At 40.7% G+C, this 72,089-nt stretch overlaps 1 protein-coding gene and 1 long non-coding RNA gene across 3 annotated transcripts; one reads left to right on the top strand and one right to left on the bottom strand.

Moving 5' to 3' along the window:
- Nucleotides 1–20,298: 20,298 nt before the first annotated feature.
- LOC310690017 lies at nucleotides 20,299–32,401 on the bottom strand. 2 transcript variants are annotated; one of them, XR_014517789.1, is made up of 5 exons: nucleotides 32,272–32,378; nucleotides 31,470–31,527; nucleotides 30,301–30,433; nucleotides 24,000–28,493; nucleotides 20,299–22,306 (listed from the first exon to the last, which is right to left on the bottom strand). It is a non-coding gene; the product is annotated as an uncharacterized lncRNA (long non-coding RNA). The 2 variants fall into 2 exon arrangements; XR_014517788.1 differs by lacking the exon at nucleotides 31,470–31,527 and having other exon boundaries at nucleotides 32,272–32,401.
- A 1,096-nt stretch (nucleotides 32,402–33,497) lies between these two features.
- On the top strand, nucleotides 33,498–68,310 carry TOPAZ1 (testis and ovary specific TOPAZ 1; the record flags this gene model as incomplete). The annotated part of the gene is made up of 20 exons (XM_083467757.1): nucleotides 33,498–34,767; nucleotides 36,064–38,419; nucleotides 41,590–41,657; nucleotides 42,085–42,212; nucleotides 43,014–43,066; nucleotides 44,663–44,778; nucleotides 47,196–47,266; nucleotides 47,985–48,104; nucleotides 48,924–48,987; nucleotides 50,350–50,501; nucleotides 52,296–52,388; nucleotides 54,031–54,137; nucleotides 56,015–56,081; nucleotides 57,379–57,553; nucleotides 60,718–60,818; nucleotides 62,734–62,899; nucleotides 63,862–64,026; nucleotides 66,320–66,523; nucleotides 67,331–67,514; nucleotides 68,037–68,310. The coding sequence occupies 20 exons, from the start codon at nucleotides 33,498–33,500 to the stop codon at nucleotides 68,233–68,235; spliced, it is 5,859 nt and encodes a 1,952-aa protein (XP_083323883.1). The 3' UTR covers nucleotides 68,236–68,310.
- Nucleotides 68,311–72,089: the final 3,779 nt, after the last annotated feature.

Below are 72,089 nucleotides of genomic sequence, written 5' to 3'. Positions count from 1 at the left end.
ACTATCATCAAGAGCCAGAGTTGTCCTTTTTAATTTGTATAGACAATGACTGAAATCCCAGGAGGCTGCCTTATTCAGAGCACTGGTCGTGGAAATTGAACCCCGGGATTTTCTGCATGCTCTGTCACAGAGCTATAGCCGTTTCCCAATCCACTGAAGCCATTTGTTGGGGAAGAGAAAACTATGTACTCGGAGATTTTAAAGAAATCACCACCAATGCCGTTTACACGACTGAGGAGGCAAGCTGCTTTTCAGTTTGAAACGTGGCTTGCCTCTTCGGCAACAGGTGTGGCAATAGTGGGAACTTCAGGGAAGCCTGTACATATAGTGGTCCCTCACAGTGTTCCTGGACTTCATCCACCACTGGCAAAAACTGTGCATATTAAAGTGTTATATAGCTAGCTGTGGTTTGGTAGATAAAGAGTCTTGGGTTCAAAAATCAAAAAAGAAAAAAAATCAAAAAATTGATTTGAGAGTCTTGGGTTCAAATGTTAACTTAGCTATGGGTGGCCTTGCACAACTGGCTAACTCCCAAGCTATCTTGTAAGGTTTTTATGGGGATAAAATGGTAATAAACCCACATGCACTGCCCAGAATGTAAAATTGTGAAGTTGCCTTGGTGGGGAAATTACTGTCAGTTGTACTGTGAAAAACCCTGAAAACCATTTCTGCAATTAATGCCAACTCAGTTTCATTCCCGTAAAATTAAATTAGTATATTTTATCATGTGGGTGGTAAACTAGCAGAGTCGTTATTATTATTTATTTTTAAAATGGAGGAAATGTCATTATTTTTGCTTTTATGTACCCCAGCATATCTGCACTTACAGATGCTTATGAGTGAACAAGGAGAGAACTCAGCGCAGTCAATGGCAAAGCCCCCAAAATTGTTTTGTTGTTTGTGGCATCTAATATAATGTTTATTGTCCTTGGGTTGCACCGCTCACCACTAAGGGCAAACAAGATGGAAAATGAACCGTAACCCAAAGCTAGAGACAAGAAGATAAAACAACAGTTTATTGTTAATTACTCTGGAAACATAAAAACATGCTCCCTGCAAGCTTCAACTTCCAGATGCTCCATTGTAAGTGGACCCACACAACAAACCTCACATTTGCACACTTCGGTGGTTTGGATGTGATTTCTTTAAAATGACAACTGTGTTTCATCAAGAATCATCAACAACTTGATGGTCAAATTTGCAGTTTTGTTTTAAAATGAATTCCAAAGGAATTGCATTGGCAGTTCTTTCATTACCCAAAGAACACACCACTGATATAAACCAGCTTTATCCCTACATTTTGCACTTAACAACTGGACAGATGTGTGCATCACTCAGCCGGGGTTGGAATAGAATTCAGAGATAACCAGCTTCTTTTCATTTACCAACGGCCCTCATAGTTGAATATGTGAAAGGCCAAATCTCTCAGGCAAAACTGTTTTATTTTGTTTTGTTTCAAAGAGTGGCTGGGGCAGTCCAGCCAGATGGACAGGGTATTATTAGTCCTATTATTCTTATTATTAAAACGGACATACATTGTTTTGCTAGGCAAGATAACAATCTTAGTGTAGCTGCTAGGGTTGGGCAGTGGTGGACTTTGGGCTCTCAAATTTCAGCGGCACCCTGTGCAACTCTAAAATTAGACACCCCCAGCCTCTGGCGCTCTGTTTTACACCATTGTTTTGGCGCTCCCTGCACCACTGTGCTCAGTGCAACCACACCAGTTGCACCACCCTTAAACCACCTCTGGAGTGGCAAGTCAACTCAAAGCCAAAAGGAAGCATCAAAAACAGGTGTCTAACACAGATCATATTTCGTAAAATAATTGAGGGAAAATGGAGGGGCAGATCTGAAACATGGCTAAGAACCATGTTCCTCACAGGCTAAGAACCACCACTGCTTGTCACGAGGTCCACTAGAAATGGTGGGCCTGTTCTCTGTGGACACCCATGACTCACTAGCTAAAAATAGGATGACATGCAGGTGAGTGGGAGAGGAGTAGACTCTTGCAGCATTTCCCCTAAAACCCTGCTAAAGCAGCACACTGGAACGTCGTTCTTCTTTTGCATTCTGGCCACCTCTGCCAAACTTGGATTTTGCAACGTGGCAAATGTCCGGACTCTATGGAAGCTGACAGTGGTGTGCATCTTGGAACAAGCACTCGTAGTGAAATTGGCTCTTACCAGATCTTGTCATCTTGGTGGCAAATGTCAATATTTTAATGTAGTTCACTGAATCCCGTTTTTCTTCCACATAATTTGGGTTACCTTTGCTTGGAATTTGGGGCAGCAGTAAGGAAGCGCGTATCTGCACGTGCACCTGTATTATTGTGCAAATTACACACAGCTGTGATGCAGAATTATTGCTCTCTTCTTTTACAGCTTGCTGAGCAACACTGATTGTTATATGAGTCCCAGTGGTACTGATAACACTTGATTTTTTAAAATTTCCTTTTGTATGCCTTGAGGGAGCTGACCAGATTCCCATTGACTCCTGATTACGTATGATGTGTATTTATGCAGTGTGAATTGAGTTAATCAACGGCAAGATTTTATCAGTTGCATTTAATATTCACTAAACTTTCTCGGGGGACAAGGGTGGCGCTGTGGTCTAAACCACAGAGCCTAGGGCTTGCCGATCAGAAGGTCAGTGGTTCGAATCCCTGCGATGGGGTGAGCTCCCATTGTTCGGTCCCAGCTCCTGCCAACCTAGCAGTTCGAAAGCACGTCAAAGTGCAAGTAGATAAATAGGTACTGCTCTGGCAGGAAGGTAAACGGCGTTTCCGTGCGCTGCTCTGGTTCACCAGAAGCGGCTTAGTCATGCTGGCCACATGACCCGGAAGCTGTCTGCGGACAAACGCCGGCTCCCTCGGCCTATAGAGCGAGATGAGCGCGCAACCCCAGAGTCGTCCATGACTGGACCTAACGGTCAGGAGTACCTTTACCTTTACCTTACTTTCTCGGTGTGGTTTTAATGCACATTATGCTCTGTTTCTGGTCTAATATACATGCAAGCATTCTGCTGCATATCACTCAAAAGTTCCCTGGGTGTACTCCTCCTTCACTCCTGCTGCCACACCATAGACAAAACATGCCAGAATCAGGCTTGTTGTGTCATCTGAATTTGGACTCATGGTTTGTTTTGGGGAAGAAACCATGAGCCCAGGTTCAGACATAGGACTATCCAGACTCTAGCTTGTTTCATCCAGGGTGCAGCAGCAATTTGAGCTGAGAAGGAGTAGAGTGAGAACCTTTCAGTGGCACCAACACACTGTGCATTCACATTAAACCCTAGTTTGTTATTAAGTAGGTTTGATGGGACACACAGACTAGGCCATCATCTCTGGGTTCCTCCAGACAACCAGTTTATGATTGCACCGTGCTTAACACAGAGGTTAGGCTATGTCCATTGAGCATTCACTCAATTTGTTTGAGAGGAAGTTAGTTACACGACAATGAGCATTTATCTTGATTCGTTTGCAGGGTGTTTCTATGTCATCTTATTCCTCATTTGTTCATCTCATACTTTTCAGGGCATGTCCTTGCCACTTTCCTAATTGTGAAAGGTTGTTTGTTTGTTTTTAAGTAGATTTGTCGTGCTGGAGCAGTGTTTCCCTAACTTGGATCTACAGCTGTTTTTGGACTACAACTTCCACCATCCCTTGCTAGCAAGACCAGTGGTCAGGGATGATGAGAATTGTAGTCCAAAACCAGCTGGAGACCCAATTTGGGGAAACACTGTGCTAGAATGATAAAGTGCTTGGGTCCATTTCGATGGTGCAAACCAAAATTTCTACCCATGGAGCATGGGTAGGCAAACTAAGGCCTGGGGCCTGGATCCAGCCCAATCGCCTTCTCAATCCGGCCTGTGGATGGTCTGGGAATCAGCGTGTTTTTACATGAGTAGAATGTGTCCTTTTATTTAAAATGCATCTCTGGGTCATTTGTGGGGCATAGGAATTTGTTCTTTTTTTTTTCCTTTCAAAATATAGTCCAGCCCCCCCCCCCACAAACTCTGAGGGACAGTGGACCAGTTTGCTGACCCCTGGTCTGGAGGCACCCTTTGAAGTCCTTTTCTTCTCTGGTGCAAACATGTAAATTACACTGCAATACTGTCTATTCAGAAGTACTGTAAGTTTCATTTTGTTTTATGGGTCTCAGCTGCACCAGAAACAGTTTAGTCCTGCTGGCCCCATGACCCAGAAAGCTGTCTGTGGAGAAACACCCTGCACGCTCAGCCTGAAAAGCGAAATGAGGGCCACACCCCATAGTCACCTTTGAATGGACTTGGTCACCCAGGGGTCCTTTACCTTTTTTAACCTTAGTCCTACAATATAAGGGAGTATAGGATTGCAGCCATGGGTTCTCACAGGGGTCAGCCAGATGCTTCCAACAGTGGAGATAATATATAAGCAAGCTGATGTAGAACCAGAATTGTAGAGTTGGAAAGAACCCTGCGGAATATGCAGCTGCCCCATACAGAAATCGAACCTGCAATCTTGGCATCATCAGCACCATGCTCTAACCAACTGAGCTACCCAACTTTAAAAGTAGGGTGAATAATTTTATAAGACATTGCTTTATTGAATATTGTATTTCATAATTACAATGAAAAGGTTTTTGTTTTTTTGCACTCAAACTAGCTTACTTATATTTGTCAATTTCACAAAAAGCACTTAAAGCTTTATAGGAGAAGGGCAACACATTTGAAAGAAAAGCTTTTCTGCATGCTTTATTTCCCATCTCCAACCTGAAATGTAAAACTCATAGTTTTTGCTCGGAAGGTTGTGTGAACAGCACACTTTCTCTGATCTCAGCAGAAGCCCCATACAAAAGATGTACCTTTAAGGTGGTTATTTGTTCAAATGTCTATTGGTAAATCATCTTGGACTTGCTTTTCTCAGCTCTCAACACAGGCTTTGTTAATTGACCTCTTCATTTCATCATCGCCTTCAGCATACATCTTTTTCAGGAGATTCATCAACCCTTCACTTGGGTCTGAGGTGTCATAAGCAGCTGTCTCCTTCTCTTTTGTCTCTTTTTCAACTTGTGTTAGGCGCTCGCATTTTTTCTCTTCCTTTTTCCTACATAATATCAATATCATATCTTTTTTGATCTTCCATGAGCTGCTTTCCACACAGACGGGTTTCAGAAGATTGTTGAATGTCACAGTGTAGTTCTTGTTAATCAAATTATTCACCAATGAAAAGTTTTTAGGGGGGGGGAGAAACACTGCCTCCCAAAGGCAATTTTTCCTGGTTTCTTCTGCACATTTTCCCTCATTTTTTTGCCTGCAGATAGGTGGCTGTCATTGTTTCCTGTTTCCTGTACAGCCCAAGCATTAATCAGTCCATAAATAGTTTATGTACAGTGGTACCTCTGTTTAAGAACAGTCCAGTTTAAGAACGATTCGGTTTACAAACTCCACAAAACTGGAAATAGTGTCTTGGTTTGAGAACTTTACCTCAGTCTAAGAACGGAATCCAAATGGTGGAGGCCTCTTTAGGGAAAGCGTGCCTTGGTTTAAGAAAGGTTTTGGTTTAAGAACGGACTTCCGGAACGGATTAAGTTCATAAACCGAGGTACCACTGTACAGTGGTACCTCCGGTTAGGTACTTAATTCATTCCGGAGGTCCGTACTTAACCTGAAACTGTTCTTAACCTGAAGCACCACTTTAGCTAATGGGGCCTCCTGCTGCCACCGCGCCGCCGGAGCCCAATTTCTGTTCTTATCCTGAAGCAAAGTTCTTAACCTGAAGCACTATTTCTGGGTTAGCGGAGTCTGTAACCTGAAGCGTATGTAACCTGAAGTGTATGTAACCCGAGGTACCATGGTATAGGCAAAAAATAAAATAAATCCCTTCTCCCCCTTTCCCTTTACACAGACAGGAAGCAACTGACAACAGGCAGCAAGGAGACTTCTATAAGAGTGCAGAGATCAAACTTCATGAAATCTGCACAAAGACATTCCAAAGGTTTTGCCTCCCCTCCTAGTGATGCTGTAGAAAAAGCTAGATTTAAGGGTATTTATTTGCTCAAAGTGACCCATTTCTCTGCGCCACTGAGGGGACAGAAAGAGCCCTGGAACAGGCTTCTTAATGATATTCTAGAACAGTCTGTCATTTCAGCTTATGTGTCTGCGTGAACAGTCCGGCGACAGCACCTCCGTCGTCTGATTGTACGCAGACACAAGGAGGCTGTTGCACAGGGAACTGATTAATAGATGCAGAAAGATTCAGACCAGTGGTTTGTCCCTTGATTTAGTTAGTAATTTCTCTGAACAATGAACAGGCAGAAAGGCCATTAACTTCTTTTTTTTTTTAAGATACCAGCCAGACTCACTATTAGGGTTCTGTAAGTATTTTCTCCAACAAAGATGGCCCAAATCTAGTTGTCTTTAGCATATGCTTTGGAAACAATGGCATTAAAAAAAATAATCCATGCATTTTCCGAAGGGAACAAGTATTGCTGCTCAAAGGATGTTTCCTATGTTCATCCATGTGCAGATTGTGCAAAATAAATTGATAATGTTTTGTGTGGATGGCCATTTTAAAATTGTCTAGCCTTCCATTTAAGAATAATGGTGAAAATTCATGTTCTGAATATTTGCATTTTATAGCTTATGCAAGCATATAATGGTTTCGTACTGCTGGGTGATTGGCTAATATTCAGTTAAAAATCCATTTTCATAAAAATCCTAAGTGTATTATATGCTGAAGTAAGTTGAATATAGGCTTGATCAGTGCTTTTTTCTGGGGGGGACGCAGGGGTACGCATACCCCTAAACATTTTGTGAATCTTTGTACTTTTATCCATTTACTGTATTTATTTTTCTCAATTTGAACTATAAAATGGTGATTTTCTTGAATCAAAATGAAAGTACCCCTAAACATTTTTTTTAATAATAAAAAAGCACTGGGCTTGAGTAAAACAACAACTAAAAACTATACATTAACATTTTAAAGCTGTTTGAATACAGTATTACCATCCTCAATATAGTATACTTCACTTTCCCAAAGTAGCAATCATGATCAAAAGCAAACATAATTTGTGTTGAAGTATCTGATATGATGGAAATATCTGATTATAACTTTCTAATATATGAGCACTGTTGATTCAGTTGATTCAGGCTAATGTGTGTTCAGCTGATTGTGTGAAAGCCATGAATTGTTGCCTTTCATAGTACACGACCAGATGAGCTTTTCAGAAGATACTGCACAGCTCAGTACTGGAGTTACAGTAACATCTAAAAATCTAATGGAAACTCAGCGTTCCTAAGACAGCATGGAAGAAAGTCTAGAGAAAGCCCATTGTGAGAATCAGCCCTTTAGCACCAAACCTTAGCACCAAGCTTTTAAAATTCACTGCCAAAAAAATCCCAAAAAGAAACCCCCTTAGAAATTTTGGGATGAGGGGTTACTATACCAAACCAAATTCCAGTGTATTATGTTAGTAGTTAAGTGTCCCAAAGCAAAAGTCGCGTTAGAAGAAGGGAACTTAATTCCCTTCCCTGGATCAGCTTTTGCTTGTAAAAGTTTCCTCATTGGGGGGTGGGTTTAAAAAAAAAATGTGCCCCAAGTGTGCAGGGATCTATAGAAAAAAGCATTTTGGGTTTGCAGAAAGAAAATTATGTTTGGGCACTTACACCTGCTTCTTTGGATCACTTTTGTTAGAAAACCTTTGCCCCAACAAATTGCAAGAGGTAAATAGAAAAAGAAAAGAAAAAAACTGCCCTCCCAAATAAAATAATTTGGTTGGAATTTGGGGGGATGCTTGCTGCCCAATATGCTTTTGGTATACAGAAAGAAAACCTAAAAATAATAAGTGGCTGAAATTTGGGGAGGTTATTTGCTACCAAGCACATGATGATATCGAATAGACTTACAGTGCAGTCTTTTTCTGTGTGAATTCTGCAGTGAAAAGTGCACTCAAGAGTTGATTTGTGGGGGAGGGACTGCAGTTGCAATCCTGTGCTCAGGGAGTAAGCTGCGTTGAGCTCTATTGGACTTACTTCTGAGTAGACATTTATAGAGTTGCATTGTGAGAGTCTGATCTCTCTGTATTCTGATGTGTTAAAACAATTTTGAGTCTTCCTGCTGTTTAATTCACGGAGGAGGGGATCACTGAATTCATTTCAGCATTAAGCATTTATTGTAACTCTCTTGTGAATCGAACAGCACAGCGCCATTTCAAAAGAAGGATTGTATATTCATAGATATATGCATAGCCTGAAGCGGCTCATGAACAGTTGTACATCCTGTAATTCTTGAATACGATTGTCCAAGTATTCCCTTCATGTTTGTAAAATTGTTCAACTTTACCCTAATAATCGACATCTTGTCCACTTTCTCTACTGCCACCAAGTATCATAAGGAAAGAACATTAACAGAAAGCAAAACAAGCCACATTTTCTACAAGGTTCCCTTTTCTTCCTCTTAATTTTCAGGCATTTCCCCCACAAATGGCAAATTTTAAATATTTGTACAGCATAATAATCCTTGCACAAAACTGGGTTTGATTCCTTACAGATTTGAAAAGCAAATGTTTTATCTACAGCCTCTTCTATTCGTGGCTGTTTACAGTAATTCAGATTATTTGGTTTGAAACTTAGTAGCAGAAGGCAAATCAAGAACTTTCCAGCTCAAAACCCCATTGCATGTCATTTTGCAGAGTATATCAAGACAAAACCTTTAACCTTTCTGTGATCAGTTTATCTCTGTTGGCATACCTAGAAATAATCCCAACTTCCCATATGAGAACTAGAAGCTTAATTTTTTTTATTAAATGACAACTTCAGCAATGAATCAGCTGACACAATGGCATATTCCTGTTTTGTATCTCTAAAGTATAGATTGCCTACATGCATGTTTCATGTCCCGATCAGAGGTGATGATTATTCTCACTGCTTATATATTTCCCTCGATTCCCCTTTTCCTCTCTGAGGCTGCAGACGAATATAGCAAGCAATCGATCCAGAGATGTGTCTGCCTTTACGAGATTAATTACAAACACAGGGATGCTGTGTCTAGCCTACATATATGATTGATCTTGCAGGAGGAAATGCGGGAGGAAACTAATGCTTCATTTTATCCAGTAAGCAAAGTTCAAAGATGTTTACATTCTGCTAGGTAAGCACAGCTGTCTAAAGACGCAAAGACGAATGGACTGTTCTGTCAGCACAAATTCTCACCAAGGTAGCGTGGCAAACCCTCTCCGTGGACCTCTGCCCAGCCACAAGGCTATAGGGCGAGAACTGCTAATTTAGCAAATAGCTTAATTATTCCTCATTATAATTAGCAGAGAGTGCATGCAGAACCAATATGGCTGGCTGGCAGGCAAATGCAACGTATTTTTTGACGGCCATTTAGACGGCAAGGAGGAGGAGGACTTGACCTGACAGCTTGAGGCGGTTGTCACTTTGTGGAGCCTCTCTGTAAGTTTCCTTATATCACACTCCCTTGGCGCCCGAAGAACGGTGCATTGATCCGCTGTCTGAAACTAGCCGCCTGTGGCTGAGAAGCAGCAGACAAAGGCAGAACTCATTTTCTCCTTTTACACCAGGCAGTAATGCCAATGATTCAATTGGTTTATGGATGGGCTTGGTCAGTTCATGGCATTGCTCTTTCAGGTAGTGAAAGAGTGCCAGAGAAAATACCCCTTTTAACCTTTCTCCATCCCCTCTGGTATTTTATAGCACAGAAATGACAAGTGGGATCTGAAACTCTCGCAGAGTGTGCTTCCTTCTAAACAGAGCACTCATTTTCTAGCCAACTGTTCCCTTCCCATTTTGCTTTTCTTTTCCAGCTATCCCTCTCCATTCTGGGACTGCTGAACATGCTCAGTCCTGATTAGGCTATTTTGGGAGGAGTCTTCCCACCCCGGTTAGATTGGTTGCATTTCTGCAGCCCTTGGACTTACCACAAGCATTCTGGTATTTCCCTCTTGTTTCTCAGTGGCCCTGTTTGGGCCACAATCCTTGTGGGTAGTGGCACTAATCCCCCGTGTTTCCTCTTAGGAAAGAGAATACGGATATTTTGAATGATTTGTACCCTGGATAATAGCAACAACTGTTACTATTATTCCACTGTAAGTTGCTTTAGCAAGAATCTCTATATATTTTCAGTAATTCGTTGGAAAATCTTGACTCAGATGATAGAATGAAGGACACCCAGATTCCAACACACTTCAAGGAAGTTGTGTCTACCAATAGTCATTAGCCATTGTGGCTAAGAAGAGAAGATCTTAAGTTTAGAGGCTACCAGGGGTCAGCACACTTTTTCAGCCGGGGGCCGGTCCACTGTCCCTCAGACCATGTGGGGGGCTGGACTATATTTTGAAAAAAAGAATGAATGAATTCCTATGCCCCACAAATAACCCAGAGATGCATTTTAAATAAAAAGACACATTCTACTCATGTAAAAACACCAGGCAGGCCCCACAAATAACCCAGAGATGCATTTTAAATAAAAAGACACATTCTACTCATGTAAAAACACCAGGCAGGCCCCACAAATAACCCAGAGATGTATTTTAAATAAAAAGACACATTCTACTCATGTAAAAACACCAGGCAGGCCCCACAAATAACCCAGAGATGTATTTTAGATAAAAAGACACATTCTACTCATGTAAAAACATGCTGATTCTCAGGGCGTACGCAGGCCAGATTTAGAAGGCGATTGGGCCAGATCCGGCCCCTGGGCCTTAGTTTGCCTACCCATGGGCTAGACTGTGTCTAACCCGTCCTGTTTATGAGCTTCCTAGAAGCAACTGACTGTGGGAGTCAAGAGTGCTGGTCTTCCATCAGATCCTTCAAGCCAGTGCTGAAGTTGTTGCATGATTCACATTGCAGTTGGATGCTAAATTCCGAGGTGATTTTTTTTAAATAATTCTGCATCCCAATTAAGAATATGTTGGACAAGGGGTGTTTTCACAGCATTTGATGTGCAATTGTTCACTCACTTATTCACTTGCCTTTGTTCACTCACTTGTACGGAGCATCCACAGGTTGCTGTCCTACAATCATTGCAATTCTGCTTCTTCCGTCTTTGCTCAGAGCACGGAAAAATCTGCAGAAACCACTCACCCCACTCATGTCCCCAGCAACTGGCATTCAGAGGCATGACTGCCTTTGATACTGCAGGTAATCTAGCCATCTTGAGTAGGAACCAGTGATCAGAGGATGTACAATTTGCATTAAGCAAACAAAGCAGGGGTGGGTGGTGAGCTTAGAAATGGCTGATCCTCACAGAGAGAATGTGAAGATTGATGAGATATGGAAATAGGGCTCTACATTCTAACTCGTAGGAACTGAGCAGGATAATAATTGACAATAGGCTGCATCAAAAGTTTACTGAACAAAAGTCGCCCACTTGCTCTCAGAACTAAAATTCCTCAAAATACTATTATTATTATTTTAAAAAATAGGGAATAGGAAAGAAAATAGGCATCATCAAAGCCCAAAATAGATCAGTATTTCTTAGTCTCTCAATATAAACCTCCACAAAGAATATCCAACAGTATAAATGTGGGGAAGAGAATAGTACTTCCGCTGTTAAACAAATTAAAACCTTTCTATGCCTCGGTTCTGCCATTTAAATTATCGGCTAAGTTAAAAAAAAATGAGGATATTTAAAGGAGGTATGTTTCTTAACAAGATGAAATAATGTGAAATTCATTGCCTGGATTGAGAGAGAGTGCTATCAGCTGCAGTATCCTGTGCCAACATCCTGCCATGGGGGAGGTAACGTGCCATTTACAGTTCACAGTTTCAACTGCAATTTATGAACCATTCAATCAATCAGGTTTTTCTGCACTAGTTTACACCCAGGATAAGGTAACATTATGAAAATGTAGTTTGGGGTGTGGGTGTGTGGGTGGGTGTGTGTACACACAACACTACTATTGTGCCTGGAAAACCTGACTTATTTATTATTATTTAAGTATAATTTAAATATAAAGGTAAAGGGATCCCTGACCATTAGGTCCAGTCGTGACCGACTCTGGGGTTGCAGTGCTCATCTCACTTTATTGGCCGAGGGAGCCGGTGTACAGCTTCCGGGTCATGTGGCCAGCATGACTAAGCCACTTCTGGCGAACCAGAGCAGCGCACGGAAACGCCGTTCACCTTCCCACCGGAGCGATATCTTTTTATCTACTTGCACTCTGACGTGCTTTCAAACTGCTAGGTTGGCAGGAGCAGGGACTGAGCAATGGGAGCTCACCCCGTCGTGAGGATTCGAACCACCGACCTTCTGATCGGCAAGTCCTAGGTTCTGTGGTTTAACCCACAGCACCACCCACGTCCCTATACAGTGGTGCCTCGCAAGACGAAAAGAATCCGTTCTGTGATTCTCTTCGTCTAGCGGTTTTTTCGTCTTGCGAAGCAAGCCCATTGAAGGATTAGCGGATTAGCGCTATTAGCAGCTTTTAGCGGCTTTTAGCGGCTTATCTGCTGATCGGATCAGCTGATAAGCGGCTTAGCGGCTTAGAAAAGGGGGGGGCCAGCAGGAACTCGCAAGACATTGTCGTCTTGCGAAGCAAGCACATAGGAAATTCGTTTTGCGAAGCACCTCCAAAACGGAAAACTCTTTCGTCTAGCGAGTTTTCCGTCTTGCGAGGCATTCGTCTTGCGGGGCACCACTATAATTTAAATATACAGACAGTTTATTAGTACATGACATAAGGTCACACTGGAGAAGATGGAAGAGGCGCTTCCTCTGTTTAGTATTTTGCATTCAGAAATGGGTGGTGTGGCAACTGGCATCCGAACACCAATGTTTTTATATGTTCATTTGCACCTTTTCTATACTGCACTGCAGCGAAAGGTTCTCTGGACGATTCTCAAAGGGAAGTTAAATCTATAAAAAAGGCATAGACGTAAAATCTTAAGAACAGTTAAAAGAGCATCAGAATAAAACCAGCAATAAAAAAAGGAAACAGTAGTGTGAAGAACACTAAAAGCACCAGAAGGCTGAATAAAGGTAAAGGTAAAGGACCCCTGACAGTTAAGTCTCTGGGGTTGCGGAGCTCAACTCACTTTACTGGCCGAGGGAGCCAACGTTTGTCCGCAAACAGTTTTTCCGGGTCATGTGGCCAGCATGACTAAGCCACTTCTGGCGAAACCAGAGCAGCGCACGGAAATGTTTACCTTCCCGCTGGAGCGGTACCTATTTATCTACTTGCACGTTGACATGCTTTCGAACTGCTAGGTTGGCATGAGCTGGAACAGAGCAATGGGAGCTCACCCCGTCGTGGGGATTTGAACCGCCGACCTTCTGATCAGCAAGCCCTAGGCTCAGTGGTTTAGACCACAGTGCCACCCGCGTCCCTGAAAGCTGAATAGACGGGGGGAAATAAAAATGTCTTAATCTGGCGGTGAAAATGTCACAATGTGGGGGCCAGCTAGCCTTCTTGAAGAGGGCATTCTGCAAATGGGGCCTGCTCCCTCATGGCTGCACCCACTCCTTTGGTGGGGGCACACAGAGAAGGGCCTTTGCAGGTAACTTGACAGTCCAGGCAGATCATGGGTGAGGGGGGGGGAGTAGGAGACCCACCTATCCTGTTCCAAAACTGAGCTACCTGCGACACAATTGGTCAGTTTGTGGAAGCCATGCCTGCTGATCAGCTGGTTGCCAGTAGCACTGCTAGAATGCGCCACATCCAAGTGACCTCAGTGAGCATTTCAATTACAAATACTGTGATTATTTTTACTTATAGTTAAGTATGTTTGTTTGTTTATTTATTTGATTTAAGGGGGAAGCTGCCCCCCTGGCCACGTCCATGCAGCAGATCTATACAGAGTGATTCATAATGAAGTATACCGTTTCCATTTATAGTGAATGGAAACTGTATACTTCATTATGAATCACCCTGTCCTTTTAGTTGTGGCGGTGGTTGAAGATTTGTGCGGTTTGTTCAGGAAACTGGATGGAGATATGGCACAGAACCCAGATATTCTGTATCTTTGCTTCTTTCTTTACACATGTAAATTTTGCCTGGAAAGAATAACATTCCTGTGTTGCTCGTTTCCTCTGCTAATAATTAATGGTAATGAGTCCACTAAATGGTAAACAAGACAACAAAAGGACTGTTAATGAGACCGTCTTTACATGTTTGTTTTTAATCTGTTTCTAAGATAATGGGCCATGAATGTGCGTGACTTGACCGTTTGTGTTGTGTGGAGAATGCACTGAAAAAGATTGAACTGATATATATATATATATATATATATATATATATATATATATATAAAAACACACTTCTACTTAGTATGTTGGAGCTGACTGGATAAGGTGGGGTGTCTGAAAGAGTTTGGAGGCCTATTTAATTAAGTATCTTGACATTCTGTGTCTGAAGGACATTGGCAGATGTTCAAGTACAATGTTTGGCTCTTAAACCACTTAATTCAAGCTACGTAGGAAAAAGAGATCTTGCCAAAAACCTTCCATGAGATTTTTAACGACTATTGGATTGACCAGACAGGGCCACAAAGCTCATAAAACAGGATTAGCAAAATTGCATTGTTGGATATTATACACTGTGTGACATACACTGTAGCTAAGAAACTTGGCAGGATTAACCTGTGGAGGATAAAGATATCACAGACAAGAGGGGCCAGAATTATTAGGCCACTGTTACCAAAGAAATAAAGTATTTGTGTGCATATGAATAGGGCTGATAACTTTTCTGCTCTCTTTTGGTAAATGGCTGTTCCTTATAAAATAGTAAGGATATATTTGAACCAGCAGTACGCTGTATTTTGGGTCAAGTGGGGGTACTCTGAGTATGCCTCTTATACACCCGTATTATCAGGCAGGAAAATTAAAAGGAGCTGCAGCAAAAATGACTAGGATGAGAGCTACTTGACCAAACAAATGTGACAGACATTGCTCAAAGGGTAGTAAATATTTCATGAGGCACTAAGTTTTTGGGGGGTGGCGGGGAATAAAAGGGTAGGTTAATTGTGACATTTGGCTTGGGGAGGAATTACTTGTTTACTTAGGCTAAAAAAAATGCTGCTCAAAATGTAAGGCTAACGGGGACCGATGCAAATCACTCTTCGCTCACTGTACGGACTGTCATGATGAATTTTTGGTGAAAAGCCTCATCTATTCCAAAGACTGGCCACAGTTAGGTTGCTTGGATACAGCATACTACCTAGGGTGGTGAATATATTTATGTTTTAGATGAGGCAGGGAGAAATTAATTTTAATTTTCAAGGAATTTTGCCTTTGGCACCTTTTTCTACCTCTCAGAGTGAACTATTAGTGCAGGATTGAGTCTTATTTGGTAAATGAAGTTGCTGATTATGATTATCTATCTATACAAATTCAAGATAAATTTATCATATACCTAGCTGCCTGATATGCTGTCTTCCTCTGGTTTCAGTTAGACCCTTTGTTTGCTTTGGAAGAAAGAGAGAGAGAATTGCAATTGAATCAGATCCAGACAATTGTGTCCAAACCACCCATTCGTCTCAAACCACTCTAGGTAACCAGTACCAAGCTTGTACAGTGGTACCTCGGTTTTCGAATGTCTCGGAAGTTGAACGTTTCAGTTTTCGAACGCCGAAAACTTGGAAGTAACTGCTTCGGTCTCCGAACGTTTCGGAATTCGAACGGTCTTCCAGAGTGGATTGTGTTTGAAAACTGAGGTACCACTGTACATGCTTTAGCGTCCCTTACACTTCCCATATGACAGCAGCAAATCTGGAATGTGTCACTAACCGCATTTAGATGTCTTGCTAAAAATCATTTAGTATGATGTGAAGGAGCCTAGGTAAACTCGCACGCTGCAACCCTCCATCTGTGCACTTTCAATTTTACTTGTTTCACAACTAATGTTGGCGTTAACCTCAGTCCTTGGGGCTGCGTTGAAGAGGCCAAGAATTGCCTGGGTCATTTGTGTCACACACAACCAATGTTGATGAACTTGTGGCCTTCCAGTTGTTGCTGGATCATAGCTTGAATCAACCCCTGACCTGGTTGGAGTCCAGCAACATCTGAAGACCACAGGTTCTCCAATCTACATCCTAAACTATGGTCACCAACATGGCAGGTGCCAGGCTGCCTGGCAGTACCCTCTGGCACTTCTGATAGATCTCAATAAATATCCCCTCAAACGTCAACAGTGCACGAGAGGGTGCTTGCTCTTCCTGCTCAGCTCCTGTTTGCACTGGCTTAATCTCTCCTACACCAAAAACATCCCCTTAAGACATGCCCACATTTCACTGGATGACTCACAGCCTCCCTTCCATTCAGAACAGAATGGAGTAAGCACAGCCCTGGATAATGTAGGCAACCTTTTTCCATTTATTGTGGAGTGGGGATGGGGAAGCCTGCCCACACCATCCTATAGTCCTGTAATTTTTTCTACTCTTGTTTGTGGCAGCCATTTTGAGTTATGACACACACATACCCCATAGCAGCTGCTTTATGACTTGTGCCCACTGTACTTTCGCAAATGTGCCCATATTCCAAAAAGCTTGGCGACCTATGATTTAGCTTGACATCTCAACAAGGCGGCTTAGTGGACAGGAAATTGAAGCCAGCACCAATTCCTTGAAAAATGGATCTGTTTGATTTGGAAGTTTGCAAATCCATGTCTTTTGTCTTCACACTCCATGTACTCCGCATACTTAATTCTTCCATCACAAGGAAGGAGGAGCAGGTAAATTTGAGCGATATTTTAGCCACAGGATCTCCCATTCAGAAGTTTACCTTTTTCCACTATGAAGAGGATGGGAAGACCTGCACACGCTCACTCTCTTCTGAAATAGAATCCCTTCAGGTGGGAGAAATGTCCAAACAGGCCCCAGCCGATTCATAAGCTTGCAACTCTCAAACCATCTAACAATTTAATTGTAATTTGTCGTGGTGAACGATACCCTGTCACCTATTCTCTGGTTTTCATTTTCTGGAGCAATCGTGGCTACAAATGCCATCCATATGCTCTGGAATTCATCTGCCAGAAGTTTATTAGTGCTATTAATATTTCATGCAAATAGAGTCGCCTTCTTTGGTAATAGCCTATTAATTCAGTCGTCTTTCTATCTTCTGCAGATTAATCCTGCCAAACTTCTTTGGTGCAGTCAATCTTGTGCAGCGTAGAAAAGCCGACAAAAAAAATAGCCGGTACCACACAAGCAACTCAGAAGCAGCCATTTCCCTTCAATGACTGTTCTAGCCAATGCACATGTAAATTTGTTTTCCAAATCATTTCTTTTTCTGGGTGAGAGCAAAATACTAGTAAAATAAAATGCACTCTTTTTTTTCAGGGTTACTTGATTTTCTAGGAAGCATTTTCTTAACAAATGACTTTTCTCTCAAGAAAAAGGCATCACGAATAAAACTGCACACAAAACAGACGCAGTTAAATTCAGGCTACAATCCTTTGTCCACTTACCTGGGAGTAAGCTAGTGGGACTTACTTCCTACCATACTTATATAGGATTGCATCATCCTTTTGCTTCCCCAGTTACAGCGATTTCAATTTATATAAAGTCAGCAGGCCAGACATAAGAAATATATACATTTGTCCTTCTAACCAAAACCCACAGATTTGCATTTTTTTAAAAAGTAAGGACATAAGATTGGAGGTGGGGTGGAGTCAGAGAAAGTGGGAATTGATTTTCTGTGGTTTATATACTCCTCAGCTTTGGAAATGTGGCTTTGCTCCACCAGTGTAAAAATAAGCTCAAGAGCTCCCTTGCATTGTCAGCTAACTCAGTGCAGCCAAATTTCTGATTACTTTTTTTATATGAGCAATAATGTGCATGCCAATGGGGATGTTTGCTATTCATTCCTTAGTTCATTAGCAGGGTTGGGTTTTATCGTTCAGCGGCATTTAGGCAACAGGTGGACGGCTCTGTTAGCGCTGTCCGTATCTCAGCCTCAAAAACCTGGCCAGCGTAATTGTCAATTATAAATATGCAAATTGTTGTTGTTTGTTGTTGTTGTTTAGTCATTTAGTCGTGTCCGACTCTTCGTGACCCCATGGACCAGAGCACGCCAGGCACTTCTGTCCTCCACTGCCTCCCGCAGTTTGATCAAACTCATGCTGGTAGCTTCAAGAACACCATCCAACCATCTCATTCTCTGTCGTCCCCTTCTCCTTGTGCCCTCCATCTTTCCCAACATCAGGGTCTTTTCCAGGGAGTCTTCTCTTCTCATGAGGTGGCCAAAGTATTGGAGCCTCAGCTTCACGATCTGTCCTTCCAGTGAGCGCTCAGGGCTGATTTCCTTCAGAATGGAGAGGTTTGATCTTCTTGCAGTCCATGGGACTCTCAAGAGTCTCCTCCAGCACCATAATTCAAAAGCATCAATTCTTCGGCCATCAGCCTTCTTTATGGTCCAGCTCTCACTTCCATACATCACTACTGAGAAAACCATGGCTTTTACTATACGGACCTGGGCATGCTCAATTTGCATGTTTCATTGGTGAGCTTTCCAAGAGGAAGTTGAAATAGCCCAAGTCTTGTCCTCACTAGCACACTCTGGTCTCCCAGCTCTCCCCACCCCACCCCAGCTCACTCATATAAAAAGAAACACAGCCTTTCCCGCACTCACTTTATCACGCTCCTTCACATTCCCTCTCCCCCATCTCAGCATGAGCTTCTTTAAATGTCCCATCATGCCTCCCGCCTTCCCCAGCTGACTAGTGCTGCGTATTCAGGCCTTGAATTGTCCATGTGGGTGCTAGAGGGAATGGGGTGGTTTTCCCACTTTAGATTAACATTCTTTAGTGAGTTGGAATGCTGAAAACGCAAGGGTTTTTACAGTGTTTCTGCACTGAACAGACCCCCCCCCAAAAAAAGTATTTGCCTTATAGCATCAGCGATCCTCAGAATACCCAAGAGACTTTAACACAGATTAGTGTTGATAAATTCCTGTTAACCAGCTTGTTACACTCAAAATCAGAGTGGTTAAATTTAGTAAAAGGAGTAGATCTTCCCCAACACTTCGCTGCACTCATATGAATGAAGTGAGGAATCTGTGCAGGTGATTGTGAATGCCAAAATAGAGGGTGGTACACACTTATTCTGGAACAATTGTTTCTACTGATGCAACACTGGTAATCTTATGCATATAATATATTTTTATGCGTTCCTTACATGCATTTGAGCATTTCACACATGATATCTTTAGAATATCCTTCAAACTACTTGGTATGGTAGGCCAGAAAATCAGACACCCAATAAACAATGCAAAGTCAGCCTCATATAATTAGTTTGGCTTCACTAAATTTGTTTTAGGGGAAGATTATTACCGTAACACTGCATCAAGCGAGTGGTCTTGTTTGGGGAAATTTTCTATAGTATATAATGCTTAAAAGGAGAAAGTGGGAAAGCTAGCTGGCTCTTGTTAACATCTGACATATCTTTGATTTCTGCTTTGTAGGTGTGGGCAGGAAGGAGGATAACCAACGAGCCCTGAATCCTAGAGCACAAAGAAGAGAGATCTAAAATGTATGGCTCGGTGCAGCAGCTGGTGTTGTGAATCAGGCCGTTGCCAAAAAGAGAACGGCTACTTCACAACACCAGGGTTGCCCCTTGCCACAGTCAACTTTCTCAGCAAGAAAACTCCTTTCTCCAGGACAGGAAAGCTGGATGGACCCATTTTCATTGTGTATGCTTTATAACAAGGAAATAACAACTGACTGCTGTTAATTTATATTATTGTAAAAGGATTTGTTTTTACTTAAACGTGCTCCCTAATCTGTACAGGTTCTGAATGATGTAATACCGGGGCTGACATACGTCCAGAATTTTCTGGACATAGCTGGGATTCGCCTGTCAAAAATGGCCTCTGGGCAGAATTTTTAAAAAGTGACAAAAATGTCCAGGAAAAGTGTTGGTTTTGGGCGATTTTCATTTTAAAAAATAGGTAAAAGACTTCTTTTTTTGGAGATTTTGCAAAAAAACCCAAAACTCAACAACTTTTGTGTCCCGATTTTCACTTTTTGAAAAAAAGTTTTAATCATGGAGTCAGATTGAAGCATCATTACTGTTACCAGGCAATATGAACTTCCCTTTGGACACCAATTCTCAATCCTCTTCTACTGAAAAAGTAATAATACAGGTGTAACTATCCAAATATTGTTGGACTAAAACTCCCATCAGCCACTATGCTCAGTGGCAAGGGATGATGGGAGTTGGAGGCCCACAAATTAGCCAAGCCTTGTTCAAGAAAAGCCAAACTTTGCAAAATGAAGCTAACTGTACTCATTTGTAATTTGCCTTTCGTTCCTAAGAGTAGAGCCAATTGTGATAACATTTGGAAACATTATTTTATTGCTCTGTATTAATGTTTTATGTCTCACATTTGTGCATTTGTGTCTTGCTCCTGTCGCATATGCCCTACTTCAGTTTCCCCCAAAGCAGGTACTATCCAGATTATTTGGACTACAGCTCCCATCAGCCCCTGCCACTATGGCCAGGGCTAAGGTACATTGGGAGTTGTGGTTCAGCAACATCTGACGGGCACAAGGTTAGAGAAGGCTATCCTGTGAAATTATATTGTTATATTCATATTTTTATTGATTTTGTTGTGACAGTTAAAAAACCAGGAAATAAATGGATTATCAATCAGTTTTGGGAGACATTGGCATGGCTAATTCTATCATATACCGTACAGGTTTTAGAACACTTTACTGGCCTTACTGAAGTTGAGCCAATCACACCCACAGGACATCTCAATTGCTGGCCTAGATTTAATGCACACACAACTTGTTGGCATCTGTCTGTCTTAAGAGGCAATGGAGTGTGCCTCTGGAGGTGAAGTCAAACTGCTGTGTTAGCAGCACTGAAGTGACCTCCCCAGGGCGCAAGTATGTATGGAGGTCCTGGACTGCCCAGACAACAAAACTCCCCTCTCGGCCTCACTGATGTGGTCAAAGGAAAGCAGAGAAATACGTTTGGCACCAGCTTGGCTGTAGGAGTTCCTGGAAGGAGGCGTACAAGGTGCCATCCAACCATCTTAGGGACTCCATTCTGGATTTGTGTAGGGTTTATTCCTTAACCATTTTTTCTCCCAAAGATGTCCCACAAGCCAGTGCAGGTTTAGGAGTTTACCTTCTCCTAGATGGGCTACCTCCCCAGGTCGACAAGCCCCATCTGCTCACACAAACATAATTTAGCACCACCAATGAAGAGCCTATGAAACAAGCCAACAAGGCCCTGCTGCCCTTTGTGATTTCCATAATATGGTGTTAATGCAGTCTAATTTTTCATTAAAAATTGGCCAGTGACAGAGGTCCTTTTCAGCAGCCTGGCTTGTGATTTATGTGATATGGCTCTGGCTTAGACAAATATGCTGACGTTGGAAGTGTGGGGATTGGTTAAGTGATCTGCTGAGGCCGCCAGCAATTTTAAAGTGTGGGGAGGGAGTTAAATGGGAACCTCTGCCTTTAGGCACATGCTCTAAAGTCTGGGTCTCAGTGCCTGGCATCAGGAAGTCAGAGAGCAGGAAGGGTGGAGAAGGTGAGGCTCATCTAAATGGAGCGGCACTGCTTCTAGATAGATGATGCCGCGAGGCTAGAGTGGAGATCAATGGTCCGATTCAGTAAATGTCAGCTCCATAGGTTTAAAACAGAAGGGAACATCCAAATTCTTGGATCGAAAAAGCAAAAGGTTATGTTGAAATTGGTCTCTGAAGGTACCTTAAGCTAACTAGGCCTTTATTGCTTAGCACCCACTGTAATCCTCTCTCTGTTTGTGGGGGGAAACGTCTCAGAATGGTAGAGAAATGTTTCAATAATCTTTTTTTAAAAATTAAATCCCATAAATGACTTGAATAGCTTCAGACACTGTTTGCCAGCTCAATGGCTGAAAACAAAGGAAGCAAAAGAAATAATAATAAGACTGAGTTACACCCCAACCCACTTCCCTGATATCGGAAGGCAGGTGTGTTACATGATAGCGAATGCACCATCTCCAACAGGCAAAGAACAGGAAGGAATGTGTAATTGAGGTCACCACAAGACAGAGGCAGCATGTTATTGCTGCTTCTCTATACGGGCCTTCAAATGGTAGAGATAATGTCATCGAAATGCACAATGGCGCTTTCAACGGCATGGCAGTGATAAAACCAGGAGACACAAGTGAAAATATAATAAATAAATCGGGCAGACTGTTTATTTCCCCGGAGAAAGATGGTGATTAAGGTGTCTGCCTTCTGCCTTAGCAATAAAAATGTGAGCACTTTTCCTCCCTTGAAGAGTTGTTCCTGGCTTTGCCTGTTTGACACAGAGTCTTCGTTTACAGCCATGACACTCATCCTTTTCATCTGTTTGCTCTAGTAGAAGAACTGAAATAATTTTAAAGGTGGAAGGACACATTGCATACCACAAAGGCGTTTTAGGCTACCTGCAATCCTATATACCAGGGGTCAGCAACCGTTTTTCAGCCATGGGCATGTCCACCATCCCTCAAACTATGTGGTGGGCCGGACTATATTTTTTTGGGGGGGGAAATGAACAAATTCCTGTGTCCCACAAATAACCCAGAGATGCATTTTAAATAAAAGGACACGTTCTACTCATGTAAAAACACCAGGCAGGCCCCACAAATAACCCAGAGGTGCATTTTAAATAAAAGGACACATTCTACTCATGTAAAAACACGCTGATTCCTGGGGCATACGCAGGCCGGATTGAGAAGGCGAATGGGCCGCATCCAGCCCCCAGGCCTTAGGTTGCCTACTCCTGCTATATACAGACACTAGGGAGATAGCCCCATTTAACACACTGAGACTTGCATCTTAGTAAACATATGAGATTGTGCTCTTAAATTCCATGCAGCACAAGTTGATGCAGGCTTACACAGAAGTGCCACTATGTACGTGTGCATGTACACGTGTGCACACAAGATATGCAACAGATGACATTCTTGTGTAGAACCAGATGGTGGTCTGTGTCTTCCCCAAAAAAACCAGAGCAAAGGCCCATCTGGTCCAGTGGCAAACCAAATTAGATTGTCACTAACTTCAGAATGCCTTATGGGGTTCATAAATGAATGAATGAATGAATGAATGAAATAATAGCCTATTCCTGTTGCTTGCCCTCTTAGCAGGTGGAATTCAGTGGTAGGATGCCTCTGAACCTTGAGGTTCTATAGAGTCTTCATAGCCAGAGACAGATTTCTTCTCCTTGTCTCTGGGCATCTGTGTAATCCCCTTCCCAGCCCTCCAACCTGGTCCTCCTGATCACAACTTGTGCCTGCGAATTCCACAAATAGTTACAGGAAGAAACCCTTTCCATCGTCTGTGCTAAATCTTCCCCATCAGTGATACTGAATGACACAGAATTCTAGTATTAAATGAACAAAATTCCCCCTCTATCCTCTTGGCTGCTTCTTCCCTGATCTTTTCCCAGCTGTTAAGATGTGCTACAATTCAATTAAATGCAGAGGTGAAACATGCAATTGTACTGTTATGTCTGTCTGTGCAAATAAAAAGCTTGAAATATATTGTGTCACCTACATTTTTGTTCTGGCTGCTGTTCTACAATGATTCCCTATCCTTTCTAGACCCCCCCCCCAGCTCCCCAAAACAAGAACATTTCTGGTATTTCTGGCTAGAGGCCTCTGCCTCACTTACCCCCATTCAAGGCCAGCCCAAACACTGAGGTCCAGCTCTGAGGGCCTTTTGGTGGTTCCCTCACTGTGATTGCAGAACAAAGGCCTGGAAGGGATCTGCATCAACCTTTGTTCCAGGAAAGATGCCATTTGGTGGCTCTAGGTATGTTTGTCCATAATTCTACCCAACCAAGTACATATGTACCTGCAAGTGCATCCAAAGAAGTGGACTTATGTATGCCATAATAAATTTGCTAGGTACTACAAAAGACTGCCGTGAAAATGCCTCTCCTTTCCCCCCAGCCACCAAATCATAAAGCTCAGAAAGAAAAACAACACCTCTTCAAAGTACTGCTATGTGTTATTTATTTAAATAAATTATAATTTATTACTCTTATCATCAATGGGAGTTAATTATCTCGCACAAGCCCCTCGATTTTTTTCAGATCCTTTAATTCTGAACAAAGCATGAGTCAAAGAAAAAGGAAAAGTCAAAAGGATAAAGAATGCTAATAGGCGTGTTCAAGCAAAGAAAGACATAGGTATTATATCAATATTTATTACTACTATTGTTGGCATCCGTCTGATCGATTTATGAAATAAGCAGCATTAGATAGGGAGTATCCAAACTACAAGTTAGAAATGCTAGTCATATTCACAGATACCATAGGGCAGGAAATTTTGGCTTCCTTATGAAAGGCAGTTCTGCTCCTCTGCCTGAACACACACAAACCAAAATCCCAAGATTTTGAGCATGCTTGTTGACTTACCTATATCTGGGTGGGTGGGGTGAGGGGGATTTTAAAATGTTTTTGCTTAGCTTGCTTAACCAAATGAAGCTTGGTTTACTTGCTTGCAGCTGAAGACAAATTAGGCTGATTATATTGGAAAGGGCACACAGTATATCTAAGAATTAAAAGCATGACTGGGTATTTAGGATAAAGGAAATGAATAGCCCACATTATCCTCAGACTTTGTACAATTAAGTGCCCCAAGGCTTTATGCTATTAATTTTAAAGGGAAATGTCCAAATATTTTTAGCACTGGTCACAAAACACTTTTCATTTCCAGCCTTGGGCTGGCTTATGTACATACTGTGTACATGCAAAATTATTCACTTGAGGATGGGGGAATGTTATATAGTTCTGTGACTTGCCGCCTTGCTTTTATGTGAACAAATGGTCCATTTTTATTAACAGATGTTTCTTTTGTGCGCACATCACACATTCCCCAGTTCATTTTCTTTCCTTTGAGATATTGTCTGGTATGCACATTTTTATATGCTAATATTAAACACGTGGTATTTGCCAGAGCAATTGGTATATAAAACAGGAAAGCACCACAGCTTCAAAAGTCTTTTGAAAAGGTTGAGATTAGTGCACTGAGTCCGTGCTAGCCTGAAACTGCCTATTATAAACATATATAAATACAAAACTATAAAAGCTTGAGATCTATGCATGGTTAGAGTATAGTACTGAGAAAGTTAGTGCATATTTGCACTTGAGAGGGTAGCACACATACATACATCTGCCACAGGATTCTTGTGGTGGGGTGCTGGTGATGTGAAAAACCTCAAAGGACTTGACTGATACTGAAACTGATGCAACAATAAAGCCTTACTCTGCTTTGACCACTTCTCTACATTTTTCTGGGTTCCTAAAGAATGTTACAATCTGCACACTGCGACAGAAGATCAAAAACAGGATAACAATTTGGCATGCATAACAATTCATTTTTTGCTCTACTTTGGGGGAAGGGAGATATTATTGCCATATTATGCACCTATTTTAATTAATGGGCATATTTTCTCCATGATGTATTCAAATAGCATAAAATGATTAATATCCTGAAAGACAAGATAAAGCAATCATGCTAATTACAAAAGCAGTATAATGCAGTGGATAGAGTGTAGTGTTTGCATATTCAAGGGCCATGTTCAAATCCCCACCCAAGCCACAAATCACATGATAGCCTCTGCTCAGCCCGTCTCACAAGGTTATTTGAAAGGTATGTTAGTCAAACACGACTCATGGCGCACTCTCCAAAAGTGCTACAGGGATGATTAAAAAAATACTGTACTCAACGACAAAATTCAGACTTGTGACATAAATTCCAAGTAAATAAAATTAAGTGCATACACATATTAATGTTTGCAAACTGTGTTACAGATGTTTAAAAGCAATATAAATGCAGTCAGATCAGAATTAAGCGATTCAACATCTTGCTCCATACTTTGGTAGTTTTGTCTACTTTATTGCTTCAATATTTTATTATGTTTATAATAGTTTTGCATAATTCCATAAATCTTCATTCAAAATTTCAGAGACAACAGTGGACAACAATTTATGTTGACACACTACATAAGCTGCTTGCCACATTAAAGCTCTTAGCAATAAAATTCAGTTGTAAAGAGTATTCTTACTAACCCCTTTGTGCTCCTGTCGGGGATTTTTTAAAATGAGAAACATTTTCATAATAGCATAGATATTACTCTGTATTAAGGGTCTTTATTTTATATTGCAGAAAATTATTAACCAGACGCCACATGTTTTATCTATGTAGGCAGTACATTAAGATAATTTGCAGAAAGCTAACAATTCCTAAAAGAAAGTAGCACACACCACCTAGAGCAATGTAACCCCCCACTCTTTTTTAAAAGGAATGTTGGATTTGTTGGAAACCTGTAGCTTGTCTTACAGTAAAAAGCCAGGGAAAGTGATTCAAACCTTTGTCTGCACTGCAGGTTCATAATTAAGCAATGCAGACACAGCACCTTACAGCTAAACAAGAGCTGCAGTCTTTTGTTCACAAAACTAGCTACCCTGTAACTGCCAAAGATGAGCTGAGCCAGTAACCAAAGAAAATGTATTGGCTGGGAGTCAGATCTACAGCTCTTGCCGGCATGATATGACAAATCCTGATTTAACACTAGCATAACAATGCACATTATTCTGACCTCACAGATAGACTGGCACAAGTGATTTGGACAGGAGAACAATAAAATCACCGGCCTCACCTTTTTATCAATCCATATTACAGCTGGCCACCTACAAACACTGGGCCCAAGTATTTTATCTGCTCACTCATGGTGTGAGCATCTCTTCCATCCCAACCTTAGCAGCATCAGGGCAGCCTTCCTAAAAAGCAGTCATAAATGTGATCAACAGCTTGTGCTTTTGTAACATACTGTTACAAAAGTCGTGTGTCTGCCCCTCTCTCTGCCGAACAATAGCAAGAGACTATGGGGTCCCAGGCATCCCCACAGGGTTTGTATTCCTTTGCAGAATGGAAGACACGGCAGAGACTGTCGTGGCTTTAAGAATTATGGTTTATTCACCTATTTACACCACGGAGGGAGTCCAGGTCTTACAGCATGGTCCTTTTAATACCAAAGTAACACGATCTATAATTACCAGAATGCCAGTGTGTCTGAAGGACTGGACAGAAGTTGTCTGCAGCTGAGAAGGTCCCCATGAACTAGACAGCACCCTCAAGAGACTTGGGGGCATTATTCAGAGGATACCATGGCTAAATTCTATAGTATCATCTCTAGTTCAGCAATCTAATCTCATATGCACTGCAGGTTTGAGACAAAGGCACTCTGCCCATACTTTTCTGTCCTGGGCATGTAGATGAATACCAGAGGCATACTTCACTTTCTGGAAGCAACACCAATATGCACCCTCCTTTAGGTTTAAAGTGGTACTAGATGCCTAGCATATATAAACCCAAACAGTTCTACCAGGTGTTGGAGAGGGTGTCCTACTAAAGGGACCTACTGACACATGTGGTGAGAGTCCAAAAACAAAAGTTATGGGGAAATGTTTTCATAGAGATGTCTTTGATTGCGAGGCAGACAGTACCCACGACCCCAGGGCTGGCTCTGCTTAAACTGTATAGTCAGGATATGCCACAAATTGGAAACAAAGAACTCATAACACATCTGTTAACCAGGGCAAGAATGACCATTGCCAGGACATGGAAATCATTGCAATTATTACTGGGGAAACTGACATGGAAATGTAAGATAGCAAGAGGCCAGGGGAATATGATTAACTTTTATCCAGTCAGGGGCGATTTTATAGATTATACAAACAGTGAGGCATATAGTAGAACGGTGCCTATGGTCTACATCTACAGCACAGTTTGACGTGCATGAAGTACACATTTTAATTTTTTCTCCTTACCTCCTGCCTTTGTATAAACCCTGCAGACCAGCACTGCTGCTGATACAATATATCTTTTTAGTTGTGGACAATAGTCTAAGTGATAGAGGTTATTATGTATCATTTTGTGTTTGTTAAGATTGTCAAAGTGTATATGCTAAAATCATCAGTTTTGTGGAGTATTCAGAGATGCTTCTCTGATTGTATGTAGTTGTTTTATCTTTGCTTTAAATATGTATTTTTAATGCATACTTCTTGAGGCTTCAGCCATTTAAAAGTTTTGCCAAATACTCTCCACATGGTTTAGACTAAGCATTATTATCCACATAATGGCATATATGCAGAAAGCATATGACCCTAAAGTTACTGTCTCTTATCTCCAAGAGTTTTGTTTTATCTTAGCAGAGCAAACAATGCCGTGTAAATCAGGAAGATCCTTTTCCATTGACTGGACTCCAGCCAGTTAGTGACTTGTCAGTCAAACGCAGGAAGCTTGTGGGAGACAGAAAGATGGATTACATATGCAGAGAGTTCTGAGCACCTCCACAGGGAGCCTTTCCAGTCACAGCAAGGTTCCAAATGCGTTTTTATGCTCACCATGCTAATGCCTTCAGAAAGATTCCATGTTCCACTGAAGGCTGCATTTACCTTGATTCCAGAAATAGCATCCATATCTTCAGGAGGAAAGGACATTTAAAACTGAGACCAACATTTCAAAATTGGACATGAAGCATGTTTCACAGCAGTAAATTCCTGCAGTAATATCAAGACAAATCAGGATTTACCTCATCAGGGAATTGGAATGGTTTTTAAAATTACCAAAATATGTACCCTATCATTTATGGATGATACTTTTCCCTTTCAAGTCCTACAAAGAGCAGCAAGCTCCCTATCTCATGGATCTGTCCTGATTACAGGAGAAGAGGGCAGGCATGGCCTTTCCTAACACTAGTGGATCCGTTCATTCCAATCAAAAAAGCAAGTACAGTGGTACCTTGGGTTACAGATGCTTCAGGTTACATACGCTTCAGGTTACAGACTCCGCTAACCCAGAAATAGTACCTCAGGTTAAGAACTTTGCTTCAGGATGAGAACAGAAATCGTGCAGCAGCAGCAGGAGGCCCCATTAGCTAAAGTGGTACCTCAGGTTAAGAACAGTTTCAGGTTAAGAACGGACCTCCGGAACGAATTAAGTTCATAACCCGAGGTACCACTGTATTCCTTACCAGGGAAGAGGCAAAGAGCACCAGTTTTGTATGTCATCCAGTTCTCACCTGACAGCAGGGGGGACTCTTATGCCAGTCCGACAAGTTTATGCTCATACAGTGATTAGACTACAAGCCTTCAAATAGATGCATTTTGGGCAATAAGTATACAAAGCATACTTAAATATACTTAATGTTCAAATACATTTGGTCTTAACTATTAAAAGAACAAACAAATAAACAAACAAACAAAAAACCTATTACGCCACATCAAGACAAGAGTAACAATTACCCGGGATCTTAAAATCACGATATACAACTTGTTATCTGGGTAGAAAAGAGTGTAATTTATTTTAAAGAACATCACAACCAAACAGCATGTACTATTTTTTAGGGAAAATTAAAATACAGGAGGTTCACTCTAACCTATATTTATACTACTGCACAAAGCCAGACATGAATAGCTGTGCAGAGATGGAAAAGCTTGAGTGTGAAGTGAATAAATTGAAACTAAATTTAGCTTCTCTGCAACAAAAGTTTCAAAATTCCTGCTGTGTACTCATGAAGTTTAAAAGACACAAGCTCTTTGAAACTCCTTGTGGTTTAATCTATTCACTGAGTAATCAGTAATAGTTTAATGTATTCAAACTCTCCCTGTGTAAATGGATTTTAAAAGAAAATTAATCACAACCAGAATAAATCTACATTTCAACATACTATATATTTCCCTACTATATATATACATACTATATATACTTGCTACTATATGTACATACCACATAGTTCCCCATTTAAACCTAAAGTGGCTGCAAACCACTGTTGTATCGTTATTTTAGGAAAATTGATATTTTCTCAAAATTTTATAGTAAATGACACTGAGAATTTTATTGACAGGCAGTCTATAAATACCTAGAATATTTTGTAAAAATCCGCAATTCATTAAAATTTAAATGACAAGGAAATCCTTTCTTTACCATAAAAACAAACAGTAAGGAGAACTAATGCTAATTTCCTGCTATAATTTTAATCTGAAAACCTAGTATTTATATGGAGAGAGAGAGGGAGAGACAGAGAGTCTTATTAGAGTGTCTAAAGCAGGTGCTTCCTGCTGAAAGAGGGAGGGATAAAGAAAATAAATCTAATTTTCAAAGTTTATAACCTAGGGGTGATATTCTGTCACTTCGGTTGCCATCTGCACTAAAACTTAGTTGAATTAGAACTGTACTGCATTTAATACTACAGAGTGTGTGTCCAAGTGTTTGCATTCTTGCACAAATGAAATGTGTTAATGGCAGCCTTCCGGCAAAGCAAATGCTTAGTCTGTGCCCTTCAAAGGGTTTGTGAGTGATCCTTACCCTGCTGTCTTCATCCTTAATTGGCCTCCACTGTGGGGAGCAATTAAAAATAAATGGTAGCTTGCTGAGCCGCTGGGAGGGATGTTCTGCAGTTCTGATCATGAGCAGCCCTTCATAGGTCCAGCATCAACGCCTGAGATGGGCAAAGAGAGAAATAAAATTAAACTGAACAACTGTGTAAATACATTTGGTGGAAAAAGCTACCACTCACATCAGGGTAGTTGTTTAAAAGCTGAAATTAGATTGACTTTAAAAGCGATGTACAGAATATTTGCCTAATGAACTGAAACTAAGCCTACGGATATGTAACTGAAGCAACTCCATGCAGTATACTGTAAAGCACAGTGCTTACTGATTGTGCTAAATAAACAGAATGATGAAAGTGCTAGAGATGTGTTATATGGAAATTAATGGTTATTTAAATATGATGTATCAAGGCATGATTCCTCTTGCCTAAGTATCAAATAGCTAACATACTATGGTAGTTAACAGCATGGGCCTAAAACCCAGAGTTCTCCCTACCCCAACAATTCAGATTTAAAGCTCATCACTTAACTTTAAAGAATGGCCTTAAAAGAAGCCACCCTCATCACTCTCCATATCTGTAATACGGGGATAATTCTGACACACATTAGAGGATCTCATAAGAACTGAAATAACAAATAAAATGACTGAAGATTTAGTCTTAAGATCATGTTTTCCCCTTTCATGTTCCCTTTTATCTGAAGTGGCTAAACAAGACTGAGCACTTTCAGAAGGGCTGCGTTTTATGCAGCTTTTTCAGTCATTCTATTGTTACGTCATCAGGAATTGACCAGGTACAGAAGGAAATGAGAATAGGGCAACATAGAGTCCCTTCCCATTCTTCTTTGGCTTGGCATCTATGGAAGAATTGTCTATAATATATATCACATCTGAGTCTTTTTCTAAAAAAGCCCCGCCATCCCCTGATGTTCATCTCAAATTATTCAACATTTCTAAGTATCATTCCAATTACAGGTGCAAGCAACAGCAGGAGTGCAGAATTATCCAGCGATTATGCCATAAAACCTTTGTTCAAATAAAAATGTTTAAATACTCCTAAGAGATGGCATGGTGAGACCTCATGGGGTTTCTTTCAGAAACGAGCTCAAAGCTTAAAACACCATGGAGAAATCCTTGTTCTGTACCTTTCCAGATTCCACTTCCCATGTTGACAGAAATCAGAGTAGGGCATCAACCTCTAACCTGAAGGAAAGGGGTAGTAGTGTCATAAGGCTGAATATGCTTTTAGGGTATTACAGAGTAAGCACAGAAGCTAGCAGTTTTGGAATCAATGAATCCCATACAAAGCAGATACCTGTATAGGTGAAACTATAACCTGATTAATGCAAAGCATTAATGCAAAGCATTATAAGCCTAAACTATAGAAGCATAAGTGATTGGCAGTTGACCTCTGGAGACGGGCTTTGCACTTTAAGGTACCTTCTTTTCCCAAAAGCTCATTCTCATTTCCTTAAAATTCTGCATAAATTAACACACTGCGCAAATTCATTAAGTAAACTCCTACAAGGCACACCAGAGCAGCACCATCTAGTGGCAGATTTCGAGAAACCAAAGGGGTTCTCTGGAGTTTAAACCAGGGTTTCCCAAACTTGAATCTCCAGCTGTTGTTGTGTGTGGGGTTTTTTGGACTACAATTCCCATCATCCCTCACCACTGGCCCTGCTAGCTGGCGACGATGGGAGTCGTAGTCCAAAAGCAGCTGGAGAACCAAGTTCGGAAAACTGGTCTGAACCCCCCCCCCCCAAAAAAGGGAGGGAAGAAGCCCCTCGAAACGATGGTGAACAAGAAGAGAATAACATGGCGAGGTGTGTGTTTGAAGTGTGCGTGCAGATTTTCCCCATCCGCACGTTATCTCCACGAGACCCTTTAACACTTGTCTTCTGACCACACTTGAGCGTTATAAAGTAAGGAAGCGACTCCTCACACCTTTCCCTTCCCTCTGAAACTCTTCATGGAGGCGCGGGAGGGCAGGGCGCCTTGACCGACGCCCGCGCTTCCTCAACGGCGCCATTTTGTGACCCTGCGAAGAAGGGACCGGCTAGTTGCGTCGTTGTCGCTTTTATTTTATTGCATTTTTCTCCCTTTGCTTAATATATTGGCAGCGGGAAGAAGAGGAGGAGGAGGGTGGGAAGGGGAGGGGAAAAGCTTCGTCCGCTTCCCTCAAAGCTTCCCCGTGAGGGTTGACCGCAGTGGGTGCGCCTGAGGGCGAGCGGCCGAGCGACGCGCTCTAGTCCTTTCCTCGTTCCCTTCAGCGGCACGCGACGCCTCACTCTCGCGCTCGCGAGGGAAAGCCGTGCGCCTCCAACCCTCCCTGCGCGGCCTTTTTTAAAAAATCCCGTCCCCTCCCGAGGCGGATCCGCGGAGCCACCGCCCCTCAGGCCGCGCGTCTTTCGCCGCCTTGAGTTCTCCCGCTCCACGCGGTCGCCTCTTAGAGCGTGTGAGTGTGTGGGCGGGAAGGAGGGGGAAAGGGCGGGAAAGGAGGGCGGCGGTGGGCCGCAGTCCGAAGGCTTGCGGTCGGGCCTACAAAAGAGCGTGAGGGGGGTGGGGTGGGGTGTGTGGCATGCACACACTGAGGGGAGGGGAAAACGGGATTTCTGAGGGGGGCGACGGGAAGAAGTGGCTTAGGGCTCGCGGTGCTGGGGTGTGGGGCGGGAGGGGAGGTCATTCAGAAGTGCGTCTTCCCCGGTTCTCTCACTAGTTCAGTGGCGGTTGTTTAGACTCGGGACCGCGCAATTTCCGCAGGTCTGCAAAGCGCGAGCTTCTTTCTCGCTTTCCTACTGAAAGGGCTGCAGGCCTTAAATTACCTCAAAAGAAAGATAGGCAGCTAAGGTTAAATCAGTTGCTATCTTTACACACAATATATTATACAAGTCTTTGCTTTCCCGGCCTGAGGAAGACAAGTTCCTGTGGCAGGGCCCTTCCATCTTTTTTTTAATTAAATTTGAGCGTCCTTTGGAAGCGTGTGGGTTTTTTTGGAAAAAATATTGTAATTTTATGTCTCTAGATTTGGCAAGTAGGTGAGCATAAGCTTCAAGTGAATCTAAGTTTTTTTTTAAAAAAAGAGGAGAGTTGTAGGTGATAAAACATATGCCTGTCTCTAGAAAAATATAACTTTTTTAATTTTTTAAAAAAGCACTTTGTTCCATTAGTCCATGATGATACGAAAAGTGCAAAAGAGTAAAGAGCAGCCAGTTTGCTTGTTGCCAGAAATAGGGATGGAAGCTGAAAGGGCGCAACCATCCAGCAGTCTAGATCGCTCTCAGAAAGATGAGAGCAGCTGCAAGGAAAAGTCATTTTCTTTGTCGGCTAGTAACTTAAGCAACCCGATTGTTCTTGGTTCTGAAGTACAGTTAAGGGAGAAGCAGCAGCAGAGCAAGGGATTTGTCTCTAAAAGAAGGAAGGGGCAAAGTACTAGGGAAAGGAATGCAATCGAAGCAGACTGTAATTATGATGTGGGCATAAAATTGAAAGGGGAAATGGCTTTGGTGGAGAGACATAATTCAAAGAAGGCTGTCCGGAGTATGGCGGATCAGCCAAATGATTCTTCTTCTAGAGTTTGTTTGCAAACTAAATTGGCATCATGGGTTAGAAAGAAAAGAGAGAGATCCCTGCTGGGAATGGAATCTCATGACAAAGATACGACACCAGAGAAAAATAGTCTGAGTTCCTTGTTAGAACCTGAACGAAAAATCCAAAGTTGCATGAAGAATGCAAGGAGCTTGAGGAAAAAGCACAGCTGTTCCTTACTAAAACCAGCTCTTTGCTTAATGGGAAAGGATAGGAGTTCTGTAACAGGGCTAGAATCTCAGGAAGTAACTAGGGAACTGCAGAAAAGCGAGAGCTGTTCTGAACTGGGACCACACCAGAAAACATGGAACATGAGGAAGAAGACTAAATTGGTTTGGCAAGAGCAAAAAGCTTTTAGGAACCCGGAGAAAAGTCAAAGAACAAATAGGGGGTGCTTGTCTTTTAAGTTAAAGCCTGATATACAGAGCTTAAGCCCGATAACTTTGGGAGAAAGAGGGGAGAATTCTTCTGTTACAGGGAATCTAGCAAAATTACATGTAGGTGCAGAAGTTCTAAAACAAAATAGCAAGTGCCTATTGAAGTGTGTGGCAAATCTAGAAGAGAATGGAACGTATAGGAACACTGCAGAAAAAAGAAAGCATAAAATGGTAACCCGAGCGTCTTTGAAATCAGTGGTGTGTGAAAATGATAGTAAGAACCTGAGCTGGACACCAGAGAAATCTGTTTCAGAGGTACCTGGGTGTAGACAAGTGATCTTTGAGGAGAAAATGATGGATTGTGGACCCACAGAGGATCTACTGATTACCAGAGTACATGGTAGTATTAAGAAACAGAGAGATGGAAAGGATGAAATTGTGACTTCAACTGAACTTAAAAAAAAGACCAGAACATCTAGTAAGGATGCTTATTCCCTCTTTCTCTTTGTATTTGTATGTTATGTTTTTCACCATAACTTCCCCTCCAGCCTTTATTTTCTTACAGCCTGAAAATCTAAATTCATTTCCAAATTTAATATAAAAACTAAATCACAGGTCTTTATATTTACACTTGGATACTGTTAACTAGGAAATCTTTAAGCTAGAAACCATTGTACAGTAATTTTATTGGGACACTTCACAAAGCAAGCTTCTTGCTGGAGGAGACAAGAGGCTGAAATTCCATCCCTGACTAAGGAGCACTCTTTGTGTTTACAATTTGTATGAAGGCATTAAATTGCTCCTTTTGATTCGTATTTAGATTCACTTTTGACTAATGAAAATGTAAGGCACCACAGTTTTAGCCTATACAGTGGTACCTCGAGTTACAGACACTTCAGGTTACAGACTCCGCTAACCCGGAAATAGTACCTCGGGTTAAGAACTTTGCTTCAGGATGAGAACAGAAATTGTGCAGTGGCAGCAGGAGGCCCCATTAGCTAAAGTGGTACCTCAGGTTAACAGTTTCAGGTTAAGAACGGACCTCCAGAATGAATTAAGTTCTTAACCCGAAGTACCAATGTACTTAAACTTAAGCTATGGGGAAAACTTAATATGCTTGTTAACAGACGCTAACGAGGGATATCACCAAAAGTGGCAAAGTTTGAATTTACAATTTTCCTTCTTTGGGTATGTTGCCTATATTATGTGTGTATGTATGTATGCATATATGTGCACATTCTACTTTGTGTAATTTTCTTTATGGATTGCATTGAATTTCCAATATTGTGATTTATTTATTTTTTGCCATTCTGGAAATGCTTGCAAATACATTTTAGCAATTTAAAAAACTTTTTTTAAAAAACAACCAAGTATTTTATATAGCCGGTAGCAAAATACATAACTCAGTCAGTAGAGCATGAAACTCTTAATCTGAGGGTCATGGGTTCAAGCCCCATGTTGGCCGAAAGATTCCTGCATTGCAGGGGATTGGACTGGATGTCCCTTGTGGTCCCTTCCAATTCTACAATTCTGTGATTCTTATATTCTGTATTTCTAATTTTATTATTCTAATTGCTGTACTAATGAATGCCAGCCATAGTGGATGAGAACTATGCTTTGTATTTTGAAGCCGTTAGATATACTACACTTGCAGTTTATAAAGGCATTTTTTATAAAATACATATTTATTACAGATATGCTTTGGCAAAGTCCAACCTTGTATATTAAAATGCATTCAACATTTGATTAATTATTATCCCCTTTTTTAACTCAGGAGAGCAAGTCCATGAACTTTCAAGCATACAGCATGGAAAAGTTCACAAGACTGGTCTGAGTACTTCTCAAGATTGCAATATACAAAATCTGCTAGAGCAGTCTGCAAGCCTTCCAGTATCTAAATCGGATGAGACTGAAAGCAAAGATCCTGTCATCCCTTGTTTTGGAGTGGATAGTTCCTTGCTTCCTGTTACAAATGCCAATTCGCAGCTTTTGGACATAACAGTAGCTGAAAATGTGGAAACAAATGCACTGGTAGTGCAGCAAAATGAAGAATGCAAATGGTTTTCTAGGCATAATACTTTGCCATATACAGTAGAAAGGACTACTATTCCAGTAGTGAGATTGCTTGACTGTCGTTACATTAAGGCACTCTTGACACCTACAGATTTTGAGACCACCCAAAGCTGTAAGGTTCACTCTGGATCTCTGCATGTTGCACTTGATCAATGTAAGGTTTTGTTCTCTAGCGGGGGTATGGGCCAGAACGATTTGAGTTGCAGCCCTAATATAGTACAAGCTGGACAATCATTTCCAGAAAAAAACACATTGGTTGAAAAAGAGATGTGCCAAAATATTAAGAACTCAAGATGTCAAAATAGAAAGCGATCCAGGGAAAGTAAAATGTGTTTAGATTTCAAAAAGTTAAACAAAGGGGTTAAAGTGCTTGAGGATCTGGAAAAAACAGACCAGGAAGCTTTCACAAGTGTGAATATACACAGTGAATGTGGATTACAAATGGAGAGTAAAACTGCCGTAAGAAGTTCAACGATTTTGGAAAACCCAGTCTACAATGAAACAACTTTATTGTCTTCACTTGGTCATACACCTGATTTTGTTCTTGAGCAGGCTGTTCAAAAACCTCAAAATAAACGTGCCAAATCATCTTGCGGTACAGAGATGAGCAAAGCACACTTTATCACATGCAGTGCCATTGGTTTTGAGAAATCAGAGATTCTTGAAAAGGAAAATGAGTTAAGCATAATAGAACCACAAATTTGCTGTAGTAATAAATTGGTTGATAATTCTATAAGGGAGACATTAGTCAGTCAAAAAATTACCAACCACAGCAATAATGTTGCTGGCTGTATGAAAAGAGAAAAAAGAACCGTCAAAGAAAACACAATACATAAAGTTAGAAAGAAATTGGAGCTACAAAGCTGTCAAAGAGCAGTACCAATTTCTGGTAAAAATGTTTGGCCCCATGAATCGTGTGCTAGAACATACTTGTGGTTTGGTAAAAATCAAGCATCAGACTCAAAAAGAGAATTTTTAAGAGTTTCTGATTCAGTAATTCTCTCTGGCCAGGCAGAGCTACATAAGCCATTGGCTTGTACTGTCAAAGCTTCTGCATATAAGGTAACGGGTCATAAAACGCAACTTCCCAATGAAAACCCAACCTCAGAATCTGTAGTTGATATATGCAAGACTCACGCGGCTACTGCTAACGACAGCAGAAGTTCCTCTATGGGTATGGAGGAGAGACCTAAACATTGCAGATCTTCTAGCACTAAAAATGTAAAGAAATCAAAAAGAGCTTTAAATTCATCAGCAAAGGAGGCTAAAAATAAAGGAAGTATAGCAAAGAGAAATAGTTCTATAGATACTCATAATGGTGTTTGTTCCGACAGTGGAAAACATAGGAAGACCTCAGTTCTCAAACAAGAACCACTAATCAAAGGGAACCTATCAAATTTCAAAATTCCTTTACTGAAGGATAAAAATGAATCCAGAAAAACAGAATATACTAGATTGTCAAGAAGAGATGTTTGCAGTCCTTTGGACATCCTAGATTCTACTGTGTCAGTGAAGAAAGCCAGAGCTAAAGAGACCTTGTCCAATGTGCATTCTAGACATCAGTTCAAGTCAAAAGAAGTTAATGGAATTACTGTCCTAGAAGAAAATGCAGACCAATTTGACAAGGTTCTTGAAAGCTTTTATAAAGAGACAAGTGTTCATAATGAAGGTGTGAAGACTTCCCATGAGAGAGAATTGGAATTAGCAGATTTGAAAGATAATCCTGACGCTTTGAGTACTGGTTATATGGAGATTCAAAACCACAACCCTTCTGCGGTATTGGAAGTGCCAACTAATGATGAAAGTAATTACAGCAATAACTTTGCACAGGACAAAGCTAACTTCTCTGCAGAGGTTGTTAAGGCTTATGAAGATGATGTTCTTGTGATTGATGTAATTCAGGATGACCCTGATCTGTTTGGAGAAACCAAGGAAGAAGACAAAGGGCATTGTACCCTAACCAACTTGAATGTCAGCATTTCCATAAAGGAAGAAATGGAAGTAGAACCGGAACCCCCTCAGCTTCCACAGAAGAGACATTTGGATTGCTGTCCAAGGTAAGCATATCCTCTGGAAATAATTTATATAGTAAGTGTTTTGAGTTATTAGATGCTTGTGCTTTAGCTAGGTAAAGGTAAAGGGACCCCTGACCATTAGGTCCAGTCACGGACGACTCTGGGGTTGCAGCGCTCATCTCGCTTTATTGGCCCTGGGAGCCGGCATACAGCTTCCGGGTTATGTGGCCAGCATGACTAAGCCGCTTCTGGCAAACCAGAGCAGTGTGCGGAAACGCCGTTTACCTTCCTGCCGGAGCAGTACCTATTTATCTACTTGCACTTTGACGTGCTTTCCAACTGCTAGGTTGGCAGGAGCAGGGACCGAGTAACGGAAGCTCACCCCGTCGCAGGGATTTGAACCGCCGACCTTCTGATTGGCAAGTCCTAGGCTTTGTGGTTTAACCCACAGCGCCACCCGTGTCCCTCGTGCTTTAGCTAGCCTTAAACAATTTAGTGACTTTGAGGTTAGACAGTTACTAAAAATGTGATTTGCTTCTACTAAGTATATTATGTAGGATTTACAGTAATAGTTTGGGATTTACAGTGAGAATTGAGGATTAGCAATAATGGATTGTTCTGCTTTTTATTTTTATTATTTTAACCCATTGATAAAAGTAAAAAGTAAGACTATAAGAGTAACAATTGAAAGTGAAGTTTGAAACACATTTATGCTGGTGAGAGGCAGTATAAAATGGTCTTTTGCAATTGACAGTAGTACTAAATAGCCTCTTCGAATTATCTTAATATTTTTCATTTGAAGATTGTTCTTTGTAGTACCATAGCATTTAGAAATACTTTTCTATTCAGCTGCAGTAAACCGTTTTAGCTAAAGCTTAGTTAGCTTAATTTCATTTGCTAGGTATTCAGTAGATAGATTTGTGGTTAGCCAACGATGAATATGCTTGCTTAACATAGTTAATAGAATGTATCATTTATATCATAAAAATGTATCATTTATATTATTTAATCATGTCTATCAATAGAATACAACCAAGGCAGAATGGCAAATAATTTAAGCCATCTACTGCATACATAATATGTTGTGTGGGCAGTAGTGAATAGTTCAGCCTACCATCAATACTCCCAAATGTGATAATCCTACATTTGCTTTTCCTGTATTGTGAAGCATCTTTATGAAGTTGTGATCCCTTTGGAGGGATGTGTTTAGAATACATAACAGCTTTACGATTGGTAACTTGCCACACTAGGCAGGTGAAAGCCTTTAAAAACAAATCTTGTATACGTCTTTTGTGAATCTTAACTATGCTAAATTCTCCAGCTAAAACTGCACATGTTTTAATGCCTAAGGCTCAGAAAAGAATCTTCAATTGACTAAGAATACTTAAAAAGACAGAATCATTTCTAACAATAATAAAACAAGAAAACACAAAACAATAAATAATTCTATAATAAATTACCCAGTTAAGTGGGCATATCTATTTCGTAGCTAAACAAAATCAGTACAAAGTAACGGTTCTAGCTTTTGCATGCAGGTCTCCATGTTCAAATTTGAATGGCAAGATTTTACTGCCCTTAGCTTTAAGGCACAGTTTGTGATTCTTTTAGACACATCTAAAATTTTATTTTCTGTTTTAAAATACCACTATTGTTACACCTGTAGGATGAAGAGTCAATTCTAATCTGATACCCAAATGCCAGAACCTATTATTAAATAATCATAAATGAAAACTCAGCCTGGTTAATAAAACAGCTTTCTTTGGTAAGGCACTACTTGTTGAACTGAGCTGAGAGGTGGAAGACTATATTGTATATACAGTGGTACCTCGGGTTAAGAACTTAATTCATTCTGGAGGTCTGTTCTTAACCTGAAACTGTTCTTAACCTGAAGCACCACTTTAGCTAATGGGGCCTGCTGCGCCGCTGCTGCACAATTTCTGTTCTCATCCTGAAGCAAAGTTCTTAACCCAAGGTACTATTTCTGGGTTAGCGGAGTCTGTAACCTGAAGCATATAACCTGAGGTACCACTGTAATATATGCATTCCCAGTGTCTTTAGCTCCAAAGTTATGTTTCTTATTCTAATACAGTGGACACTTGGGTTGCGAATGTGATCCATACAGGAGGCATATTTGCAACTGCAGCGTCTGCGCATGCGTAAAGCGCGATTTAGCGCTTCTGCGCAAGTGCCGAAACCCGGAACTAACCCATTCCGGTACTTCCGGGTTCAGCGCAGTGCGCAACTCGAACTCACACAACCCGAAGTGTCTGTAACCCGAGGTATGACTATATTTATATACTGCTTAATATACAAAATACCCAAATGGTTTGCATAAAACACAATAAGATTAAAAAAGGAAAAGATAAAGCTGTTTACAGCATTGTAACCAGAATTACAAATAAATTCTTCAGTAAAAAGAGAGTTTATTATTAAAACATTCAGTTAAATATCAATAATTGCTAAACAGCAGTGTGATGAATCTAATGAGCAAGGGTAAACCTGTTTAAATAGATGGGTCAGCAGGAGTTATTTAAAGTTTGCTACTATTTCTATTTCACAAACAAGACAGGGCTGGGGTCCCATAATGTCAAAGGACTGAAGGTAGTCCATCAGTTTACATCTCTTATCTTGCAATATCCCAAGTGAGGATCTCCTGTAGGCGTAGTCATTTATTGAACTAAGTGGCTGGAAACAATCAAGTAAGGGGACATTCTTATGGATTCTTTTTATCTAAACTCCCAAACCAATCTCCAGCTTCCTTTATAGGACCAGTCTCAGGAATCTTACTTGTTTTCAAACTCTCCTAGGAACTTCCTTTCACCTTTCTTGGAGAATTGCTTTTAGAATTGCTTTGTTCCTTCAGGGAGGTAATGAGTCCTATGATAACAATGCAAGAAAGGTTATTGGGGAAATGCAGAAAGGAATGTGCCTCACCTTTCCCCACCGGGATTGTTGCTATAAAATTCAAATATTGTCATCAAATTTTCCTCCTGAGCTTATTGATAGATATAAGGGGCTTAGATTGAATAGGCCCCATTTTCAAAAACAGTTTATGGTGCTAGGAACTCTAGGCAAAAGAACTCATGACCCAGATTGTTAAGGGTAGTTGTGGCAGGCTTACTGTACTCATTGTGTTTTAGTTAGATGAGTGTGGTATTGGTTCAGAAAACCTTTCCTTCACTTAACATTTTGTAAAATTTTCTTGCTTACAGAGAAGATCCCATTCAGTATGATGAAATGTTGGAGTCTTTCACAGATGTTGGTGTTCCACTGGCAGAAGGTAAGAACAGGAATTAAAAAATGCAACATTAAGGAGAAAATGACAACTTGTGCAGGGGGGGTTAAGTGTTAAACAGCGTCTACTCTTAAACGTTAATGGGACGCAGGTGGTGCTGTGGTCTAAACCACAGAGCCTAGGGCTTGCCGATCAGAAGTTCGGTGGTTCGAATCCCCTCGACGGGGTGAGCTCCTGGCCACATGACCCAGAATCTGTCTGCGGACAAACCCCAGCTCCCATAGCCAGTAAAGCGAGATGAGCGTCGCAACCCCAGACTACTAGTACAGTACTGGACAGTACTAGTACAGTACTACTGCATACTTTGTAAGAAGGGTCATCTTTTAAAAAACTCACCAGTGATATGCCCATAGTTAAGCATTCTGTTCTCAATTTTACTATGTTTCAGCAGTATGTGTTGCATTTTTTCCAGTTGATGGAAGTAAATCAGAATTCCTATGTGGAATAAGTTCTACAGGAGGCGTAGCTGAATCCTGTTTTGAGGATGGGCAGTTGAGCGAATCAGATGATGTTTTAAAGAGATCTAACACAAATGAAAAGGTACTGAAGTGAATTAATTTTTTGTTTATAAAAGGTAGTGTTGCAGAAGAGTGTCATTTATTTGAGGGAACTTTTGTCAAGTACTGTAGTAAATTGCACTACTTACAGCACAATCCAATGCATGTTTACTTAAAAGTAAGTCCCACTGAAATTGGGCAGTTCTAACTTTCAATTATGTGTGCATAGGGTTACATCCTTAGGCATAGGCAAATTTTGCCCTCCAGTTGTTTTGGGACCACAACTCCCATCATCCCTCACCACTGGTCCTGTTAGCTAGGGATGATGGGAGTTGTAGTCCCAAAACATCTGAGTTTGCCTATGCCTAGCCTTAGAGATATCTGTATGCTGTTTTAATACAATGAGATTCATTAGATGTACTGTTGTAAACCAGCATGGTACTTTTAATTTCTCTTTCATAAATCTGAAACTGTGCTGTGAATCTTAAGTGTGTAAATCAAAATTAAGCAAAGCAAAGCAAGGAAATTAGATGAAAGTTAAAAAATGATTTGTTCTTTTATTAACTTATGGGTCTAGCAATATTGGGAGCTATAGAGGGAAGCCATGGAAGTTCCTTCCATGCTAGATTTGAAGACGACTTTGGTAGGCTTTTGTTGGTATTGTTTCATAAATAGGACATCCTGCAATAGGGAGTTGGACTTGGACATTGTAGAAATTGTAGAACCATAAACAGCAACCACACTTCTTCCGCTTGAATTTTCTGTGAACAAAAAGAGAAAGTTATTAAATGAAACATGAGTTTCTGTTTATTTTAACTGAATTACAACCTTTTTAATCTTACAGTACAAAATTTCAACTGTGAAAGAAGAAGCAGAGATTCGGGACACTGCAAAAATGTGTGTATGAGTTTAAGTAGTCCTAGTTAAGTGAAAGGACGACATTTTATCTTCAAACCTTTTTCTCTGGTCTTATACTCAAGATTAGACACGTAGAAGTTAGAGATAAAATGGCTGTTCAGAAGCTCTCCTTGGGGAGAGCATTGTAGAGCTGAGGCACCACAAACAAAATGAGCCTTTTCCCACCTGCCTAGCAAATTGTCCTTTAAGCTACCTGGTATCAAGCTGTATATTATATTATATTATATTATATTATATTATATTATATTATAATCATATCATATCATCATATTAATTTCCTATACCGCCCTTCATCCAAGAATCACAGGGCAGTTTACGATATAAAAACACAAAAATACATCATAGTCACAAACCAAAACAAATAACCTCTTCCCACAGTATTTTATTTATTTCTTTATGCCTTAAAATGAATGTTGAATTGAAGCCATTCTTGAGAAGTCCATACTTGAAGCCATTGGAACTGTGTTAAAACTGGCAAGATGTTCCACTTGATCAGTTTTGATATGTAATTGAAGCAGAAGTATTATGGACCAGTTGAGGTTTTGAACAGTCTTCAAAGGCAGCCCCATGTGCAATGCATTCACAGTAGTTTAATAATAACTGTCCATGTTTTTGCAGTTGCTGGAAAGCAATTCATGCCACAGCATGAAAAGCATTGAGAGTTAGTGCAGGGTTTAACAGCAACTTGATACAGAATGTGTTGAAAGGCCACTTCTCAATTCATGCAAGCAGCCTGTCAGTAGTAATTTTGTCCTGCTTAGATTGAACTGCAGGTTGCTCACCTTCTAGTCTATTACTGATCTTTGCCACCTATTGAGCACATTGACCACTTCATCTGAGTTTGAAAAGGAGAAATATTACTGGGTGGTTGTCGCCTCAGAACAGTGTATGTCAGGGGTCAGCAACCTTTTTCAGCCATGGGCTGGTCCACCATCCCTCAGACCATGTGGTGGGCCGGACTATATTTTGGAAAAAAAAGAAGAAGAATGAATTCCTATGCCCCACAAATAACCCAGAGATGCATTTTAAATAAAAGGACACATTCTACTCATGTAAAAACACGCTGATTCCCGGACCGTCTGCGGGCCGGATTGAGAAGGCGATTGGGTCGCATCCGGCCCCCTGGCCTTAGGTTGCCTACCCCTGGTGTATGGCGTCACTTAGTGATTTTACATAGATGTAAAATAGCATGGAGCATTTTGGAACTTCACAACACAAGTGCTGTAGAGCAGAACCCTAACCAATATAGTCAATGGAGGAGGATTAATAATAATAAAAATTATTGCCTCATCAGCTGGTCCCAGGGCAGGTTACAGCCATTTAGATGGTACTGATCAAGAAGTGATAAATGCTAAGCCCAGTTCATCCCATCTATCTGCTCACATTTCTTCTCGTTCCCAGCTCACTTGCTATGTGTATCTTTGCAATCAGTAGGAGCAGCCTCCTCTCCTCCACAAGGGAGGTGTGCTTGGGTATAGAAAATATAATTTACTTTATTGTGCTTTTTTAAATAAAAGATATAAAGTTTTTGTATTATTAGTCAAATAAGCATCTTTTTCCTCATTTGGAATTTAGTGAGAGGGCTCAATACATTGAATCTATGAGCCATGATCATCAGCTAGAATTGACACTTCCTGCTATGAAAACTGATCCCCGGCAGCAAGTCACAGCAGTGAAACCGTGGGTGAATGGTATTGTATTAGTTCAAAATACCTACACATTTTTGTTTTATGGTACTACAGTGCTACTTTTCTGTGTCTGTATAAAGGTCTATTTAATTGACAGGGTTTGGTTTGCAGGAAAAACCTATGGGCTCACTCATGTGTGCTGATTTCCTCCATTTCCTGGCTCACAGCCATAATCTCATAATGTCATAATATTTGAAGCTATTACTGCTAGCCATAGTTTGCCCATGCTGGATAGCTCAGTTGGTTACAGAGTGGTGCTGATAACACCAAGGTCGCAGGTTTGATCCCCATAAGGGACATCTGCCTATTCCTACATTGCAAGGGCTTGGACTAGGTAATCCTAAAGGTCCCTTCCATTCTATGGGAACCACAGTCTAAACCACAGCTGAAGTGGGCAGTGGATTCTGGTGGTAGTGGTAACCATAGTTTTCCCAGTTCAGATGTGGCAACAAACTGGTTTCTGCAAACCATGACATAAACAATGTGTTGGAAGAGGCAGGAGTGTGTGAGCCCACAGCACATTCCAGAGGCATAAATGGTTTGGCCATGATGTCTGTGTACCTGGTGCAAATGTATGTGGATGGGTGTGCTTGTTACTTTATGTTTATAAAAGTTAAAATCCAACCTAGGAAAAGTAGGGTGATTCTGTATTAAAGCTTGGAATTAGCATCTGGAGTTTCCTTTCTGTTGCCTGTTTCACTTAGTTCTACCTTCTGTATCCAGATCAGAGGGTTCTTAGCTTAATTGTACTTGGGTTCTAGATTTGCCCTTGCCAAGGCAACCGTTAGTTGAGATTTAATATAAATGCATCTTTGTTTAGCTAAAATAGCCATCTAATTAAAATACTATGGAAAGTTAGCTAAACAAATTCTAAAGATGACAGTGAAATAAATTACTGAATCAGTGCATTATTAGGTATATTTAGGATAACATTTGAGTGCCATTTCTGTTTTTATTGGCCAAGACTCAGAGAACCATGTAACTAGTTCAGAGAACCACTCAAGAAAGCTTTGGCATTACAAAACTGTTTTTGAAAACAAGGAAACTTCAAAAGTAGTTTGCTATGGCAGGAGGTTTGCGTTCAGAGAGTAAAAAACACACAATGAACCTCCACGAGTGTCCTTACACGTTTTGGATTCTAGTCACCATATTGAGTTAGATCCTGATTAGATAAAATCTTGAGAAACATGGCCATGCGTGTAAAGTAGGGTGCAGGCCAGATCCTATTGCAGTCAAAGAGCCCAAATGATTTTAATGTCTTAATTTGACCCTATGTGACCAGAACTACATTTTCCGTGTACCTAATCATGCTTACTTGGATTCTTCAGAGTTACAGCTTTACAATAGAATTCAAAATCTTTCAAAGGCTGTCACCCCAGAAGTCAGAATGGGGTACTGAAATAGCCCAAAGTTTTCCTTATGTTGAGACATCCTTCAAAGACTTAAAATAAATTACAGAATTTCATAGTTAAAATGAAGCATTCCTCTCACTTTTTTTAACACAGAGGTATTTTATCCTCTGGGAATATAGGAATGCATGTAAAAATACATAATAATCAAACAACAAGTTTAAAGGCTGTTGAAGGGGTACTGTTGTGGGTCCAACAACATGGAGGACCACAAGTTTGCTCCCCTACTAGCAAAACCATTTAATTCTTCCAAATAGTTTTTGTACTTCTCTTAGGATGTTAAAGAGCTATATGACCAAAAGATAAAGAACAGCTACACACAAAATAATTTCCAAAGTGCATTACTTGTGTGTAAGATAGCAATATAATACACTGACTGTTGGCATATAATGCTAAACCAACCACAACTCCTCCTCTAGCTTGGCAAGTGTCTAAGATGGGGTGGCAAAACAAGCCATGCTTAAGCAAGTCTGTTTGGCTAGGACATGGCTCTAAAATGTAGTTAAACAACCAGTGGTTTGTAAGGTAACAACAGATCTTTGCTTCAGATCATAGTTTGCTGCTAGAAAACCATGTCTAATCTGATGGGCAGGGTCCAGATATTTGAACAAACACACTTTGGCTAAACAAACCATGATTTAGAGTTGTGTGTGAACCAGGCCACTGTCTATATACTGCAACATCTGAAAAAGCATACATAAAAGAAAATGTATGTGTTAAGGTGTACAGTATTCCTGCATAGATGCAATATCAACATAAAGAAATCACTCTTTGTTACGTTGACACAGAATCAGTTTGAAAATTGCAGAATTTGCCTTCCAGTGTGGCAAATTTCATTTAAGATTTGTTATTACTCATGGTACAAGAAAAGAGTTTAACTTGTCAGTAGACAGGAAATGAAAACTTTAGTTGTCAGTCATCTCTGGGATAAGATAAGTGAAGTTTATAGTGTATAATCATGACTTATGGCTATTTCATTCAGTTTAGGAGGGTTTTTTTCTTCAATCTTAGATTTCAGGTTCTCGGGGAAAGGTCCTCTTTTGCAGCCATCATATCCCAACAGTTTAAAAAAAAATGTTATGGTAAGTCCTTAAAATGCATAAATTTCTGCAACTAAGCATAAGCTTAGCTACCATTTAAGCATTTACATTGTTAACAACCATTTAAAGCTAGTTTAAACAGCTTTAAACAGTTAGACACAATTTACATGCTTGTTTGAGGTTTCTCTTTCATAGGGTTAAGTCATCCTGTTTTCAACTGTCCTGCTTTTATATAAAGTTTCTGACTTAAGGTATATAGCTGCTAGAGACATTTGATTCATAATTTTTGAAAATTGAGCGTATTCGGGGTCCCTTCCAACTCTACAAGTCTATGATTCTAAGCCTCTCTCCTTGTTCTCAGTCCCAAATTTGCTAGATTGAAAGCTGATGCAAGGCACTCCACGCTACTGAGGCCATCTGAGCCTCAAGCAACAGCAAAGGATCCAGTAGTACCCCCAAGCAATGTACCCACTCCCTCAGAAACAAGCCATGCTTCATAAGCCGATAGCAAATCATGGTTTCTCCTCATGGTTTGTTGGTAGAAAAATAAGCTATAATTAGTTTGCTGGGCTAGGTTTGTACATTCAAGTAAACCATTGTTAGGTTAATCAAACTATGACACTTTGTGCTATGTGTGAAGTAGTCCATACCCTGCTAAATGCACATAAATCCCAAAATATGTGTACCATATGTGTTTTTTTGGTTTTCAAATGAGAATTCTGAGAGGGAAATGAAAGACTTCTCTCTGGTTGCATTGCAGACTTACCTAGGATTGAGTTATCTACCCCGTGGAGTCTGCAGAATTCATTTCAATACATTGAATGGTTGTCAGAGAGCAAATTGCCGGTATTCACATTCACTTGCACCAAAAAATGAAAAGGTAAAAACTGTGTGTTTCTTCTCTGTGTAAATACTTGGTTGGTGCTGCCCGGTTAAAGAACAAAATACGTGAGGCCTTTTTCAGATCTCCAGGATAAGATTGTCATTAACAGAGTAATCAGAGAATTCTGTGGCCTGAGAGACATACACATGTTCATTGCTTGATGACTGCAGAACCCATTGATGATCTGTGAACGCAGCCATCAAATAAGACGGCACAGATAAAACTTTAATACCACCTCAAATGTAACCTGTGAACTGCCTTTTGCAGAAAATGCCGGCCTTAACTGCTGTTGCCTCCAGCAGAATGCACAATGGGAAGTGAAAGAAACTCTGCCTTTTCTCCATGAACAGCGTGAGGGTTCCTATGGGGTTTTTACACTATTCCTTAGCAGCAATGTGCTGCTTGCATCTTCAGCGTAAGCCCAATACAAGGACAAAACATTCCTTTATTTCCTGGGTTCTCTACCCATGCCTGGGGAAAGTGGGGGGTGGGGTGGCAACCACAAACAATGGGTTTGGCTAGTATACTAAGCAAAAGGTTGTGCACAGGTATGGTAATAATGGTAAAACAATTGTTGCAGTTCCATGTGGAAGTTATTCATGCTTTACACTCTTGTCCACATCTAACTCTTAGCTACAGTTTAATATGTCTTGATTATTATTTTTTAGCTTTACTAAATATAGATCAATGTGTACTTCAAAATTATTTGCATTTGTGGATCCTCACATTTTGGAAACTTGTAATACGCTTGTAATAGATAGCAAGTTTATCTGTAATATATTTATAATAGATTTGTGGTTTTATTTTATTTTCCAGCTTTTCACTGAAATACTTAATACATATATAAGTATTGGTGAAGAGGTTTTGTTGCAGCGTGCAGGTATGATATAATCACCATTATAAGACAAAATATAGGTTTTGCTTGAAGATTGACGGTGCCATATGTAACAGACCACATAATACATTCCATTATACAGTTGAGTAGAAATTTGGCTGTTAACATTGCATAGTTTCTTAACATGTATCCTAGCACAGCATTGCTGAAATAGTTTTTGATTGTCAATCTAATATGTAGCTCATAAAGGCAAAAGCCTGTAACCAAATAAGAGGATAGTTCTGCTTAGATCTGGAACTCTATTCAGAACTAGAATTCTAACCTGAATGAGTTTTTTGTGTGGTATAAGCGCTTAAAATTCTTTGGTTTGTGGGCTTTATTATATTAGTACTTCGGTGCTGAAACAGGAAGTATTATTATCATTATTGGGACATGTGTATATGGGACCAAGGCCCTACCATAATTTAATTTAATTCTTTTTAAAAAAACAATAATATGCAGATGAATTGTTGCAGAAGCTCTAGATGACATTTTTCAAGGTAGTGAATTTCGCTGTTGAGAGGGAAATTGTGTTTTCCTAATAATGCTCCCCACAATAAGGTTCTTTTGGATATTGTACATATTGAGGTGTTTGCTTTAGTAGGTACTATCCCTCTCTCATTTTAGGTGAAGTTATAAAGGTAAAGGGACCCTGACCATTAGGTCCAGTTGTGACCGACTCTGGGGTTGCGGTGCTCATCTCGCTTTATTGGCCGAGGGAGCCGGCGTACAGCTTCTGGGTCATGTGGCCAGCATGACTAAGCTGCTTCTGGCGAACCAGAGCAGCACACGGAAACGCCGTTTACCTTCCCGTTGGAGCGGTACCTATTTATCTACTTGCACTTTGACGTGCTTTCGAACTGCTAGGTTGGCAGGAGCTGGGACCGAGCAACGGGAGCGCACCCCGTCCCGGGGATTCGAACCACCAACCTTCTGATCGGCAAGTCCTAGGCTCTGTGGTTTAACCCACAGCACCACCCGCGTCCCCTGGTTAGGTGAAGTTATGAACCAGTAAATATTAATGTGGCCTACAGATTAAAGTGCTAAATTAATTCTTCGTTGGGCTTGACTAGGGATGCGAGCATTTGCGGATCCAAGATGTGCTAGAACAATTGTTGTAAAGGAAAGGAACAAAATTTGGTACAGCTATTTTCATCCAACAGATTATGAAATAATGCTGATGAGAAATAAAGGAGCTTTTCATATGTTCATAGGTACTGCTCTCAACATTATAAATGCACTTGCCCAGTAAAATAGATTTTCAGTGCTTCATTTTTACTCATTTTTGCCTTTTAAAAAGGTCTTAATTAATGTTTCAGTAGTATGCTACATAAAACAATTTCACACTTAAATTTCCCATTTTTTTAGCCCAGGTATTTACAGATTACTGCAGAAATGGTGTTCCTGACAAGCACTTGGATTCACAAATACTAAATAACCTGCTAACATCTTTGCTCCAGTGCTGTTTGCTGAAAGAATTATTTAATGTATTCCGCACTAGCATAATGATTAAAATACTGGTAAGTAACTTGGTATTTTTTATTAGTGAAGCCTATATATGTCTACCTAGAAGTAAGTCCCATTGAGTAAATGGGTATACAACTGCAGCTTAAAAGGCCTTCTTACTCATTATATAATGACTTGTCATGTGTTTATCTTAATAAGCTCTCAATTTTGTTTTCTTGGGTTTTGATTCTGAGCTATTAATTTGGAAATCATAAGATAATTTTTAAAAATCTACAAGAGCCAAAAATGTTAAAGTGGGGCAGGGAGGAGAGACAAAATTGCTGTGTAAAACTCCTTTGATTTTCTGGGTTGAGCGGGCTGAAAACTAAAATTGCAAAGTAGTCCATTCCATTAGTTTTCTGGAAGTAGCTTTTACGTTGTGTGAAAGCTCAAGTATAACGTGCAAAATAACGGAAACATAAGGAAAACGGAATGCACTGCAGTGTGGATGCAGCCTAAATCAGTCTCGAAGCAAGCCTGAACCCAGACTTGAAATAGGTCTAGATCAGGGCTAGTCAACCTTTTTATACCTACCACCCACTAATGCATCTTTCTTGATGGTAAAATGTCCTTACCTCCCACCAGTGCTCGATGGAAGGAGGAATCAGCTTGTGCCATAGAACCCCCTATCGCCCACCTAGAATCCTGAAACGACCACTAGTGGGCGGTAGAGAGCAGGTTGACAACCCCTGGTCCAGATAATGCATCTTGTCCAAGAATGTACCCGTATGTAACTGAAGTGCCACAATCCTCTTGGTTACCTGCCTCAAAGTGGGAGTATTAGTGTTCAACCAGTAGTTGCCAGGAAATCTGCATGTGGGATTTCTTTAGGAGTTGTTGCATCACTGCTTCCTTCAGGTCGGCAGGCACCACTCCCTTGTGTAATGGCATGTCAGCCAATCATACCTTACAGACTAGCTTTAAATCAGTAAAAAGATCAAGAAGATGATCCCTTTTGTTTTTCCCTTTGGGGGGCCACCACCCAAGACTGTGTTTCTTTTAAGCCCTTTCCCTGGGAAGCTGATGTAATCAGGAGTCTACTAGCTGGAAATGGCTGAGTCGGGCCTGATTCCTCTTGAAGCCAAACTCTCTTGGAGAAACACTACAGGTAGAAAGCAGGCAGCAGAACTTTGGTTCCTCATCTGAGCATATAACTACACGCAATACCCAGAAAAGTTCATGACACTGAGGAAGCTGGCTCAGTCGTACAACAGCTCGTGAAACAATACATTTATTAGTCTTTTTAAACCTAAGTTGTTATTAAGATCAAGTACCCCTCCCCCCCCCAAAAAAAATCACTTGTTTGGAAGATACCGTATTTTTCTGTCTATAAGATATATTTTTGGAGACTCCAATTTAAGAAAATGGGGGGAGATTGCCCAGAGTTGTTGAGCTTTTTGGGGGGAGGGATGCCGAAAATCACTCAACAGACTGACAAACTCTGCCAATCACCCACGTCACAGAAGCAGAGAAGCGTCTGCCCAATTGGCACAGCAGCAGCCCTTGCCACAGCCACCAATCAACCACCCAATTGCCGCACTCATGGCGGTCACCACAGAGAATTAACTTCCCACACCACCACCACGTTGCCTGTCCAGTGCTTGAGGTTCACCAGGACAGGTGATACTGCACAGGTGCAGTATCCCAGTCACTCAGAAGTAGCAACCACATGCCATGGAGTAATGATTAACTCTTGGAAGCCATCTATACGAGAGCCAGGTGCTTTATTTCAGATTGAAATTGTTCCTTGAAGTTCTGTTAATTACAGCTAATGTATTTAGCTCTAATGCTGAGGCATTTTTGTTTAGCCAACTGTAGACATTCTCCTCAATGTCTTTGAACAAGTGGCGTCCATGAAACTAAGAGTCTTAGTGCCTGAGTTAATTGACATTTCTTGTAAGGTATGACTTTGATTATTTGATTCTATCCTAAATGTCATTCTGCCTTCTGCATAAATTTATCTGCTTCTTCTACACATCAATCACATAAATTATGTTCATTTTTATTTGATTTTATGCTTTCTCATGCTGAAGGTTGTGGGTCCAAAGGTCAACCCCTTTAAAAAACTGACTCCAAAAGAAAGTTACAGTCATACCTTGGGTTGTGAACGTGATCCGTGTGGGAGGCACGTTCGCAACCTGCAGCGCCACATCTGCAGACACGCGTGATGCAATGCGGCACTTCTGTACATGACGTCATTTTGCACTTCTGCACATGCACGAGCACCGAAACCCAGAAGTAACCCATTCCGGTACTTCCAGGTTTGGTGCTGTCCGTAACCCGGAAATGCGCAACCCGCAGTGTTCACAACCCAAGGTGTGACTGTATATGGACGTAGAGCATATTTATTGAAAATACATTCTACCATCCACAGTCAATACACAGAGAATTAAAAACTTAAGCCAAGAAATAGTTTCAGCCTTGCATATAATATACTAAGCTATTGTTTGTTTACTGCATTTGTATTCCACCTTTTTTCTCCAATGAACTCAAGGTGGCATATATAATTCCCATTTATTTGTTACTGTTTATATAACTAAGTTCATTGGGCAGTTTGTTCAGATGATTAAAACTGACTAAAGTTATGAATGCCATGGAGGTGTTTCTGTTCTTGTAATATTAAGGACTGTTTTGAAAGATGCTTTCTTGAATACCAGGGAGAAAGAATTTTAAAATATATATATAACGGGAGCATGGAGGATTGCAGCTGAATTTTGTACTGTAAATCGGTATAAGATTTGGAGAATTTGGACAGCTTTATAGAATTCTGGGGCATCCCTTTACATGATCATAAGCTGCTGTCATGTACTAGCTTCTTCTATAGGTCTCTGCAAAGGCTATAACATCATAGTATTTAGAAGACTCAACCCGGTCAGTACTAGGACTAACCTTAAACATTTTATACCTCAAGGAAAAAAATCAAAATTTACACCCTTCTTACATAACACAGAGGTCTACTAGCAGGAGGTGCAAAATTGGCATCCAAACTAAGATCTGTTGACTGAAGTGACTGCTTCATGTTATGATAAGCCCTGGCTTTACCATAGGAATAGTATAATTTGCATTACCTATGAGTCAGTGCAACTGTGAATTAAACAGAATTTGGCTGGAGGTTGGGAATGCTGTTTCCTCCAAAATCCATTTAGCTATAGAATTCTTCCACCAATTTTCCCTTATCCCCAGAGCATAGGTTATATAAGGCTTTATACTAGAGATTGGCAACCTCTTTGCTGTTGAGGGTCGCATACAGCAGGGCTAATATTTTGTTGGCGGGAAATTCTGACAATTGGTGAAGCCTGAACCCAACCCCTTTTCTTTCTCTGCTTGGGGAAGGAAAGATCACTCATGCCAGATAACAAAACTGATCACTTGCAGCGGGATTTTGAAAGCCAGTTGCCCAACACTGCTTTATACATAGATGCATTACTTAACTGTCTATTGTTAATCACTTGTACAGAACATTGTAAACATATAATTGCTTGGGAAGTCTTCAGTGATATTCAGGTTTTTGGTGCTTTTGGGTTTATTTCCTTCCTGTCATAGCTTTGTGATGGTGGAATGGTTTTTAAAGACGAGCACATTGGCCGCATCACCTCATTCCTAAACCAACTACAAGTTTCCAGTCAGGAACAAGCTATTTTTTTGTCCAGGTATGTTCATCTCTTATGCAATCTATATTAAACCTAAAATATAAAATATATTTTCTCAACTACTTGTGCCATAAAATGCCAGTCTACGCATTTTATAAACTATTTTTCGATCTCAACAAGATGACAATATTAAATATTGGGTTATATTATTGATTTTATTTATTTTTTATTTTGGAAGCTGCCAATGAGGGCTCTTATGCTTTGTTTTGTTGTTGTTTAGTCGTCTTAGTCGTGTTCAACTCTCCATGACCCCATGAACCAGAGCATGCCTTGGAAACACTCACTTTTTTCTCAAAGCTTCTCCTTTTATATGTCCATGGAGTTTTCTTAGGATGAACAAAAATGAATGAAGTTTGGCAATATCACTTTCAAATGAGTACATACAATGTGATAAAGATCTCCCATTTCTGATTTTTTATGTCTGGTTCAGCCATAACAATCTTGGTGTAATAAAGTATGGTTTATCAAACCCAAAATGAGAATTTGCTTATGTTCTTCCTCCTTCTGCTCATGCTTCACAATTAGGTCTGAGTTTATTAAACCATACTTCCTCTTTATATCCAAACCTGGAAACTGTAGTATGACACTCAGAGTACAAGCTAGGATATGAAACCAGGATCAGATCCTAGTTAAACCAGTTTCCCAGTTTGGATGCAAGAGAGAAGCTTCGGTTTAAGAAACCCTGGAAGTCCTTCATTACAGTGCATAATGCTAATCTTCCATCTAATAAACAAACCATGGTCATTGCATCTGAACTGGGACTTGAACTTTCTGTTGGAGCTTGTGGACAGAGGAAGGAGGAATTGGAGCAAAACCCAACTAAGTAATTAATGAGCTACACTTGGTTATGCTTACCACAATCCCCTGTAAGTATGCAGAGTTGTTGAGTGAATTTAGGAGTAGAAAGAGGTAATTATTTAGACTGTAGGGACCAAATCCGAGGCCACAGCAGGTAGGAGAATGGGGAAGCAGGAGGGAGATGCTGTTTGGGTAATGTCACTGTTAAACCCTCATTATAGTAAGCATTGTCAGCATCTTTTATAAGCTGCTTCATCTGCCAATATTTAAAGTATTATGAAGGCTGTGCCCTCAAACCTTTTGCAATATTATTGTTGTGTAAACCCCAGTCTCCAAGTGGCAAGAGACTTCCAGCAGTACCAGTGCTTGCCCAGGGTTCAGTTTCCTTAGAATGAAGGTCAGTGGAGACCCTGGCATCTTTATAATATATGGTTTTATTTACATATATACAAGCTGAGCATAGGATGGAAAGGCTCACACAGTATTAACATTCCAACAGATCTTGCCTCCCCGTTAGGTTCTGAGGGAGATCCCCAGGACATAGCTCTGGGTCCAGCAGGGGCCCAAACACTCTCGCACACAGCCTTACCCCCTTTGCCTATTGTTATCTGCCCTAGGGTGATGTAACATACAGCCAGATGAGGTGGGAAAAGACCCACACATTTGTGTCTATGGGAACAGAGCAACCTCTTTGGACATGTCAATGGAAGTAATTAACTGGCTAGCTAAGGCAATTATCTTAACTTAAGAACTGGTTTGATTTCGTCTCACACAGGTTTCCTCTCACACATTCTAACCTCACATATACATCATCATAGGCCAGGAAGGAACACAAAGATATCCACACTGAACCACACAAACATATAACACTATGAAGTATCCAGGTGCACACTTTTGTTGTATGCTACCCATGCCATGCAGCTGATAAAAAAAAACTGGATCATATTTTGATTGCAGAGTGTATGCTTTTTGGGGGGGGGAGTGCAGCAAAATATAATTATTTAGAAAGTCACTTGTTGCTTTTTTCTGTTAACTCCAAATTTAAGCTTTCTCAAAAGCAGATAACTCTTGTTCCTAAGATTTCAGGCAAGACATTTCCATAAGGCTAGCCTTTGTGGCTTGGATTCAGCAATTGCAGAATTTCAGGTACAGTATATACTCATTGTTTTAAAAGCAAGCTTGGGAGGACATCTCAGTACTAATCAAATCAAATGGAAGAAAGATACCTTGGAATCAGTAGGCCTTGCTTCTGTATATCACATGGCGATTGGGTTGCTAAATGCTTGAATGTCATATTTGCTCTTGGTGGTTAAGTATTCATAAAAATATGGAGGGAAATAACTTTCCCTTCCAAAAGGAGAAATAAATGGGGCGGTGAGAGATTTAGGGACCTGGACTGCTAAAGCCTGCTTAAATGTCCCCCAATCTTCAGTCTCAGAAATCACATTGATGTATTTGTTAAGTATTCAATGCGAGAAGCTTGAAGATTAATTGCTTCATCATCACTCCTAGCTAGCAGTTGCAATTCACCTGACTGCTACACTATCGTCTTTCATAATCTTGGGTATCCTTCCTTCCTTCCTTCCTTCCTTCCTTCCTTCCTTCCTTCCTTCCTTCCTTCTTTCCAACCATAGTTGCTTCTCAGAAAGCTTGACTCAAATGCTTATACAGTGTGCCAGCCAAATGTGTCTGGTGACTTCATGGCACCGCATCTTGTTCATCTTTTTAATTGGAACAGAAAGTCATCTGTTGATCTTAATAAGTCCTGTCCAAGAAGATCCTTCCCTGAATAAATCAGTCCTGATGGTAGCTGCTTTTGGAAGTACTAAATGTGAATGATATTAGGCTTGCACATGATGAAAACTTGACTTTTGGGCAGCTTTTTGCTGGAGAGAAAATTTTTGGGTGCACCTGCATTGGAAAACCCACTGAAGGGGAACAAGTAGCACAGCCTAGCCTGAGGTAGATTGCAACCTCCATTGCTGCATTTTGTATATGTTTAAAAAGCTAAGTAGAAACCCAAACATCTTTGTATTCAGCATCTTTGTTTGTCCCTATGAAGCTACTGTTAAACAAAATGTAAAGTATCTGTCAGCTGCTTAAGGCAGTTTATTTTAGATAATACTATATCTTTCCCTATTTGAAAATTAGATTGCATTTTGCAAGAATAATATCTGATCAATATGTATTGTTTGAAGAATAATTGGAAGACTTATCTTTCAGTTCTTTGTAAAATAACTATTTTGAATGCTTTGGTTGTGAAAGATCTTATAAAAATTACTAGTTTCCCAGTGACAAAGTTACAAACAAATCCCAAGTTACTAAAGTGAGAAAACACTTCCAATTTTAAAACAAAAAATTCAAATGCTTATTAAGTTTACTGTGTTTGTGATCATATTAAATTATGAATAATTCTATTTAAGTTTTATTACTTTTTGAACAGCATTGCAAAGAAAAAGGTGACTGGGCCAAACTGGGAACTTTATACGTTAATGTGAGAAGTGGATGTGAAAATTTTGGTGACCTTGAAAAGTACTCATTGTGTATTGCTAACATCTTGACCGATTCAGTGACAGAAGAGAGACCAGGCGTTCCTTTTTGTGAATTTGCAGTTGCAGGTAAAATTTGTACAATATTGCCCATTATTCTGGAGTCACATGCAAAGGGAACTTTAAGAAAAGTTAGGGGTATTTCACCAAAATATCATTTCAGCAAGTACTATCACCCCCAAGTCCTCTTCCAAGTGTAGCACCATCACAAATATTTCACAGGCAAACCAACCCAATGAGGTTTTAGAGGAAGTTCACAGGCATGGAGAGATCTTTAAATAGTGCATCCACAGAAGTGCATCTAACACTGATATGTGTGCCTCATCTGCAGTGTGAGGAGTCAACCCATTACCCTTATATTCTGATTGTGTGGTATGTTCAGTAGGCTGTGGACAAGGGAACAGAGCACAGACCAAAACACATGTATGTTTAAAAGCAGGCCACAACTTCATTATTTGCAGCAGGTAAGTGGATGTTGACATAGCAGTGGGGCAGGATTGGTTCTTGATTCAAAAAGACCTCCCTGGTGTTTGCTAACCCATCCCAGCACAACCACTGAGGCACTTGGGAGTTAACCAGCATCAAGAACCCGCTATAGCACAGGCCATGCATTTAGGATCCCACTGGCAAGCTGTGGTGAGCAATGTCAGGCCTGAGCCTCTGAGCTATGGCAGAGACCTGAAACATTGCCCCCAAGACCCCATATGAGGCTCCACCCTGCATTGGAGATTCTGCCCAGTGCAATTTCTGCCAGAGTTATGACGAAAGAGAACAAACTCCTATCAAAGTAGGCTTTCTACTGAAGGAAAGGCAAAAGCCTACTAAACACTTGACTTGGTACAATTGAGAACAAACCAGCCAGTATGGAGCCTCAGTGAAATGCACTACACCAGGATTTCCAGCTATTTTGGACAACAGTCCAGACCATCCCTGACCACTGGTCCTGCTAGATAGGACTGATGGAAGTTGTAATCCAAAAACTGCTAGAGACCCAGTTTTGGGAAACCTTGCACTAAACCATGGGTAGGCAAACTAAGATCCAGGGGCCGGATCTGGCTTAAATGCCTTCTAAATCCGGCCAGCAGACGGTCTGGGAATCTGTGTGTTTTTACATGAGTAGAATGTGTCCCTTTCTTTAAAATGCATCTCTGGGTTATTTGTGGGGCATAGGAATTCGTTCATCCCCCCCCCAAAAAAAGTCTGGCCCCCCCATAGGCGCCGACTCCATGGGGCCTGAGGGGGCCCAAGCCCCCTCAAAAATTCGTTTGGGGGGGCTCCGCCCCCCAATAATCTCAGGCGCCCCTCCAGCAGAGCGCCACCGCCGCCCCTCCCCCAGCCCAAAATGCACAGGGTCGGGCTGCATGCCTCCTGCCCTCCCTCCCGAGCAAAAGCTCCACCCAATTTCCTTCAGAGCTGATTAATAGGCGCAGCACGCTCTCCCCTATTCGCTCACGAGGAGGCGGCGCCACTTTATCTGCATATTCATGAGCTTATTTATTATTCATGAGCTTTCTCGGGCCCCCCCAATATTTTTTATAAGTCCGCGCCCCTGGGCCCCCCACAAGGTCTAAGGGGCAGTGGACTGCCCCCCCTGCTGAAAAAGTTTGCTGACCCCTGCACTAAACCATAGGAGGGTGGATGAGGAAGTTCAATGAGGAAGGCCTGGTCAGGCATGTGGCAGTTCCTTTTAAGCAAGTCTTCACTTCCAGAGTTCCCATGAGAGCAAATGGAAACCCAGGGAAGACAAGGGTGTCCCTGACATGCCAAGAAGGTGCCAAACCACAAGTTATCTGATAAGGCATTTCCAGGCAGGAGAACACACAAAGCCATCATGGCCAGCTGGGAAGAGTCTGCACTGTGCCATCGAGGGACCTTTAATGGGATTCAGGGAATAGCTGGTACAATCTGCACCTTATTATGTTATTGTTGCCACAATACTAAGTACTCAGCACTGCAAATGTAAAAAGATAAGGGCTGGTATCCTGGCGTACAGTAGTAGACATTGCCACTCACTAGGCCAATTTGGACATAGAGCTAAACAATAATATCGCATTCCAGGTACTACCTATGGAAATCATTGGGCTTGTGTACTCTTTCACATGCAAGAAGAGGAAATAAAAACCTCCTGCTTTTGACTTTGAATTAGCCATGCTTTATTGCCGTGCCCAAACTTTGATTAATTTGCTTAAACTCTGTAGACTTACCGTATTTTTTGCTCTATAAGACTCACTTTTTCCCTCCTAAAAAGTAAGGGAAAATATGTGTGCGTCTTATGGAGTGAATGCAGGCTGTGCAGCTATCCCAGAAGCCAGAACAGCAAGAGGGGGCGCTGCTTTCGCTGCGCAGTGATCCCTCTTGTTCTGGCTTCTGAGATTCAGGATAATTTTTTTCTTGTTTTCCTCCTCCAAAAACTACGCGCGTCTTATGGTCTGGTGCGTCTTATAGAGCGAAAAATACGGTAATTGAAACAAGCCCAGGGCCTTTTATGATCTAAAAAAAGAATGGGGAAACTTTTTCAGCCAAAGGGCCACATTTCCTTCTGGGCCACCTTCAGAGGGCCACATACCAGTGTTGAGTAGAGCCAGAGGCAGAAGTGAGTGGAGCAACAAATGTAATGGGGGGGCAGTAAGCTAGTTTCTACTCACACTTAAATACCCCCTCTATCCTCCATCCAGATAAATAAGAGCCATCAGAGTTCCAGGAGACATTCCAGCCAGGAATGCAAATACTCAGGATGCAAAGGGTGCAAAATACTCGGGGTGCAAAGGGTGTGGCCTGGGGAAGGTTCTGAAGGGCTGCATTTGGCCCCAAGGTCTGAGGTTCCCCACTCTTGATTTAGCTTTTAACATGGTATCTGAGCCAACTGGCTCCATACTGATGGTGTTGGTTTCCTGGCCCTTAAATGTGGTGTGGTTGTGCCATTTTCTCCTGCCTTATTTGTCACCCTTCAAACCAGAGTTACAGCATAATAACTCTATGCACACTAGTCCCACTGTGTCCAGTGAGACATGCCACCTAGTAAGCATGTTGAAGATGGAAGCCTGCTAATCTGCTACGTTTATTGTATGTCTTTAAAAAAGCTGTTTATATAGGAAATAATTCAGATTATTTATTACCCAGAATGAATGTCACATTGGCACATATGGGAATGGGTAATCATTTAACTAGTTCCTCCATTGAAAAACATTATTTCAAGAAATCTAAAGCAACATGTTTTTTCTTTTCTATTCTAGTTAAGGCTGATCCTTGTCACAATGAGACAGATACAACTTTATTGGGAAGGATTGGTATCGGTGCTATGTTTTCATATTACAAACTGCAGCAGTGGCCAAAGGTAATTTGCTTCTTACAAGGCATACCCATGTGTCTTATCACATATTACATGAGCATGCAAGTAACATGACAATGGGAGCATGGTTTTGGAGATACTTAATCTAGAAATTGAGGGTGTAGGTGGCACTTTGGTCTAAATCACTGAGCCTAGGACTTGCCAATCAGAAGGTCGCAATGGGGTGAGCTCCCGTTGCTTGGTCCCTGCTCCTGCCAACCTAGCAGTTAGAAAGCACATCAAAGTGCAAGTAGATAAATAGGTACCGCTCCGGCAGGAAGGTAAACAGCATTTCCGTGCACTGCTCTGATTCGCCAGAAGCGGCGTAGTCATGCTGGCCACATGACCCGGAAGCTGTACACCGGCTCCCTCGGCCAATAAAGCGAGATGAGCGGTGCAACCCCAGAGTCGTTCACAACTGGACCTAATGGTCAAAGGTCCCTTTACCTAATCTAGAAATTATTGCACACCTTGGCAGTGGGGGGGGGGTTACTGTTCCTTTACTCATATTAATTACTAACAATAACGATTCCCACATTCCTATGATTATTCTAATTTACTTCTGCCAACTTTGAATCTCTAAAATTCAATTAGATGGATGACCTTGGCAAACTTTTATAGGCAATTTAGAAGAAGACCAAAACAAGTTGTAATGCTTCAAACAATTATTGTGGTTATTGCATTGCTGTATTTAAATTTAAGTCGCACTCTTTTCAGTGGGAAAGTGCTTACTTCTCCTACTTAAGTCAGTGGGATTTTAAAAGTACTTAACTTTGCCTGATCATGCACAATATATACTGTATAAGCAAGATAGCATAAGAAGTACTTTGGCAGAAACAGTGCCTTTAAGTGTTTTCTGAATGGGGATGGATTTAATTATAAATTGATCAGCAGTTTCAAGCAGCATCTGTGAATGCTTGGGGGTTTTATATATACTGGTACTTCTAAGTTAGCTTGTTTTCAGAGGCATACACATTCTTGAGAACTGTAGTATGGGTTTAGGGGAGGCAGTGTTTCTTTCCTTACCTGTACATCATGGTTATTAAGGGTTATGTGGAGGACATGCCAAATTTAAAAATTGTTTCATTTGCTAAACTTGGTTAATTGGTTATATATGTGGCAAGGTTTTCCCGCTGTGACAAATGGACTTGGCGATTTGCCTTTAAAGAGTCTCATTTGCCTGATGCTTGCTCTCCTCTTGAGGCGTGTCGGGGGGGTGTGTGTGTAAAAAATCTTGGAAATTTCCAGCCAAATTATTCATGTAAAGGCTTAGGAGCCAGGGTAATGCTTGGCATACTACATACTCATTTTTATAAGTTTAAAGTGGTTTTGGCAATCATTGAACACATGCCAACAAAGCAATTTGCCTTTTTGGACCCCTAAGCTGAAATTGCAAACCATACAGGTATAAAAATATTGGTGCCTTTTAATCTTGAATTAAATTTTTAAGCAGAAGACAATTCCTTGCGTGAAGGGAGTGCAGCTCAAGATGCTTGTGTGTTGTGCTTTGGCTGAACCAATATTTTCCTGTGGTGGAGGATAACGTCCTTGTTCAGATTGCTCCTCCCACTAGACTAGGGCTAAACCAATTAGGCTTCAAGGCTTCCTTTTGGGAGGCAGCAGCCAACCTTCAGTCCTTTGTCCTGACTGGTCTGAAAAGAAACAAGTGGGAGGAGCAACCCAAATGAGGATGTCATCCTATCAAAGCAGAAAGGAGCTTATCACAGGTAAAAACTACTGCTCCTTTCCATGCTCATTTTTTTCATACTTATCAGTGTTGCTAGCTAAGAACAAACAACAACAAAAAAGCACCACTCCTTGTGCTTAGGAATATACAGTGTCGTGCATGAACAACTATTCTGAGACAAAAAAAGTGATACTGTGGTAATTCTCTACGCTGCTTTCCCCCTTTGTATCATAGGCCAAGAAGGTTCTGGATACGCTTCATGCCTTAAAGATACATTTCACATTTTTGAAAGGACTTCTTGGTCAGGAGAGGTTGGCATCACGGTGCCACATTGTTAACATTGCTGTGGAAATATTTCTCAAGTGCGGGAGCCTAAATGGAGCATTATGGGTATTGAGAGGTACACTTCTTTTTTAACAGAAATAAGCAAGGCTTAAAATGACACGTGTAGGTTCTGCCTTAACGTTACAGCGGAAATTGAGAGAGCCAAAATATGTGGTTGAAGTCTCAAGCTGACATTTACTCATATTTCTGAGAATTTGCTGACAGAGGCTTGGTGAATAATTAAAGTACGTTGACAATAGTGCAGAATAAAGGAAGCAAGGGGAACTGTCCGTCATCTAAAATTTGGTCTCCTTCATATTTCATGTCTTGCTAAATGCAGAAATGTCAAATCCTTACCTCCCTTGCATTTTTAAGGAGAGCAACTTTCTCTCATTAGTTATGTAACGTTTTGTGAGATGAATGGCCTGTTCCATAACAGTGCGGCACAGTGCTGTGCAGATGGTCCCTTGGTGCTCTTGACTGTGTTTAACCCCGGCTTCTGCTGCTCTGACCTGCTGCTGTGCTTCAAGTGACACTATTTTGGTAGCTGTTCTAAGCAGTAATCAACCAGGAAATGGACCCCATAGACCTGTGGCTTCTGGAAGGGGGATATATGATATATGACAGTATATCTTCCAATCACATGTTTTAAACTCCTCTCTCTCCCCCCCCCTTTCTTCCCCGCCCCCTATCCTGTGCAAATACCTTGGGGACACCTGGTTTCTGTCTCAGTCAGGAACTCAAGCTTGTCAACAAGGCTAGGCCAAATTGATAGTTTTCCACATAAGCTGCCAAGATAACACTCAAGACTTGGCAGCCTCCATACATTCTCCATACATTCACAATGGTCAGTACAGTAGTTCATAATTGGACATCAAAATTATTTTCCTCAGGCTCTGCATGGAGAGCAGTTCTTTGTTAAATAGCTGAAGGTGGGCAGTCATCTGGGATCTTTCACAAGGCCCTATATTATTTCATTTGTCAGCATTCATGGCCGCATTTTAATCGCTTTTAAAATACCAATATTTATCTCTCTAGAGTCGGAATGGATAATAAGTACTCTAACATGGCCTTGTGATCGAATGGATGTCCTCAAGCGACATAACCTACTATATATAATAGCATCTGAGTGCATTGCAAAGAGCCGTTATGGAGAAGCATTTGAAGTCTTGCAAAATCTACCAGGCTTCAGGAATTCTTGTAGTAAGTGTTTATAATTCCATTCTCAATGGCTAGTAAGCATCTATTGGCTTTTAATCGGATACTAAGATAAATTGGTATTTTATGCTGCAAGTTCTTGACAGAGATGGCTCATTTCATAAGAAAGGCTTTCCTTCCATTCTCTTCCTGAAAGGAGAGCAACTGTTCAGTTTAAAACAACCGCTTCTTTCTGTTTCTTATCCTGTCTCTTCTGTTTTGAGGTCTATAGAATTAAGAAACGCACAAGGTGTTTTTGTTTTGGTAAGACCTTTCAGGAATCTACAAAGCAGGATACACCTGTCAGTAGTATGTATCTAGCTAGATACCATGTTGCATCATCACTGCCATTCATATACAGTGGTACCTTTGGTTACGGACGGGATAGTTTCCGGAGGTGCAGCTGTATCCTGAAAGGTCTGTAACTGGAGGCGCTCTTCTGCACACGCGTACGGCACGATTGAGCGCGTCTGTGCATGCGGCAAAACCCAGAAGTATACACTTGCGGGTTTGCCGCGTTCGCAACCCGAAGTTTACATTTCCAGAGGAATACGTAAGCAGAGGTACAACTGTATATATTTTAATCTCAAGTATTTCTTCCCTGCCTTCTTAGAGTGCAGGCAGTCTGCATTGGGCTGGTTCTCCTTTGAAATCAGAAGGGGGAGAGGCTAAAGCTTATTGGTTAGCCTTCAAGAAGGCTCCTCCAGAAACAGGTCCTCCTACCTTAAGTCATGAAAGTAGTCTTTGCTGGGGATCTGACCTGCCTGTCCTTTACAATATATTCTTAATCTGCCAATAAAACTTTAAAGCTGCAATACCTTGATGCTTGCAGGGTAGAGGCAAAGGAAGTGTAAAGGGAGGCCTTGGGTGTCAGGAAATGAATAAGGTAAACACAATGGGCAGAGATGATCAGAGGAGCAACAAGCTGGAAATGTGTACTCCTGAAAATGATGCCAAGAGATGGTGGGGCAATTTTGGATGAGATTGGAATGAGAACAGATTTACTGAGCTGGATTATTTCTTGGCATATAGCAGTGTTGGAACCCTTTGTGGACTTGCAGTGTGGAAATTACAGTTAAAATTCATTGAATGTCAGTTGCTGGAAAACCACAGCAGAAGAAGGCAATTGCCCTCTTCTCCTTCCCATAACTATCTTGCCAATCACTGGGAAAGGGGACGCTGTACCACATAGACCTTAGGTCTGATCCAGGTCAGCCATGAAGCTTGCTGGATGGTCTCTGAACTATTTTTAAGTCTTCGCCTATACTTCTGGATTGTGAGGGGCAATAATGGGATAAATATTTGTATATTAACATTTATATACTGCCCATATATGGGTGGTTTCTACACCATTCAAATACAAAATATAAAATTTAAATTGTAAGCATGAAAACCAATTATAAGACAATCAAGGCAGTGGAAGCCAACCCAACACAGCAACTGAAAACAATTTAAAACAACATAATACCAGCCAGGGGGAGCAACTTGGTTCTGGGTTCTAAAAGTACTAAAATAATTGTATGATTAAGATTCAAAGACTTAGCAAAACCAAAAGGGATCATAGTGTGGGCACCAGTCAGTCTTCTCTAGGGAGGCCACTCCACCACAAATAAGACCCTTTCTCTAGTCATTAGTTGGCTTGCCTTGCTAAGCAGGAGAACCTGGACAAGGGTTTCTGATGAAAACGAATTCTTGGGCAGGTATAAATTAGAGCAGGTGGTCCTTCAGGGGGCCTGGCTAAAAGCAAATAAGGGCTTTAACAGTTAAAACTAGTGCTTTTAATTGGGCTCAAAAACAGACTGGGAGCCTATATAGATGTTCATTGTTTGCCCGCCCAAACTCTTTAGAGGGGTTAATAAAACAATCACCTATGTATCTCAGGATGCAGGATTTAGGTGTTAGTTTTGCAGATCACAATATATTTGTAACTTTTTTTGCTTCTCATCAAGATCTATTTCTGTGTAGCATTTATGATATGAAAATAATAATTATTGCTTAGTGTACACACTTCTGAAATATTTCGTTTAGCAGAAAACCATTCTGCAGTACAGTTATTCCAATACAAGAAGAAATGATGCCTCGGGTGGCCGGGGTGTGTGTGTGTGTGTGTGCGCGCGCGCATTCTAAGCAGAGTTGATTTGCTTATGAAAATGAGAGAAACTAGGATCTTCTTTTTGAAAAAAATCTTAAAACAGAGAGGGAAATCTTTGCTGTAGTTTTCCACTATTATATTGCTGAAACCAATGTTCTACTTAATAATTGAAGAAAATTAATCACTTGTAATGTTTTTCTTTTGCAGATAGTTTGGATGTATCCCAGTACAGGAGTTTATTTAATAAACTGCTAGGTGCTTCTTTGGAAAGCCAGAAGCTTCAAATATCATCTACTGTAGTAGATTTCATGCTTGCAAAGAACATTCCTGTTGAATTTGATTTACTTAGAGCATTAATCACAGCACTTGGAAGAGGCTGTTGGTGGCTTAAAGCCAGAGCACATTATAAACGTAAGCTCTCAATGTCTACTGCATTACTAGTTGAAGAACTTCAGTTATGCTGCAATCTTAAATGCACTTATCAAGGAATAAGCTACATTGAATTTAGTAGCACTCACTTCTGAATAGATATGATTCAGCTTGCATTGTTAGAAAAGTTCAGGCTGCAGTCTAACCCACAATTACACATTAACAACTAGATATTGAAGAATTCTGCCCAAAATTAAGAAGTACTCTGCTTTGTTTGACTTTTTATGACTTGCTTTAAGATATTGACCTGTGCTATAATTATTCAGAAGACCTGTCTGATATGTGTTGCCATTCCAAGCAAACCCAGCATTTTCTAGATTTCCTCGATTTGTGCTTTAGAATGAATCTGCAGCAAAAGGAACATTCAGTGACAACTTCTCTTTTTGAAGAAAAGTAGTAGGTTGCTAACCTTGTCTGGAAAAAGTGAGGTGGGAAAACAAAAGCTGGTCTGGTCCCAGATTGTAGCAAAATTCAATTGCAGAACTTTAAAACTGAAGTTTAGAGTTTTCTAGGTTTTAGGAATAAGAGCAGCTTTGGACTTTCTGAACAAGTAGTGGAGGTTTGCCACCTCTCCTCACCTTCAGTTTTTGAGACTGTCCGAAACAGCAATTGCAGTAGGATGGAAATTGGAAACAGTTAAAAGTAGTCCAGAAGCTCAAATAATCTTGGAAGAAACTGTTTCTCAATAAAGCAGTAGATGATCCAAGTACCCACACACAAACCTAGAGATGTGTGCTGTTTAGTACAACTTTGACACCTTCTTTTACATAATTTACTGTCATTTTTTAGATGCTTTAGCATTGGGTTGCTACCCACCACTGGAAGGAAATCTTCACCGTAAACTTCTTCTGATTCCCTCTTACATGACTGAGATTGAGATGCTGTTAGCAATTGAAATTTTCTTGGTTTCTAATGCTAGTAGTATTCAGAGTCCTGGTGCTTCCAATCAAATACTTCAGATAGTACTGAAAAGGTGAGTTCATTTGCTTTTCCAAGTGCATGATTCTGTATCCTCCCCTCAGCTTTCTTGCTTATGTCTTTGATTTGTGTCAAGGAAAAGAATCTTACGATAATCAGTTTAAATCAGTAACTTATAAAATACAATAAATACTAATTTCTTCAAAGTCCTTTTTGTAACATGTTGCCAGTAATAGAAACCTGGTTTTATTATTTTGTCTTTTTGAATTTTCTCCTACTTCTCCTCCCACTACTGTTGGTGTTGTCTTCTAATTTTGCACCATTTCCTCATTTTTTGTGATCAGTCACACATTAGTTAGGAAAAAAGCTTGTTGTGGAAAGGAGCTGGTTCTTCCACGTAATTGCTTCATTTCTGCTGACACATTACAGTAGTTATCGTTTGTTCCCAGTTGAAAGACACAGTTGAAGCACATTTGGGGAGGAAAGGCAGGATGGTAGTTCATATAACACTGCTAATCATCTTAGAATGACTGGTTGCTGGTTGTAACTTTTCTTGATTGTGAAAACTCTTTTTCAGATGTGAAGGCAAGGATGATAACTATCAATGTGCCGTGGAGAGGTTGATTCAAGCTACTAACATATCTACCCCAAAGCTTTTCATAAAGCATTTCACAGTAAATAGTGGCACGGAGCAAGTGTGTGGTTTGGAAAACATTTGTGCACTTGAGTGGTTGAAAGAGAATATGAAGTGGGCAGGAAAAGTCTGGCTTTTTTAGTCATTGATAAGACTTCAGTTATAGTAATCACTGTTCAAAATAACGAATCAATAAATGGTTTCTGTTGTGTTGAAACTTCCCATTGTTAATTTTATATAATTCTGTTTTCTAACTTTTTTTTATGTTTTAACTTCAGTAACCCAAATAACTGTTGCGTTTAACAGGCTCCTGACTTAGCAGATACTTGTTTTTTTTACTACAAATTCAAGATCTACCAACCAGTTGCTAAAGACATAGAATTAAACTGACCACATTTGGATTTTAGGAATTTGTAGCAGAACTGATCTGCTACAGTCCTTTTACACAAGTATTCTCTTGGTTAGCTTTCTTCATTTCAGCCATCTAATTTAGGTGGGAAAAGTTGTTTCTGTTTGTTTGCCAATTTGAAAATTACACAGAGATCTTCCAGAATAAACTAATCTACTTGCTGCAAGCCCTTGACAATAAGCTGTGGAATCCTGCAAAGTACTGGGTCTTTTTCCTAATACAAGAAGTGTGGTAACACCAGAGAGCAGACCATTTTCCTCCTACCCATTATGCATGAGGATGTCAAAGTTTTGAGACTATTTAAGCCTTATTCCTTTTATCACTTGAAAAAGGAAACTTGAGTGTGAGCTGGGAATTCCCCGATTCAAATCTGAACTCTAGTTGTGTATTACCTCAAGGTCCAGGGGGTGTGGGGAGGGGTTTAAGGAGCAGCCACAGCTGCCTCTTTCAAGGAATCTGGCATCATCCCCTTGTGATGCACTAGCTGCTTCCTAGGCTCACCCCACAGTCCACCTCTAGCTCAAGTCATGATGCGGCAAGAGTCAAGAGAGTATGTAGTGGGCCAAATCACTGAAAGTACCGTGTCCACATCCTCAGGCATCAATTGAACGTGATCCCACAACATCAATTAAGACTTGGCTCTGTTAAAGTAGTCTTCAACTTAGCATGATGTAGGTGAGCGATTTTATCCTCAAAGTGCCTGGCAAACGTACTAGCAGCAGGCAGGCCTGCACAAATCATTCTCAGTCCTTTTCCATCTGCAGCACACTGATAATGCAGCTAATTTACCTCACATGACAGTTGTAAGGATTACAGAGAATCTCCGTTGGAGGATTTTGAATATTTAATATTATATTGTATTGATGCACTTAATTTGAAAAACGCCAGTAACAGAACAAAGGATTTGCTGAGTTCTCTAGTGTTACAGTCTTCATCTCTTTGCCATCTTTAGGTAGACTTATTTGCAAACAAGTTAACTCCACAGTAGGCAGAAACAATATTCATACAACAAAAATATAGAACACTTAACTTGCCAGAGTATCAAATTTCCATCGAGATATGAATAAGCTCAAATGACGAAAGAGGAATTGTGTTAAAATAAGTTACTCTATTTGCTAGTCCTTGTTTATAGTTTGTGGAGTTCAGTGCTTTTTCTTTTTTACAACCCGAGGATCCATTCAACACTCTGGCTGGGTTTCATTTCCCATCAATCACATGCATGAGGCCAATAAATAGATTTACTAGTGAGAAAGTTAAGTACTTAGTTACACTTGGCAAAAGGACCCACACCTCAACAGTTTCACATCAATTGGATATGAGCAAAACGGTCACCGCTTGTAATATAGTTTAGAAGTTTAGTTGTAGGGAGTTCTCTAGTCGCATCTGGATTGCTGTATATTGAGCATACTCAGAACAACAGCTGCCTTGGAAATGAAAATAGGTTTGGGGGGTCTTGAAGGATTCTAACCAAGAGCAACATTTATCATTTCAGTACAGTAGTACCTTGGGTTACATGTGCTTCAGGTTAAGAACTTTGCTTCAGGATGAGAACAGAAATCGTGCTGCGGCAGCTGGAGGCCCCATTAGCTAAAGTGGTGCTTCAGGTTAAGAACAGTTTCGGGTTAAGAACGGATCTCCGGAACTAATTAAGTTCTTAACCCGAGGTACCACTATAGTAGAAACCGTGGAGACTTCTTACTGCAGGTGAAAGGGGCAGTGCCCTCTCACAGCAAAAGACTACCATCTTGTGCTACAAGACACACTTGCTTCACCCCAGAAGTCAGTTCTGGCTGCTGTGTGAGTGCATCTATCCTGACCTGTGCTATGGCTCACCTGCCCCCATGCACCTGCTCATCTTTTATCCAAGAAGGAAATATTTGTGCTCCCACCTCTACTCCCATTCCCTGATCCCAATCTTGTATTCCAGAGCCTTCAAGCAGCCAGTCCAATGCCACTGGCATGCCTCTAGAGTGCCATTTCATGCACCTAATGAAGTGGTCATAACCCATGGAAGTTCCTTGCTGCTTTTGTTCTAGTTTTCTTGCTTTGAAAAACTTCCTGCATCGCTTTGGGAGCTTTTGCAGTGTGCAGATTCTTAATCTGCACGCTTACGAGCTTCTCAAAAGGCCCCTTATATGGTGGATTAAATTCAGCTCCAATTTTATGAAATATCCTGGAGACTATTAAAGCACCTATAAAAATTTGGATGAATATAAAAAATAAGGATGACCCCTATCAGCATGAGAAATTAACAAATATGGGCCAACCCAAAATTAAAAATTGGAAATCAAGTAATAATTTGGCAAAATTGGATGAAAAAAGGTATTTTGACATTGAATCAATTAATTGATGAAAATTACAAATTTGTGGAATATAAGACTTTGCAAGTAAAGTATGGATTAACCAGTGAAACTCAATGGCAATACATCCAATTGAAACATGTTGGAAAGGCTGTTTGGCCCTCATGCTATAGCAGCATTGGAAACACCCGTGCTGCTACAAGATTTAATTTCTGCAACAAAAACAAAAAACTCTACACTTGCACTATATAAAACCCTACTCAACAGGAAGAAATATGATTTAGAATATGATAGACAAAAATGAAGAATTAGGGGTACAGATAACAAATGATATATGGGAGTCAAGTATAAAATCAACAGAAACAGCATCTATGGATCTAAGACTTATCCAACAGAAAATAATATTCAGAGTCCACTGGACTCCAGCAAAACTATACCAGAAGAAAATAACAAGTGCAGACAACCGCTGGAGATGTGGGAGTAAAAATATGAACTTAGTACATATGATGATTAACTGCTGGATGATAAGATCATTTTGGTGCGAGGCGAGGATATTTATAGCAAGAGTAATAAGAAATTATTTAGGGGAATTGAATTTAATTCTAAATTATATTCTGGAAACGTGGGAGATTACAAGGGGTCCAAAAAAATGGATGTACCGTGCCATATCAGAAGCAAAAAAAAGTTTTGATGAATTGGAAGAGCCGCAAAAAGAATCCATTGAGCACATGGATTGATAATATGGAGAGACTAGCTACATACGAACGAAATGCACATCCATGCAACTTAAGAATGGAAAAATATGAAGAAATCTGGAAGGAATATTTAAGCGATAAGGCGAACAGTGGTGGGGGAAGTAGGGGGAGGAGAGGTGGGAAAATGTTGTTAGAAAGGTGTAGCCATCGGTATAGCAGTATTCAAATCTGAATTGTAAAATTGTGTTATTAGTGTTATGGTTTTTGTTGTATGTGTCTTTTGCGGTGGTTGTTTGCATTGAAAAAAGGATTTTAAAAAAGGCCCCTTACATAAGAGCCTGGGCAGAGTTGAAGAACCGATTTGGAACAGGCTGGATGGCCCAGCACCCACTTTCCAAGGAGCTTGTGCTTGGTGGGGCATCACTGCTGAGCAGACGTGGAACAGGACCACACGGTGAGCTCAACCAGCTGCCACTGCAGTCCTTGCAGATCTACCAAGCCAGGTGGCATTCTCAAGGAGGGCGATGGGCACATTTCCAGCATCTAACCCGTGGCGCCACAAATGCAGCTGAAGGAGCCATGAAGTAAGCCA

Source organism: Podarcis liolepis (assembly GCF_965112155.1).
Source record: "Podarcis liolepis genome assembly, chromosome: 12".
In the NCBI taxonomy this organism is placed as follows: Eukaryota; Metazoa; Chordata; class Lepidosauria; order Squamata; family Lacertidae; genus Podarcis; species Podarcis liolepis.
Note: the sequence above shows the minus strand (reverse complement) of the source record. Positions and strands in the feature narration are given on the sequence as shown.